General features: G+C 37.1%; 5 protein-coding genes, 1 non-coding gene and 1 pseudogene across 6 annotated transcripts; 3 read left to right on the top strand and 4 right to left on the bottom strand.

The window, feature by feature from the left end:
* Positions 1-837: 837 nt before the first annotated feature.
* On the bottom strand, positions 838-6,484 carry LOC143568396 (cell division control protein 6 homolog B-like). The gene is made up of 15 exons (XM_077054566.1): positions 6,132-6,484; positions 5,350-5,442; positions 4,442-4,662; positions 4,264-4,338; positions 3,547-3,656; positions 3,362-3,468; positions 3,151-3,284; positions 3,019-3,069; positions 2,878-2,927; positions 2,697-2,763; positions 2,507-2,596; positions 1,526-1,588; positions 1,358-1,453; positions 1,170-1,259; positions 838-1,053 (listed from the first exon to the last, which is right to left on the bottom strand). The coding sequence occupies exons 1-15, from the start codon at positions 6,337-6,339 to the stop codon at positions 1,021-1,023; spliced, it is 1,488 nt and encodes a 495-aa protein (XP_076910681.1). The 5' UTR covers positions 6,340-6,484; the 3' UTR covers positions 838-1,020.
* A 3,510-nt stretch (positions 6,485-9,994) lies between these two features.
* Positions 9,995-16,206, bottom strand: LOC143568395 (transcription factor JUNGBRUNNEN 1-like). The gene is made up of 3 exons (XM_077054565.1): positions 15,716-16,206; positions 13,838-14,157; positions 9,995-10,482 (listed from the first exon to the last, which is right to left on the bottom strand). Exons 1-3 carry the CDS (start codon positions 15,915-15,917, stop codon positions 10,114-10,116), a joined length of 891 nt encoding a protein of 296 aa, XP_076910680.1. The 5' UTR covers positions 15,918-16,206; the 3' UTR covers positions 9,995-10,113.
* A 34,207-nt stretch (positions 16,207-50,413) lies between these two features.
* Positions 50,414-50,915, top strand: LOC143568394 (auxin-responsive protein SAUR72 pseudogene; annotated as a pseudogene).
* Positions 50,916-54,025: 3,110 nt separating this feature from the next.
* On the top strand, positions 54,026-61,874 carry LOC143568407 (tRNA (mnm(5)s(2)U34)-methyltransferase, chloroplastic-like). The gene is made up of 6 exons (XM_077054574.1): positions 54,026-54,219; positions 55,049-55,112; positions 55,866-56,058; positions 60,484-60,557; positions 61,467-61,622; positions 61,711-61,874. Exons 1-6 carry the CDS (start codon positions 54,042-54,044, stop codon positions 61,832-61,834), a joined length of 789 nt encoding a protein of 262 aa, XP_076910689.1. The 5' UTR covers positions 54,026-54,041; the 3' UTR covers positions 61,835-61,874.
* A 1,005-nt stretch (positions 61,875-62,879) lies between these two features.
* Positions 62,880-62,952, bottom strand: TRNAR-CCG (transfer RNA arginine (anticodon CCG)). Its single transcript has one exon. It is a non-coding gene; the product is annotated as a tRNA-Arg (tRNA).
* Positions 62,953-64,737: 1,785 nt separating this feature from the next.
* On the top strand, positions 64,738-65,525 carry LOC143568393 (ATP synthase delta chain, chloroplastic-like). The gene has a single exon (XM_077054563.1). The coding sequence runs from the start codon at positions 64,776-64,778 to the stop codon at positions 65,523-65,525; it is 750 nt and encodes a 249-aa protein (XP_076910678.1). The 5' UTR covers positions 64,738-64,775.
* Positions 65,526-67,009: 1,484 nt separating this feature from the next.
* Positions 67,010-70,545, bottom strand: LOC143568406 (phosphoglycerate kinase, cytosolic-like). Its single transcript, XM_077054573.1, has 6 exons — positions 70,459-70,545; positions 70,195-70,405; positions 68,927-69,004; positions 68,237-68,815; positions 67,323-67,481; positions 67,010-67,231 (listed from the first exon to the last, which is right to left on the bottom strand). Exons 2-6 carry the CDS (start codon positions 70,387-70,389, stop codon positions 67,037-67,039), a joined length of 1,206 nt encoding a protein of 401 aa, XP_076910688.1. The 5' UTR covers positions 70,390-70,405; positions 70,459-70,545; the 3' UTR covers positions 67,010-67,036.
* Positions 70,546-72,089: the final 1,544 nt, after the last annotated feature.

The following is a 72,089-nucleotide window of genomic DNA, read 5'->3' as shown; positions in this document are numbered from 1 at the left end:
GAGGAGGCCAACAAGGCTGAGCCCAATCAGTGGAAACCCTAGCACTATAAATACAGCATCAACTCCACAAGGAGACAGACTCATTCATTCACATTCAATCATATTCAATTACATTCAATCACAGACAGTTACAGCCAGTAACATACACAATCATATTCAATCACAGAGTATTCAGCTATCAAGCAATACTCTCCAGATTTCCTTACTCTCATATTATTATCTTCTCCACAAATACTTATTCTCACACCGGAGGGTTACCCCAAAGAGGACCCCTCTGTCCCTTTCTGAGGGGTAAGTTGACGGTGCTGTTCATTTTGTAGGTGGAAGAACCCAGATCCAAGAAAACCATCGGTGAAATAGTATAATCACACCCGAGGAAAGTAGATCGTCTACCAGTGAGTCGATCCACGCTTCTTCAAGTAATGAAAACATTTGAAGCTTAAATGTTTTAAGTTTAACCCGTAATGAATATGTAACCTTTGTCCCGTCAGAAACTCTGACCTTTCATTGAATGTCAGTAACAATGTAGACTGGATGAAGAGTTTTGGTAGATTGGTAGCGGGCGGGGTTCCGGCTTTGTCTCTCATCGTAACGGTGAGATTGATTGCGAAGAAGGGCTAGGAGCCTAGTATCGATGAGAAGAAGACGTTTGGTTGAGGACGCATATAATATCAAATAAAAACATATAGTTCCATAATAAACAAAACACTAATCCAAAATTGTTTTTCTTTTACAGTAAAAAAAGTTTGTATAACTTTATAATAAATAAAAAAACAAAACAACAAAACTGGAAGTTTTTACTTTTACTCTGCTGTTTTATTCCATGCACCATTGACAAGCATAGTTTGTAACCTCTATGGTCATTAGCCGATCACGCGACGATAACAATCTGTAATAACATAGAGTGTATCATGAGCTTTTTAATTGTAAACATATGAAATGTAAAATACTTAAAAAACACTGATTCCTCACCTTTACAGTTAACTTGAAATGTATTATATAAATGTCGATGATTGAAATTTACTGAAGACAGTTTCTAAAAAAACGAATACCCTGAAACAAAAAAATTTCGGATTTTAATATACAGAACATAAATAGCATATTATTAGATTATCAATATATACATAATATTAGACAACATTTAAGAAGCTTAAAGTTGTTTGTTGTACCTGCAATGCAAAAATGATGTCCGCTTCGTCTATCTGCAAAGTCACTCTCCTTAATTTATCGTCTCTAGATTGACCGAGTTTTAAGATTCCCTACAAAATAACAGCAACTTTAATAAACTTGATACAAAATAAAGATTTATTTGAATCTTTAATAAATAAAACGTCAACTGATAGATGTTCGCAGTTACCTGATCACCTAACACTCTACACATGCATGTAAGTTCCATTATACCGACGGGTGGTATCAATGTTGATTTGCAGATGTCAATATAAAACTTGTACAGCTGTAAAATAACAAGTTTAGATTAGAAGTTTCGTCTTTTATAACGTAAGATGATATGGTTATACGATTATACCTCTCCTATTGTGGTATCCTTCTTTCCTCTACGGAAACGTTTCACGGCAGAACAAAGTACAATCTACATCAAACGAGAGGGTAAAAATTAGTTTAATTCAAAGAAAGATTGGGGCGATCCAAATCGACCCATTTATGAGTAAACGGGTCAAGATAACTTTGTTTTTTAGGGTTAGGCTAAACGTACCCCCCTCGTGTACTTGTCTTTACCCCCTCCCCTAGACTTTCAATTCCTTTAACAATTTTATTTGACATATTACTACCCTCTAATATAAAGCTTATCATAATAGTAATATTGTTAATTAATTTTTGTAAATCTTTTCTTTATTTTCTCTCCTTTTGTGTTTATTACTCTTTATCATAATAATAATATTTATTATCATTATAAAATATATTTAAAGAAATAATGATATAATCTCTTTATAAAAACGATAAAACGATTTTTATATTTTTACCTTATTATATGTCTCCCACATAACAAAAAAATCCTTTGAATATATTTTGTTAGGTTCGGGCGTATAAGATTGTTGTCACATTAGAAAAGAACCAACTTGTTGATAAGGGCGATTTTGTTAATCTCTTTTATTGATTAAAAGCAATGCAAATTTTTTTTTTAAAAAAAAGTGTAAGCTATCTCTAAAAACTATTAAAAAAAATACTCTAAAGTATTAAAACACTTATAAAACTTTTTTTTTTCTTTTTAGATAAAAAAAATGTTTTTTACATAAACATTTTTTTTATCATTATAAAAACAAAAAAAAAGTTTATAATATGAAAAAAAAGGAAAAGAAAAACTCTTAAAAGAATAAGAAAAACTTTTTAAAATAATAATGATAATAAAAGCTAATAAAATGGTAAAAGAAAAACCAAAATGTTTAAATTGTATTAATGCAAAACTTGGGGGAGGGGGTATGTTTAGTAAAAATGAAAGGGAAGAGAGTATGCTTAGCATCACCCATTTTTTATGGTGGGAAAATGGTACCTGTTGATGCTGTGGAAGAGACTGTATAGTGTCAACTATTGGTGACTTGTAAGCCTTTGACAAAGCAATAGCCATATGATCAACTCTCACCTATGACAAATTTAAGTAAACAGAGACGGTTAACTGACTGTTTATCCGAATTCAAACGTGGAGATTATTTAAAAAAATCGTTACTGAGAAAAAAAACTACCATGGATGTCAAAGTTGAAGTGCAGAGCGACTCTCTAAGCTCAGATTCAAGCATCTCAATCGCACCCCTGAAAACCAAAAAAAAAAAAAAAGCTGAAGATTAGTTTCTGCTTTCAACAATTTAAAAGAATTTGGAAACGCTGTAAAACAATTATTAATAATTAAAAAACAAACATGCCAACCTGCAGATACCAAGAGCTTTCCTCATATCCCCCGATGCTGCAGCTACTTTCTGCGTATATTCAAATGGCGCGTCTTAGAATTTATAACAAAATCATCTTTTTTTATTATTTAAAGAACACATGAACTAAAAAAGTACTCACTCGTGCACAGAGTTCGAGAGCTTGTGGCTGGAAAACAGTGTAAGGAAGTGCCTGATGAAGCAAACATCCAGAATATAAAATTATTGATATTTAAAAATTAAGCAGCCGAAAAAAAAGATCAATAATGTATACCATTAGCCGTTGTTTAAGAATAATCATGATTTGATCCATGGAGTAGGCTCGAAAAGACACGACAATTGGCTTACAATTTAGAGAATGCAGTTTTGGGAGTAAACGGTCTGCCAAATCGATCGCATTAGCTATACCTGTAAAAGAAGTTAGTATGATGAGTTAAAGAACAAAGGCAAAACAAAACAAGTTCAAAGATGTCTTAACTGTATACCTATTAATATGACTTCTGAAAATGGCAATATTGTTAGCATAAATAGATCATGAAGCACCACTCGGTCCTTAGTAATCAAGTAATCAAGCTCATCAGCTATAACCAACCTGCGTACAACTCATGTATTAGTTAATAGCTTGTGTATGAGTTATGAGGTATACTGATTACTGAGTGATGAATCTTACATCATTTTAGTGTCGGGCGACTGCTGCTTTTGAGAATACAATTGCTGAAGTTGTTTCAAAGCAGTAGAACGACTGTTGACTTTCTTATTCGGTTTACTTTTTTCAAGTATCTGAAAAATGAATGAAATTTTGAGCAAAATGTTGGTTATATAGGGGTGTGCAAGAAACCGAAAAAACTGAATCAAAACCGAAAAATCCAAACCAAAAAAACCGAACCAAAACAAAAACCGACGGTTTGGTTTTATGTTTTTGTAAAAACCGCACTAACGGTTCGGTTTTGGTTTTGCATGCAAAAAAAACCGAAAAAACTGAACCAAACCAAATTCCTAAATTTTTGTTTTTTTTATATTTTATTATAAGTAATTTATAAGAATTTAATAAATATGTAACTCCAATATTTTTTATCAAATGTATAATAGTCTATTATTAGAGGATTAACAAAATTATTTATACCTAAATTCATGATTTTTTGTCAACTTTTTCTTCAGCCTAAAATTTTCAAGCTCAAATGGCAAAAACCGAAAAAACCATAACCAAACCGAAACCAAAATGAAAACCGAAAAACCGAAGAAACCGAAACCGAACGGTTTCAAAAACTCCAAAAACCGAAGTTTTGGTTTTCGGTTTGGTTTTAGGCAAAAACCGCACCGAACCGCACCACGCACACCCCTAGTTACATATGAGTCTGTGTATATCGATATCATCATAAACATTCACCTTGTTGAAAATTTCTGATGTGGTTGAAAGAGAAGTACAGTTTATAGTCAAAGTATCAGGCAGTTGACCACCTGTCTGCAAGCAATAACCATACATAATAACAAAATCACTATTTCCATTTAGATACTTAAAATCAGCATTGAATATGAAAATTGACATTTAAGCAAAATTATTTCACCTCTTTAGCCCAAACATTTAAACATCCCTTCACATTTTCCATTGAAAGTGATTTGCCGGTTCCCGGACATCCACAAATGTACAAGCTCCCAGCCTTCTGTTGCTCAATCGATTGCTTGCAAAACTCTACTATTCTTCTCTGTTCATCCTCACGACACACGATCATAGATGGCGCTGTGGATACATGCAGTGCCTCTTTCACCGCACTTAATTGCTCTGAATCTACATGAAACAAACAAATCTTATAATTTTATGATAGATTTACAATATACACATAGAGATGCAAACGAGCCGAACTTTTTTGAGCTCGAGCCTCATATAAGGCTAATTCAGTTATCAAGCCCGAGCTCAAGCCTTGTATGGGAAGCTCATTGAGCCTAAACAAGCCTCATTTATTAATAAGTTTTACCTCTTTTGGATTTCTATGAATTAACCCCACACTACACTACACAACCGAACTTGAGCCTAGCTTTAGCTAGCTTAACATACTACACGACCTCGATCTGAGCTTAGGCTCATTTAAGGTCTTTCTCAATATGCATATATAAATAATTAAAAATAAGTAACTTAATAATTTAAAATTAATAAAAAAAAGCAGAGCCTGTGTCGAGCCAAAACTTAAGAAATCGACTCATGAGCAGAGCTCGACTCTCATAAATCAAAACGGTTTGAGCTATGGTAAGTCAAAATGATCCAAGCTCGAGTAAATCAAAACGAGCCGATCTCAAGCTCGACCTCTCGTGAGTCCAATCTAGTCGAGCTCGAGCTCTCATAAGTACAAAACAAGCAAAACTCGAGCTCGGGCCTTGTCGTTTAATATTAATATGCATCACTCGAATGAATTGCATAATTCTTAATTCTAACTAGGTCATATTATAATTAAATAACTATCAATACAAGTTAATTAACCTGTCGGATTCCAAATCGGTTTATCCAGAAAACTATCCAACAACTTCTTCTTCGGTGAACTCTTCACTTTCATTAAACTACCACCACCAGCATCTACACCTCCAACCTGTAATTAATTAAACATGTATCATTAACCTTCACCACAACAATAACCAGTTAAACCTAATTTCACAATCCTGATCCCTAATTAGTAATAATTACACTCAGTGGCGAAGCTTGGACTAAAACACAGAAGGGGCCGGACTCAAAATTTATACAAAATTTCACAAAACAAAGGGGGCCGGACTCAAATTTTCGGTCGAAAATGGCTAAATTTTACACTACTTATAAAAAAATTGGGCCGAAAACGGCTAAATTTATACTACATATAAAAATTTTTGGTTGAAAATGGCTAAATTTTACACTACGTATAAAAAAAATTTGGTCGAAAACGGCTAAATTTACACCACGTATAAAAAATTTCGGGCGAAAACGAGTAAATTTACACTACTGCGTAAAAAAATAGGGGGGGGGGGCCACACAGGCCCTAATCAACCTTCGCCAATGATTACACTCCGCTAATTTATTATTTATACAAATGAAGTTAGCGTGCTAAACATAGAATCAAGTAGACACGTTTAGCTAGTTAATTTCATTTGTACGTTAATTTTCCCCTATATATAAATATATCACAAATAATGCAACTAACCAATTCGGAACAAACGTAACTAAATAAACTTAATCTAACTGATTCGTAACAGACGTAACTAACTCGTTAACGATACACGTGCTTGGCACGTGACTTACATTTGCACAAGTTCTACTCGGACTGTCATTGACGCAATGACGAGGCGATTTAGCCTTCAACGGAGAGCATGCTTTCGACGGAGTATAACTCATCGGATCATCGGTTATATCGGAATTGGATCTCAACCGCCTTTTATGAGGACTGGTGACATCGCCGTTAACAATTGACATAGGTGAGGATATTCCGGTAGCGATTGACGGCATATTCTGTTGATTTGACGGAAATCGGTGACGGAAGTAACTGGAATTTGGTGAAGATGAGAATGGGAGGTAATGGCGGAAATATAGGGTTTAGCGGGAAGCGCCATATTCTGTGGTTAGTGAAATTTTTCCCGCGGTTTTAATTGAAAATAAAATTAATAAATAAGAGATAAAAATAAGGAATGGAGCTGGAGCCAGAGCCGAGTCTGAGCTCGACTAGGCTTGGCGTCAGCTGGTTAGTTGTTTTCTTAAGTTCGGGTTTTTATTTGTTTATTAGTTATTTACTTTTAAAATGATGATTTTTTTTGTTTAGGCTACCACATTCTTAAATTTGGAGAGTCTCGTTGCATTACTATGGTTAGACTATGTTGTCTTAAACATGAATATGCTGGCTTCAGAGTTTGGCTTTGGGGTTTCCAGTCGTTGTGTCATCACAAGAGCATAACTCTCTTGCGTAACACACGGTGGGACGAAAACCTGTTGGGCTAGGAATCCGAACTGATAACCTCGTAACGCCTAGCTCAAATATTTCGTTATTAGTATCCACCTAAAGTGAGATTGTTTCTTAATTAATTTAGATATATATTTTTAAGTTATTTATATATATATTGAGAAAAATATTAATGAGCCTAAGCTTGGCTTAAGCTCGTGTGCACTTTCTTAAACGAGCTAAAGCTCAACCCGAGTGCTCGTTTGTGGAGAGTGTAAAGTTAACACATAGAAGTTCCAAACAAATTTAAAGTTAAAAATGCAATAGGATTGTTAAGGCACGACGAGCCTAAGCGAATTTCTCATACATGATTCAAGCTCATAATCGATAAGTAAATTGTTACGAACCGTGTTCGTTAATCAAATGGTCCAAGAAAATAGAAGGAAACCGGATAGAAACTAGAGACTTTTGGAAGAGACCTTGATCATTAAATCATCATTTTTCATTCATAATCATTTAATAAAACAATAATGCCTTTATATAGGCTTACAAACATATAGAATAAAACGTGCAGATGCTAACTTATGAAAACATGGACCCATTACTCTTCCTAATATAATGCTAGAAATAAGGAAACATGGAGATGATGGAAACATGGTAGTTCGGCACATAACATAAATAAGCTTTATTTGATGCTCGGGATCATAAGGCTACAAGATTTTCAAAATTAGTAAATAACCAACCCTACTAAGTGTAGTTCATATCTATGCTGATGCTTGTGAATTCAAATGAAAATTACATATGATATAAGTTAATCATTAAAAGACCGGGTAATCGGGTATACAATTGTGTACATTGATTATCTATTTATCCATTATATAGCAACTATCATGAAAATAGATTTTAACAAACATAACAATTACTAATGCGTTTCATAATTAAAATCAAACCAACTAGCAACAATTATTATATACATAGATAAAGCCTTCCTTGCAAAGAAATGGCTTATAGAAAGTCACAAAAATTAAAACAAACAAGACAAAATTAAAATTATCGTGATCGACATGAGCAATGACAGGCATATTCCGAATGTTGTGTTTGTAGTCCATGACCCGACGAAGCTCTTCAGCTGTGAACTTCACCTATGAGGGAACGACGGGTTCAGGATTTCGATGATATGGTAAAGGGTATAGCTACATCATCCCATTTTCTTTTTGACCAAAAACTCAAACTTTAAATGTTATTGGTGAGAACGACTGTTTAAATAATATTTGGATTATCGTTCTGACCATAGAGGGGTCAAACTTTGAAAATTATTGGTCAGAACGTCCATTTGACTAATATCCAGACGGGTAATCTGACCACATATGGTCAAACTTTGAAAAACTTTTGGTCAAAATCGTACGACTGTTTGAGACAACATGAGTTTAGATGTCAAACGGCATGTGTTTGGAAAAACTAAGGGGGGTGGGGGTGGTCCATTTCATCACTCACCACATCCAATGGTGGTGTGCCACCTCACCCCACCACATTCCATCACTAGTGATGGGATTTAGTGGGGGTAGTGGTAGTGTGATGGATATATATATATATATATATATATATATATATATATATATATATATATATATATGTATGTATAGATATAGGTGCAATCTTCATCACTAAATCCCCATAACTCGTGATGGCCATCACGTAAACCCTCTCATCACGCGTGATGAGAGGGATGGCGACGGTGTGCGTGATGGGATAACGCGTGATGTGTGTCCATCACGGACCACTCCCACCGCTCTAAGGTATAGGAAATTGAAAGCAAGTTAAATTACCATTTTGCCAAACTTCTTGTGTCACTAATAAACTGAGACTCCAAAGTTGCTATTTGCCTTCTAGGTAATATATTGTTCAAGACCTTAATTTCTTGATTCTACTCATACCTATATATTTTCTAGTTCTTCCATGTGAAGTAACATTTTGATCTTTACAGTTTATATATAACACTTTCCTTTAAACTTGATCCCCAAGGTAGGAACTGCTGTCCATGGTCTTCTATTCACTTAAACTAATTGTGTAATAATTAAAGTATAATTTTTCACCTAATCTAGGCCATAAGTCATGCATAGTTGAACATAGAGAAAACATTATTCTATTTATTTTTTATAACTACATTAATCATGATTAGCAACCTTAATTATCATCTCCTTATTGAAACAAATTATATAGCTCCTGGCCTCCCATCAACCCCGGTTTTCGGTATTGTTTGAAACTTTCTCCAAGTCGCGGATCAAATAAAAGCGAATTTTTTGTTAAAGGGAAACTAAGATGGTTTTTCATGCCGAACCCATAGCTGGGTCAAGGACGGTAAAAAACAAGCTAGGGATTTAGCCCCTGCTTAAATAGTTAATACCCGATTTTTATAAATATATAAATATTTGCATATTTAATAATTATGAGGTTCACTTTAAGAGTTATAAGCCAAAACATACTTTTGCTATTGGGGGATGCGGGTTAGAGTCCTCATAGCATCCCAACTTTATTTTTCTATGTTTCTTACATCTTATTAATTGATTTCGTAAGTACAAACCAATTTTTTTGTAATTTTATAAAGGCTTTAGAATTTTTTCCCTTTAGGCTGCTAATATGGTTGAGTCGGCCATGGCTGAATCAGTCTATGAAGACCCGACCCCTACATGATATCTTGATGGTCACCTTGATAAAACCAAATTTTCTCCCTCAAAACCTGATGATTCCATTCTATGACGTCCAAATACTTCACATAGTTTTCTTTCGCATGAATATGATCAATCATGCTCTTCTGCTATTGATTGAATTCTTCAGGATATATCGAATGCTAACGTGTTCTTAATTGGTATTGTTCCTGCGACTGTGATACCGTACAACTTGTTCTAAGCAATTTGAAAGCTATCAATGAGATGATTTTATTTGCTTGCAAATAAGATCAAGAGAAACTTGAAACACATTGAAACTACTTTAATACATAAACCAGCTTTTACTACCTATCAACTACCTTATAATATCTAAACATTGTGACACAATAATAATAATAATAATACAAAGGATAATTTTAACATTCCGATACATAATCCATTTATAACTAGTTATACATGTGTGGATACAATAATAAATATAGTGTTAAATACATTGTAGCTACCTGAACCAACAAGAATTACAGCAGGTGACACATTATATATATCATATATGTATACAACTTATTATGGACAAATGTCATCATGGTTGGTAGCACATTATTATCATACTTTAATTAACATATATGTTATTTAAGCTAGGTTTTCTATATGGGACATTATAATACATGCAAGCCTGCAATATTACATAAAATAAACCGGACGATCAGTAGACGCAAACTCCACAACGGACCTCAGGTCATCACAATCTCCATGTTTAGTAATATTGTTCACATCTTGGTCCGAGAAGCAAGAACTTGATGCAGATGGAGCTTGATCTGATGCAACACCTGAAGTAGCGATAAACGAACCAATTGAAGTCAAGTGGTTCATATCATGATGATAAAATGGATTGTTCCCATGGTTAAGTTGGATCATAGGAGTTTGGAATCTGATGTAACTCTGCATATCATCAACCGTCAAATTTCTTTTAGCGGATAGTTTTTTAACATCCGGTAAGGTTTTCTTGTGACACGTGTTTCTCTTAAGGATTCGGCATAAAGTCCAAACTTCCTGCATTATGCAATGACAAGGTATCCATCCCAATAGCATATTAGTAAATTATGTCCGCATAGTTTGCATACTCAACAATGGAAACACGAAACTAACAAGCATAGAAAATAAAGAACACACATGATCATATACGTGGCTTAGTTGATTACTGTGATCGAACTAGATAGTATTTCTTATTGATTTGGTTGTTACATATGGTTTAGAAAAACATAAATGACAAATTAGGTCAAATTCCATATGGGCAAACAAAATGTATATACTCAACAATAGTTTTATATATGTTTCATTTTCTTACGCCCTGCTTGCGGTGCGCACATATAATGTATATATGTGTGAACCATTGGGTGGGCAAAAGTAAAATTGCACTAATTTTGACGTTATTTTACTAATCACGTGAAAATAACGTTAAAAGTGGATCATATGAACGTGCATTTACGCCCTGCTTGCGGTGCGCACATATAATGTATATATGTGTGAACCCTTGGGTGGGCAAAAGTAAAATTGCACTAATTTTGACGTTATTTTACTAATCACGTGAAAATAACGTTAAAAGTGGCGGAAGGTTAATCAGGCATCATGTGGTGGCGTTGATAGCCGAAAGACAAGGGCACATGCACCAATCAGCCGGTGTCCCGATGATTGAGTGTTATGTGTCTTATGTCCAAGGCTTGATTCAAAACTACTATCGAGCCGGGGGTCTCACCGGAAGCAGCCTCTCTATCCCTATGGGATAGAGGTAAGGCTGTCTACATCTTACCCTCCTCAGACCCTACCATAGCATTGCTATTGGTGGGATATACTGAGTACGATGATGATGATGATGATGATGTTTCATTTTCTTGTGCTAGATTTTTGCTAATTAAAGTATTAAACCATCTAATTATATATATCACATTGCTGGTCTTAGTGAGTTTGATTTCACAAAGTTTTTATCATAACCTTGTTCAAAATTTAAATTCTTTATATAAATAAAATGGAGAAGATTTGTAACATACTTCTTTAGTTAAAAAATAACCTCATTTTTTTGTTTATTTCAGAAAAAAAAATACCTTTTTAAGTGTTTTGTTTTCAATATGATCGGTTTTGCCATTTAAAAGATGGTAATGGCGCAGCTTGTTGCTCGTTTACATAACTCTCTATTATAATTGAATCATTTTATTATAACATTAAAAGTTTTGGCGTTTAAAAATATACATTTATGTACGTGGTTAAGAGGCAGGTTACACATGCATGGTTCCAGTTCTTGATTTTTTGGAAATTACCTCAACAATATATAGAGACCTTTTTTAATGACTAATCTACATTGTTTTGCTCATTACGAGGCTTGAATACCCACAACATAAAAGGTCTTTTGTTCAATAATAGATTCATGTTTTTTAACTACATGTAGGCATAGACATCAAATACTTTACCTTATTTTATTACATTTCATCTTAAAAAAATTTATTTAACCTCTTTCACCTTTATTTATTTAATATAAAATTGATTTTTAAATATCAGTTTGTGTGTGTATGTCATCCGTTAACCCTTGCCAACTCATTTTTAATACAGCTGGCGTTAAGATATACCCCTAAGCCATATGTAACATATCATTGTGTTATCGGTTGACGGGCTAATCGTCACAAAAGTTGTGGACTTTTACGTCTAATCGACACAAATGTGGTTAAGTTACAACAAATGGCCCACTCGCAATATAATTCAGTTTCCCGTTATAAAAGTATTTTGTAATGATATAGTTAATAATACTTTAGAATGACAAATGCTATATGAAAACCAACATATGTTTTTATATACTTTTTTTTATATAAAAATCTCTCAACAAATTTTTCACATAAAAAATCAATATATATCTTTTTTACTTCTTTTTTTCTCATAAAAGTCTTTTGACAATTTTTATCTAGAAAATAAAGTCTTTTGATATGTGAGATTAATTTGAACAAAGTTTTGAACTTTTCATTGTCTGTCTTTTAATTTTAATTTTTATAATAACAAATAATCTTTAAAAAACAATATAATAAGGTAAATGAGCATGATGACGCAACTCAAAATAAAATATAATGATTTGTATTAACTTAAAGTTGAAAAAATTTATAAACAAATTATACTTATCGCTATTATGATGTAATTTATCATATATTTCATGATTTCATCATATAATACCTAAAAGGTATTTTTCCTTTAGATTTAACATGTTAAGAAATTTTTATTACAAAATATTAGTTTTTTATTATATAAAAAATATTGTAAAGGACTTTTACAGAAAAAATCACAATAGATAAGTTAATTTTACATGGTATTTATCATTTTTAGAACATATGCCAATGACTATTTCGAAAAAATAATAAATATACATTTCTCAAAATTATATCGAAAACATTTATACATTCTCAACATTATTAAGTGATTTTCCTTCAAGGGTAAAGTTATAATATAGAGGGAGACAAATTGAGAAGTGTGAGAAGGATTTGTGACAATACAAAAACCCTTAAAAATAAATTAAAAAAATAATAAAAAAATCATAACTAAAAATATAAATAAAAAAAGAAAAAAAATAAAAAAAACGAAATGTTTTCGCTTTCATTCCCGTTCAAAACAAAAAATAAATAAATAAAATAAAAAAATGACGAAAAGACACAAATTCCGAGATCAAAGACACAATGACAAAAATGAACAAAAGACACAATTATATATAACTAAAAAAACACAATAAATCGCAAAATATAACATAATGCCGAACAAAATATATCACAATGTTTAGTAATATACCACAATATAAAGAAAAAAAGATACAATCAATGATACACAAAACAAAATTAATAAACCAAAAAACACGACGACTTTTTTCACTTACCATTGTGTTTTTTTAGAACGAGAAAGACGGTGGAAACATTTTTGTGTTTCTCCTTTTTTCGTTTTTTTTATTAAATTTTAAGTTATGATTTTTTTATTAATTTTTTAATATTTCTTTAGAATTTTTTTATGTGACTACAAATCATTTTCATATTTATTCCCCTTTGTAGAATAACTTAACTCTCATAAACAACACTAGAGAATTTATTATTATTTTACAGTTTTTAAACTAAAGTATTATTATTTACTTTACTTCATCTTTATAGTGTAATTATTAGTTTTTAAACGCGGAGGTTAATAATAATTACTCTAATTTATTTCTAGGTTTAGTAGATCAAAATCATTTGTGCCAAATCTTACATCATCTTCTGAATTCGAGTTAAATTTCCTGTTATTCGCGGTTATCCGGCTATCTACTTAAATATGGACATGTGTTGAAATATATACCTTTGTTCCAAACACCCTAAGAGTATATATAAATGGCAGATGGAGTGTTTATTCTTACAGCTTCTTGAGAGATAGATTTATCATCCATATGGTTGATGTTTTTGGCATCAACGCGGGTAGTATTAGTCGATGGAGGTAGACGAAACTCATGCATCATCCATTCGGTTTTGGTGCCTTTACCCGCACTACCACGGTAATAAACAAGCGATTTCTTGAGGCCAATACACACCGGTCCAGCACTAGAATAGATTGGCCGGTCGATGCCTGTAGCTTTCCAGAAACCCGAACCAGTCACTCGGTTGGGCCGTATGCTGTTCCTATACTTCCTCCCTCTTCTACAAAAGAAATACCATTCCCTGTCCCCCATGTCATTGCCTTCTACAAATCATACATACAAGTACATGTTTATTATATGTATTTCATTTTCAATTCTTTATAGAACAACAAAATTTTATAAATAAATTTATAAAAACAAAATTTATAAATAAAAACCCTAAGTCGAAAGAGAAATCGACCTAGGCAGAAAAAGTTTACATACAAAGGGGAGGATTTTTATTCCACTCGACCCATCTGTGTTTTGCTTAAATGTTTCTATTTGAATACCACAAGAATGAGTAATTAAGAATAAGTCTTAGGGCCGTCTTAGACCCCATATAGGGCTCGGCCACAGTCTAGGACACGGTGTCAATAAGGGCACAACTTTTTTAATATAAAAAGTTATATAAAATATATGCATATTTTTTTTAATTGTTATTAGTGAATTGGATTGAGATGGTTGATAAAAAAAACACCAATAAAGGTATAAAAATATGAACAAGTTCATTAAACATTAAACAATCTAATAAAATTTTATTAGGTCTTATCCTAGTAATTGAAATAAATCAGCAATGAACAATCAGTTTTGAGGAAAAAAATTATATAAGGGCAATATTTGTCTTTGGCACTTAAAATCTCGGAGACGCCATTAGAATAACATCGAATAAAAGCTACTTATAAGACTTCGTCCGAAAAAAATTGGAGTCATTTTTGAATCCCAGTTAAAGTGCACCAACTTGTCTGAATGATCGCCTCCATTATAAGTTGTTTTCGTAGTAAGCCAAAGCCAATACATCTTCTAAAGATAAAATAAACTTTTGGAGAATCTTTTGGAAATTAGTAGGTGGTTTAGGATTCATCAAAGTATACGAGTTTTATGAAAGTTTTCATGCTTTAGGCAGTTTAATGCCCGGCCCTGCAAGCAAACTCATGCAATTTCTGACAATATCTTTTGCAGTTTGTTGGTGGCAAGCGAACTCCATAGAGTTTTTCATCAAACTTAAGTGACAAGCAAGTGACAAGCAAACTCAATAGAGTTTTTAATCAAAACCCGTCGCTTACAACTTTTCACCAAACAGTATGGAGTTTGCTTGCCACCCAAGAAACTTCGAATTCACATGCATGGTAGCGACCTGCTCATAAGCACAAAAACTTCCAAAAAAAATGCCTTTGGATGATACAATAATTAAAATCCACTTTGGATGATATAAACTATCAGTACTGATTAAGTTGACATATCTTATATATGTCATGACCAAACCAACAAGAGTGAAAGAATTGAACCACATATCTTATATATCTATTAATTTTTGTATCCAAACCCTAATTAATTACTAAATATATAGGGTTTGGATCATATACAAATGAAATTAATGTTCTAAACGTGAGAATCAAGTAGAGTAATTATATATACAAGTAGAGTTATTATGTAATTACTCTGTGATATAATTATATAATTACTCTTACTTGTGTATATAATTACTCTATTTGATTCTCACGTTTAGCATGTTAATTTCATTTATACGTTAACCTTATATATATACACACACACACATATAAACATGTTGTCACTAGACTGATGAACATAGATATCAAACAAAAATATGAAAAAAAAACATACGCGGAAGATCCCATGGATCATATTTGTAGATGTCAATCTGTTTAATAAGGTCGATATGGATCGGTTTCTTGTCAACCTTACGACGAAGATAAAACCCTACAAGCTCTTCATCGGTAGGATGAAACCGAAAACCTGGAAGTGGTACATCTTCTTGATCATCAACTTGTCTTCTATTGATCACTTGCATCTTCTCAGTATCCATAAAAGAGTATTTCAGTTCATAAAATATATATATAACTAATTATTAAAACTATCAATCATGTATCTATATTATGCAAGTGTGATTAGGGTTTACCTGTGTGTGTATGTAATTATTAGCTAGCTATATCTACAGAGGTGTGAAGAGGGTTAGAGTTTAAAGGATCAAATGCAGCTAACTTGGTCAAAGTCATGAGCATTGACTCATGGTGGTTGTCAAAATCAAATGAAAAAGTCCTAGTCCACAAGTTATGATTGAGTGCCATAATCAATTAGAAACAGTCAAATATATAATGCAACATGCATACTGAAGGGGTATGCACCCGCCTTAACATCGAGCGGGGCGGGTCAACCTACAAGATATAGACAACAGACTTGAAATCAGGATGTCATGAAGACACAAAGCCAAAACCTATGCGCAAGCGCATGAAACATCTGCGCGTGGCGCATATCACATATGCACACAACACACACATTTAGTGTGAGAATAAAGAGAAGACCTTGCGCATCCCCGGGATAGGCGCATAAAGGCCGCGCGTAAGCGACACACAACAAATGACACAATAGTCTAATCCAAATCAGGATAAGGACAACCATGATTGTACTCATCAGGCAACCTTCCAGAAGGTATCTTTTAAGGAATAAAAAATGTGCTGATGTTGACAGCTGCCAATGAAGGGTGGACAACTCAGCAAAACCCATGTGCCACCACGTGATGGCACATGGGTCAGGTGAAATACCTTGGTCAGAGAATAATTAATGAAAAAGCACCAGGTGTCCTAAGTACACGTGGCGCGAAGCAATAGGAGGAGGCCAAAAAGGCCCTAATTGGGTCTGAGCCCAATCATTGGAAACCCTAATACTATAAATACCACACCACCTCAACAGTGGGAACCAGGCAAGAAAATATATTCTAAGTCCTTTACTCTTTTTCACATCCTGATTATCCTCTCCTACAATATCTGATTCTCACACCAGAGGGTTACCCCAAAGAGGACCCCTCTGTCCCTTTCTGAGGGGTAAGCTCACGGTACTGTTCGTTTTGTAGGTGGAAGAACTCGTATCTCGGAAAACCATCGGTGATATAGCACACTCGTACCCGAGGAACGTTGATCGTATACAAGTAAGTCGATACACGCTTCTTCATTGGCGCCATCACCTGTTACAACGGCAACAAAACCACTATTTCATCAATTTTCTCTCTGAAAATCTTCACCATGGTTTCCGGTGTTCGAAACAACGATCAAGTTCTGGAGGATAATGAGCTTGAGGAAGTTAATGAGGGACATCAGGTTCTGAGGGCGCCACGTGACACTGCGCGCACCACCAGTAACCATCCCTTCAACACAACACCTCATAATCAAACTGAAACTCCCCCAGACGATCTCACGTTCCAAAATCTGACTGGTACAAAACAAAAAGGACCAATGGGCCCGGAAGTTGAAACCAATGACCCTAAAGAATGGCTCATAAACGAACAACGGCGTTTAATGGACAAATATAATGAGTTGGTAAAACACAAAAAGTTAGCCGATTTAACACAAAGGCTCGCATTTGATAAACAAACCATTCAGGGAACAACAAAAAAAACGCGCGCGCTGGAAGACGGTCATTCTGTTCACACCGAACGAGCTGATATTAGTGATGAGGAAGAGGTGCACAGCATGAAGAAGACGCGAGATACTCATGCAGGAGGTTCACAGCTTCGCGCACACATGCACATAGCACCTGGAGCCAAAGCTGATATGGATTTATACGCACCATACAACCCACAAGCGAAAGGGCGAGTGGACGTAACCACACCATATAGGCCAGCCATCTTGGTAAAACATTCAAAATTCGCTGAGCGCATTGCGAAGGCTCCCATTCAACACAAAACCAAGATGCCAAGTAGTTTAGGCAAGTACGATGGTACAACAGATCCAGATGATTTCTTACAAGGTTTTTATAACACTGAAAACTTAGAAAGCTGGACGATGCCAAAATGGTGTCACATGTTTGTTCGCTGCCTCACGGGTGCAGTGCGTGTCTGGTTCGAAAGCTTGCAGACAGGACAAATCGATGGGTTCGAAGAGCTATTGGAAAAGTTCCAGGCTCACTTTGTACAGCAGCGCAGACACACGCGCGACCCCGATGACATCATGCACTGCGTACGCAGGAATGATGAAACCATTGAAGACTACATAACTCGTTTCAATCAGGAATCTCTTGCAATTGGAGGCATCACTGAACAACTCTTGCACGTGGCCTTTATACAAGGTGCGCGCAGTGATCAACTCCGCAGAGCTCTCGTGAGCAGAGAAGGCATGCCAACCACTTGGGCTAAGCTTATGGAAGCATCGCGAGTCTTCGCGCGAAATGAAAAACAAATTGCCCAAGACAGAGCAAGAGATAAAGGGCATCAAACAGAAGCACCACGCAACAATGAAAAGAGGCGCAAACAAAACTCCGTATGGTCCAGGTTGCAACAAACCAATTATTCTCCTGCAGAAAAGCAAGCGCAACAAAGTTCACCCCAACCCCAAAAAGACATTCTTAATCGCGGAGAAGGTGACAAGAAGGAAGGCGGCAGAGAGCCTAACAGACCTCTACCAAGAATATGGACTCCCATCACCAAAACGCCTTCGCAAGTGTTAAGCACAGAGAATGTCCAGTTTAAAAACCCCAGGCCATTACTCCATAAGGGACCACCGAACAGTGGCAAATATTGTGAGTTTCACAAATCCACAGGGCACAACACCGATGCATGCCATCATTTGAAGGATGCGATCGAAAAAGATGTGAAATCAGGCAAGTTGGCTCACCTGGTAAAAAATCCAAGACCAGAGAACGAACAACTAGACGGAGCCTCAGCCAGTAAAAAATTCAAAAGAATCTGTGTAGCTGAAGGAAGAAGGCAAGGGCAAGGATCGAGGAAGAGAAGCGCGCAAATCCAAGGGGATTGGCGCGAGCAACAAGTAATATTTCCAAGAATCAGAGGAGGCCTGTCTATCAGCAGTCCTCTAGTCATCACTGCACACATCGCTCATTATGAGGTGTCAAGAGTCCTGGTGGACACCGGTAGTGAGTCAGACATCATGTATGAGCAATGTTTCAGGAAGTTGGATCCAGCAGACCAAGCAAGGCTCGAAGTTGTGAGTGCACAAATCTCGGGTGTCTCAAATGAAATTATTCACCCCCTAGGTCAGATACAATTCGAACTAACTATGGGGGATGAGAAGCACAAGCGAGCTGAAATTGTCAACTTCCTGGTCTTGCCACCACTTCTGTAACATCCTAAAATTTTTATAATGTTAAATAAAAGAAAGTTATGTTTAGTGATTTCACGTTTTAGTTATTTAATGTCGAGTAAGGAACGGGTCATGGGCTTAGATTACGTAAGATGGGTTAAATGAGAATGGGCCTTGGGTCCGTGGGCTTATAAATACCCATCCCAAGCCCAAGATATCATTTTATTTCCATCTTTCTCTTTTACACACTCAAAAGCACACACATAACCGACCGAGATCCGAAGTCGAGACCCGAGATTTTGCTGGTAGATCTGAGTTGGAAAGGTAAGAACTAATCCCGCAAAGCTAATATTACTGAAAATGGTTAGGATTTGACGGGTTAATCGGACCCGAAACACAACTGCCCAAATCGGACCCCTAAAACGTCGATTTTAGGCCGATTTGATGGTTGGGATTTGTAGGCGCCGATCATACGATTCCGTGGGTACCAAAATCGAGTTATTTGGCTAAGAAACGAAGGAGTTATGGGCAAACAGATCTGCAGCGCGACAACTTCGCCTTCATCTGGGCAACTTCGCCTTCAAGCGATGAACTTCGCCTGCAAGCTAAGTTCGCCTGATGAACTTCGCCTGCAAGCCAAGTTCGTCTGATGATAAGTTCGCCTGAAGCCAAGTTCGCCTGATGGCAACTTCGCTGAAATGGTAACTTCGCCTAAATGGTAACTTCGCCTAAAAGCCAAGTTCGCCTAAGGTTTAACTTCGCCTAAAAGCCAAGTTCGCCTAAGGTTTAACTTCGCCTGAAGCCAAGTTCGCCTAAGGTTTAACTTCGCCTGAAGCCAAGTTCGCCTAAGGTTTAACTTCGCCTAAAGTGAAGTTAGCTTAGAAAATAAATTAAAAACCTAATGGAAAATGTGTTAAGGCAGTTATCGAAAATAAAATTTTTCCAAGCTGACCTGGCAGCTTAACCCCAGCCAGGGGCTCTGCCCCTTGGACCCCGCTAGGGGCTGCCGCCCCTAGAACCCCGCTGCCAGGGGCGCTGCCCCCGGACCCCCGTTCGTTGTGGGTCATATATAGATAGAAATACAAAACGAGAAGTAGTAGTAATTGATATGTGTAAATATTATACAGTTAGCCGAGCCCAGTTAAAGAAAGGAATTACGATCAACGGCGAGCGTAACAGGATCCAGGTGAGTTTCTAGCCCCATTCCTTGTTATGTTTTCGGGGCTGTGTGCATACTTGATGTGTTGTTAATACATTTATCCTAAGTGATAAATGTATGCCATATGTGATATATGTGATATGTATGAATGATTGCTTGATGGTTCGTGAACGATCTTCGGATATTGCACGTACTGTCAGGTTGTAACGTTATAAAGCCATATGTGATATATGTGATATGTATGAATGATTGCTTGATGGTTCGTGAACGATCTTCGGATATTGCACGTACTGTCAGGTTGTAACGTTATAAATATGGCAAGTATGATATGTATGTTTAGGTGTATGAACGTAATAAAGTTAATAAAAGAAGGAAATGACGATTGTATGGTTGTATGGTTACGAAAAGGGTACCAAGCCCTAATAATACTCGAGGTATGTTGCATGTTGTATGGTAACGAAGAGGGAACTGAACCCTACTAATATTCGAAAGCAAGGGACCAGACCCTTATAATATCTGTGATGTAAGGGACCAGACCCTTAGAATATCTGTGATGTTAGGGACCAGACCCTTATAATATCTGTGATGTTAGGGACCAGACCCTTACAATATCTGTGAGGATAGGGACCAGACCCTTCATAATATCTGTGATGTTAGGGACCAGACCCTTATAATATCTGTGATGTTAGGGACCAGACCCTTATAATATCTGTGAGGTTATAGGGCGAAAGGCTCTTTAAAACGTATGATTATGAATGTAAAGAAAGTATGTAAGTAAGAAAGAAAGTATGTAAGTAAGAAAGAAAGTATGTAAGTAAGAATGAAGGCATGAGTACTTATGTGTGTATGAAAGAAAGTTATGAGGTTAAGTACGTATGTATGTAATAAGGTATTGTATGATTAACTAGAACTCACTCAGCGTAGCTGACTTTTAGTATGCACGCAGGTGAGTAGGTTGAGACAGCTGGCTTGAGTGGAGGACACATGGCAGAAGACTAAAGCCTGGCATCTGAAGATCTGATATGTTTTATAAGTTATGTTTTGATTTTGAAAGACAAGAGGAATGTTTTAAGACATGATTATGAATTGATATGTAATGTTTTATGAAAGTTTTATATTCCGCGTAAAGTTTTTAATTAACTCTGATATTTAGAACTGTGTTTATGAGTAAATCCAACACGAAAGTAGGGTTACCGGTAACGGGGCCTTACAACTTCATGCCATAGTATGATCTTGGGTAGAGGAACGATTGCCCAATTCAACGCCATACCGTCACCAGCGCATGGCGCGTTGGGGTTCCCAACACCAACAGGAGTAACATTTGTGTACCGAGATCATTTATGCGCAGTAATAAGTATACCTCGAGAGGGGAGAATGAAGCTTCCAGTGGCAAACAACGCGCCAGAGGAATGGATTCTCAACCCAAAATTCCCAGAACAAACAATCACAATCGGAGCTACGATATCAGATGACACAAGAGTGAGAATGAAAAGATTGCTTACAACGTATATGTCAGTCTTCGCGTGGCAACATTCTGATATGACTGGGGTTCCTCGAGACCTGGCGCAGCACTCTCTCAACACATTCAAGTCCGTGGAGCCAATTGCTCAAAAGAAAAGAGTCATGGGAGACGAGAAGACAAAGGCCATGAATGAGCAAGTAGAAGATCTACTGCGCGCGAATATCATTCGCCCAATACGATATCAAACATGGGTAGCCAATCCTGTGATGGTAAAGAAGAGCAATGGGTCATGGAGAATGTGCATTGATTTCAAGGACCTCAACAAGGCGTGTCCAAAAGATTGTTACCCCCTCCCAAACATTGACATGAAGGTGGACTCTGTGGTGCCATTTAAGCTCAAATGTTTCCTGGATGCCTATAAGGGCTATCACCAAATTCAAATGGCACCACAGGATGAAGACAAGACTGCTTTCAGAACTGACAAGTGTGTTTTCTGTTACACAAAAATGCCCTTTGGTTTGAAGAATGCAGGAGCCACTTACCAAAGACTCATGGATGCAATTTTCAACAAGCAGATTGGAAAAAACTTAGAAGTCTACGTGGATGATTTGGTGATTAAAAGCAGGGAGGAAAAACAAATGCTCAAAGACATCGAAGAAACCCTTCGGCGCCTAAAGGAAGTAAACATGAAGCTCAACCCGAGCAAATGCACATTCGGCGTGGAAGAAGGGAAATTTCTCGGCGTAATGGTCACCAAGGATGGTTTCAAGGTGAACCCAGAGAAGGTGGAGGCTATCCTCGGCATGCCCTCACCATCCACCATGAAGGAAGTTCAAAAGTTGAATGGTAGATTGGTATCAATTAACAGGTTCCTAGCAAACCATGCAAGCAAATCTACCCCATTCATTAACACATTGAGAAATTGCTTAAAGAAAAGCCAATTCAAGTGGACGCCTGAGGCCGAGCAAGCTTTCAGTGAGATAAAAGAATGTCTGATAAATCTGCCTGCGCTCACAGCTCCACTACCTGGTGAAACTTTAACGTTGTACCTGTCAGCAGGAGAGCGCGCCATTGGCGCAGTATTATTGGTGGATCGCAGGGGAATCCAAACACCAATTTATTATGTAAGTCGGGTGCTGACAGATCCTGAGACGCGCTACACCATCATAGAAAAGTTAGTTTTATCACTAACGCATGCGTCGTGCAAGCTTCACAGATATTTCAATGGTCATCCTATTGAAGTCCTGACTGATTACAACATCCAGCAAGTCTTGCGACGTCCCGCGCTCTCAGGAAGGCTGACAAAATGGGCGCTGGAATTAGGGGAGCACACGATCACCTATAAGCCTCGTCCAGCAATCAAGGGACAAGTCTTAGCTGATTTCATCGCAGAAATCCCTGAAGGAAAAGTCGAAGAGGCTCAGCGCGAAGTAGACCCTCCGCAAGCCAATAATGAAGAAAACGTTTGGAGATTATTCACTAATGGAGCTTCAAACAACGAAGGGTCTGGCGCAGGCCTCAAACTGGTGGATCTAGAAAATCATGAGTATACTTACGCAATCAGGATGGATTTCAAGAGCACCAACAATGAAGCTGAGTATGAAGCCCTGCTGGCTGGTTTGCGCATCGCGCACAAGTTCGGAGTTAAAAAGCTAGAGGCTCATGTAGATTCATACCTGGTAGCAGCACAAGTCAATGGCCTTTATGATGCCAAGGAGAACACCATGCCTCTGTATCTAGAGCAGGCGAAGAAACTCACCGAACAATTTGACTTTTTCAGAATCATACACATTCCGCGCAGTGAAAATAAGTCTGCCGACGCGCTAAGCAAGATGGCATCAACCAGCTTCGATCATTTTGGCAAAGATGTCAGGGTGGAAGTAATGAGCAACCCGTCAGTGGGAGCGAAGTCTGTTCTTGTAATTCATACAACACCTTCATCATGGATAACTCCAATAATGGAATTCTTGAAGGAGGGAAAGGTACCAGACGATCGCGCACAGGCGAGGAAGATAAGACACAAGTCGCAGAACTACGAAATGCTCGATGGTACGTTATATCGACGCTCTTATCTTGGACCACTCATGAAATGCCTAGACGCTGAGGAAGCAAGCTATGTGATCAGAGAGATACACGAAGGAATCTGTGGAATACATGCTGGCCCGCGCATGGTAATCGCCAAGGCAATGAACGCAGGTTACTATTGGCCAGGCATGTACTTGGACGCGTTAAAAGAGATCCAAAAATGCAAAGCGTGTCAGAGCTATGCGCCAAATACCATGCGGCCAAAGAACAACTTGATTCCGGTGACCTCTGCATGGCCTTTCCACAAGTGGGCAATCGATATTGTGGGTCCCTTACCACAAGCGCCAGGGCGAGTAAAGTTTTTTGTAGTGGCAGTAGACTATTTCACAAAATGGGTTGAAGCCAAGCCACTGGCAAAAATCACAGCCGAGGCAATGAAGCAATTTATTTGGAGCCACATCGTATGCCGTTTTGGCCTGCCCATGGAAATCGTGAGCGACAATGGCAAACAATTCACTGACAGGAAGATATCCAGTTGGTTCAAGGAATTGCACATCAATCAGGTCTTCACTTCAGTATACCACCCTCAAGGGAATGGCCAAGTGGAACGCGCGAACCAAAGCTTGCTGAATGGGCTGAAGAAAAGGTTGGAGGGAGAGTCCCATGCATGGGTCGAGGAGTTACCTAATGTCCTGTGGGCGCACAGGACATTAAGCAAAACCAGCAATGGCGAGTCCCCGTTCAGCCTAACCTATGGAACATAGGCTATGATTCCAGCAGAGATTGGATGCCCATCCTATAGAGTGCTCAAGATGAGTAAGACGGATAACGAGCAAGAAAGGAGGTTGGATCTCAATTTACTTGAGGGACGCAGAGAGGCGGCTATCATCAGTGAAGCCAAATACAAGAAAAAGCTAGAAAAATACTACAATCAGCGCGTGAAAGAATGCCACTTCAAGAAGAATGATTTTGTCCTTCGGAACAATGAAGCTAGTCGCGTAATACCCCCGAGAAAGATGTCTCCCAACTGGGAGGGACCTTATCAAGTCTCGGAAGAATTGGGAAAATGCGCATACGCTTTAAAAGATTTAAATGGAAAGAAGATCCCGCGCACATGGAACGCAGCACAACTTAGAAAATGTTTCATGTAAAAGTTGTCAAGTTTGTAATCAAGGCTTTTTAAGCCATTATGAATAATGATACGCTCTATATGCGTTTTATTACCTTTTGCATACATGTTTCACACTTCCCTTTATTAATTTTGAGCAATATGACAACATTGTATTGACATCAAACTAAAAATAAAACGAAGTAAAACATACATGAGCGAGCTTCAAGCTCAGACGCGTTAACGAGTTTTAACTCTAAAACGTCAGGGCCTTAGCCCAATAATATGAGCCTTAGCTCAAATTACTCATAGCATCCATCCTACGTATTGCGCAGCTGGACCATAAAAATACCTAAGCACAACTAAGGCAAAGCACATGCCAAAGCATAGTTGTTAAGGTCTCAGGTCGGGGCCGCGCATGGGATTATAATGGATATAGGCAGAGTAACATATACTGACACAAAAAGGCTAAAAAACTCATTCATAATTCCCTGTAATAAATGCACGATAACGTCGCGCAAAAGAGGAATAATGAAATGCCAAGGCACGTGTCAGCATATTCAGAATATCGCAATATAACTTGAAATATGACAACTGTTAAGGATTAAGTAAAAATAATTTCCTTACAACCTTGTTCAAGTTTCAATGTGTAAGCATACCTTATATTCAACAAGCACACACATGCAATATAAAGAAATGAATTGGGAATGCGCAAGATGCATGTAACATCCTAAAATTTTAATGATGAATAAAGGAAGTTATGTTTAGTGATTTCGCGTAATTGATTAATGTCGGGGAAGGAGCGGGTCTTGGACTTGGATTAATTGAGATGGGTTAAATGAGAATGGGATTTCAGGGATATAAATATCCCCAAAATCCCAAAATATCTTCATTTTCCCCCACCCTCCTAAACACACACATACACACACACCAAGCACACCCAAAACCGCCGCCGGCCGGGCCGAGAAAGAAGGAAGGATCGAGCGAGGTCCAGGTAAGAGAGAAAGATTAGTGGTGATACCAAGATAAACGAGATCCAAACAAGCTCAAAAGGTATGATTCTTGATCTTGGAAGTTTAAAGATCCGAGCTTTTAGTGTATAAACGACCGAAAATGGTCGGGAAGTGTAGTGGGTGGTATTGAACCTTAACAAGGGTGTTAAAATCGCCCGAAATGTTGATCAGAAACCGAAACAGCGGACATCTGGGCAACTTCGCCTTCATCTGGGCAACTTCGCCTTCAAGCGATGAACTTCGCCTGCAAGCTAAGTTCGCCTGATGAACTTCGCCTGCAAGCTAAGTTCGCCTGATGACAAGTTCGCCTGAGGTTTAAGTTCGCCTGAGGTTTAACTTCGCCTAAAGCTAAGTTCGCCTGAGGTTTAACTTCGCCTAAAGCTAAGTTCGCCTGAGGTTTAACTTCGCCTAAAGCTAAGTTCGCAGGAGGTTTAACTTCGCCTAAAGCTAAGTTCGCAGGAGGTTTAACTTCGCCTAAAGCCAAGTTCGTTTAGAAAATAAATTAAAAATCTAATGAAAAATGTGTTAAGACAGTTAATGGAAATAGACCCCAGCCAGGGGCTCTGCCCCTTGGACCCTGCTAGGGGCTGCCGCCCCTAGACCCCGCTGCCAGGGGCGCTGCCCCCGGACCCCCGTTCGTTGTGGGTCATATAAAGATAGAAATACATTATGAGAAGTGATAGTTAATTGATACGTATACTTGTTATACAGTCAGCCGTGCACAACTGAAGAAAGGGATTACGATTAACGGTGAACGTAACCGTGTTCAGGTGAGTTTCTAGCCCCATTTATGTGTTATGTTTTCGGGGCTGTGTGCATACTCGATATGTTTGTTAATACGCTTATCCTAAGAGATAAGTGTATGCCTTATGTGAATGATGTGATATGTATGAATGATTGCTTGATGGTACGTGAACGATCTTCGGATATTGCACGTACTGTCAGGTTGTAACGCTAAGTATAAGGTAAGTATGATATGTATGCTTATGTGTATGAATGTGATAAAGTTAATAAAAGAAGGAAAAGATGGTTGAATGGTAACGAAGAGGGAATCGAACCCTACTAATATTCGAGAACTAGGGAATCGAACCCTACTAATATTCGAGGAAAGAGGGTACCGAGCCCTAATAATACTCGAGGAAGGAGGGTACCGAGCCCTAATAATACTCGAGGAAAGAGGGTACCGAGCCCTAATAATACTCGAGGAAAGAGGGTACCGAGCCCTAATAATACTCGAGGAATGTAGGGCGTAATGCTCTTTATAACGTAAGATATGAAGGTAAGTTAATACAAAAGAAAGTAAGAAAGTAAGAAAGTATTAAAAGTATGAAAGTATGAATGAAAGAATATAATGTTATGTGAATGGTATGATTATGTGATTATCTAGAACTCACTCAGCGTAGCTGACTTTTAGTATACACGCAGGTGAGTAGGATGAGGCAGCTCGCTTGAGGAGACACATGGCACTGAACAAGAGTCTGGCATCTGAAGACTTATGATGTTTTAATTTTAATGTTTAAATGTGAAAGACAAAGGATGTTTTGAGACAAGTTATGAAATATTGTAATGTTTTATGAAAGTTTTATATTCCGCGTAAATGTTTTAAGTAACTCTGATATTTAGAACTGTGTTTATGAGTAAATCCAACACGAAGGGTTACCGGTAACGGGGCCTTACAATGCAAATAAGGGAAAAACAAAATTTCATTCCGAAACATAGAAGTTTACAAATTTACAAATGATGAGGTAGAAAATACAAACACAAAAAAAAAAAAAAAAAAAAAAACAAGAAGGGCTTTTCATAATATCAGCCTCTTCATCTTCCTCATCATTATTTCCTCCCTCAGCATCTGGCGTAGCCCGCTCCTCGTCATCTCCAAACTTACCATAATCAAGCTGTTCGTCTTGAATGTAGTTGTCTTCTGTCATGATAGCGTCAGGAGTAGGTCCTTTGGCCACGCCAGAGCCGCTGGCAGAGGTAGCGTTGCCCGCGCCATCATCATCGCCACCAATCCCTTCACATTCATCAAGTAATTTCTTTAAAGCGCCAAGATCGGGCTGGTCAGCAAGCGCGACTATCTGCAAGTCACAAGGAACAGTATAAGTACAAAAGATTATGAAAATAAGTCAAGTAAACTCATTAAGGTTAAAATACCTGCTCAAGGATGGGAATTGGAGTATTCAAGTACTTCTCCCCCACCTCAGCCATGTCAGCGCAGACAGGGTCGAGCTGATAAGGGTAGTCGGATGGATTCTTCTTTAGCATGCCATATTCATAACCATCCTTAAACCCCTCAGCCCGACCCACCAAGCGCGACGCCGCATTACAGTCCATCACAAGGGTCTGAAACTCGTCTGAGTATTTCATGGCATAAGCGCAACGAGTCACACCCTGTGAAATCAGCCATTGACGGTCCTGCGCGAGGGAAGAAACAGACGTCTCAAGAGCAGGGATTTGAGAGTTTAACAACTTAACAGTTTCCTTGGCTTGTTTTAGCTCTTCTTTGTCAGACGCTGCTGTCGCCAAGGCTTCATTCTTTTCCGCTCGCGTAGCATCGAGCTCTTTCTTCAGGCGCGCAACCTCATTCTCCAATAAATATTTTTCAGTATTAACCTGCGCAATAGTTTGGTCATGCGCCTCCACTGCCAACTCCAGGTCACGCGCTCGACGCGCGTACTTGGCCGCATCTGCCTCTGCCACTTGCAGTTTCTCCCGCGCAGCTTGCAGCTCAAGCCCGCGCTTCACAAAAGTTGGAACTTGCCCGGTTCTCGCTAAGTTCTGCTTGGAGTTTCTCAGCTTTCTCTCGGGCATCAGAAAGATTCCAAGCAGAAATCTTAGCCTCTTGCTTGGCCTCCGCAAGGGCATCACGTACCTTTATATAATCATTGCGAAGCTCTTGGGAGGCAGCAAAAAACGCAGACCCAGCAAAAAGGTGGTCATTAAGCAAATCCACGCGAGCGCGGTCCTCTTGAAACCTCCTTTCAGCTGGAGGAACAGAGTGAGCCCAAAAGTCTTCACATACGCCCAAGGATTGGAATGAGCTCTCATCAGTGATACTCCAGCTCGGGCGGTATATATGATCGGCTCCCTACAAACACAAAGCAACGCAAAGAAACGTTTTAGTTATCTAAACACTAATTTGGAAGTCTGCACAGCGGAGCAAAATAAACTTATACCTGAGGAGAACCGGCAGAAAGATTAGCGCCAGCTGATGAGCTTCTGCCTACCCCATGAGAACAAGGCTGCGCCACGAAATCTCGTGGCGCTATAGGGCTTACGCGGCCACCATCAGAATTTTCAAAATTAACCTCCTCATCATCCTCTATAACAGGTCTCTTCTCCTGCGACTTGGAAGAATCAAAAACAGTCTCACGAGGAGGGCTGCGCGCAGGAGGAGGTGAGGGAGGTCTTGACGCTGTTAGAGCAGCGCGAAAAATAGTCTCCTGCTCCTTAGTGATCCCAATGAGGGGAGATTCAGTACTTGTTGGAGCAGGAGCAGATTTAACGGCGCCAGCGCTAGCAGTGCCACCAGCAGCTTGTGTGCCAGCTATAATTCCTATGAAAAAACCAACAAGGAGAAATGATTCATGATTTGAACTAAAGGAAAATATCAGACAATCAAAGCGCAATAAATACCTTGGCGCACCGCAGTCCGCGAATTAAGCATCGCCATGAAGTCCATTTTCCCCCTTTTTGAGGGCAAAACAGAGGACTTCAAAACAACCTTCGGCATAGTCTTGGCACCTTGCTGCGCCTGAGGTTGAGCCACCAACGTTGCCGGCTCTACAAACATTTGAGTGAACAAAGCTTCATTAATAACTCTATCGGAATCACGCTCATAAAACCACAAAATATAAACAAAGTATACCTGTTGGAGAAGACGAAACAGCAGGCGCAGCACCGCTTCCCTTGTCCGCCGCGCGCAGAGATGAGGTGGCAGCACCATACCTCGTGTGGACTGGAGGATTGCCCACACCTTGAGGCAAAGAAGACGAGGAAAACTTGGAGGTAAAACCCTTGGTTTTCTCAAGTCCCTTCACTTGAATAGGAGGAAGATTCTGAGCAACAGAGGCATCATCTTTTTTCTGTTTTTTACTGGCCCCTGCGCCAGTTTTGCCTTTACCCTTGCGCTTGAGTTTTTGCGCTTCAGCTTCTTCCTCCTCCCCTTCCTCTTCCACAGGCTCCAACTCATAATTAGCGAGCGCATCTACAATACGCGCAACAGAAATGTTAAAACCAAATTTGGTATTCTAAGGGCCTAAACACAAATACAAGGGCTTACCAGGCGCATCGCTGTCAAAGCAAAATTCTAAGTCGACAGGGATGAACATATCATCGAAGCGATCAGGGAAAGCAACTTCCCCAGCGTTCAGGGCGACAGAGCCACCTTCTGTATGCTCGTCATAGGCGGCGTGGATGTATTCCTTGCTTTCTGCATAAAACAAGACAAGTGATATCAGCAAAACGAATTATACTCGCGCAAAATTAATGCAATGAACAAACAACCCACCTGAGCCATCAACATGGATGACAGGCTCAGTCTCGCTGTCAGTCCACCTCTTGCTCATACCAACCCCCACCAACGCTTCCTCGCAAATATTCTTGGCGGGGGATGGTTCAGCAGTTAATTTTTTAACCCACGCGCCAGATGGATTCTTAAGAACGTTATCATCCGCGGGCGCGGAAGTAATCGCGCGCATGGTCATACGAATGGGAATAACACCAGCCTTGATATAAAAGAATTTTTCAGCCCAGTCATGAAGGCTTTTGAAGGTAACAGTGCAGCACTTAACCTTCTGACTGCGCGGTGTGAATGAGAACCAAGAATCTTGGATTTTCGGCTAATAAAAATATTGAAAGCGCCGAGGGGTGGGCTCCTCGCGCTGAGCTTTGTACATGAACTCAAAATGAGTCATGCGCACTAATCCACAGGGATGGACTTGAGATATATGAATCCCGTAAAATTGGAGGAGCGCACCTATAAACCTCGTCATCGGAAGACGAAGATTACAGCGGGTGAAAAAGTGAGAATATAAAGAGATATAGCCGGCGGGAGGATCCGCCGCCGTTTGCCCGGTCGCCGGGAGCAGACAACCATACTCAGGGAGAAAACCCTGAGAGGCGACGAGTTTATCAAAATCAGGTTGTTTCAACTTGCAGGGAATCTCATCCCATCTCTTCACCGCCTTGTTCTTCCCTCCCTCCTCCGACGAGGCCTCGGCAACCCGAGTACCCTTGCCGGTTTTCTTCAAAGTAGACATAACCACTGATTTTACACGGCCTTTACTAGGGGAAATTGTGGTGTCTGGGTTATCAGACATACAATTGCGAATCGAACAATATGGTTACTTTAAGCACGGAATTCAGGGACAAAGACTAAAGCTCTTAATCGGAATGTAAATGATTGGCAAAAGCTCTGAAAATGACAGTGGAGATGAAGAAAAAACCGTTCAAAAGGTTTGGTTTTATAGGCCCAGGGGAGAGAAAGAGAAACAAGTAATAATCAGATCTACCCTCACGCGCCCCCACTCGCAGGCGTAGGCCAACATAAGCGCGACACGTGTTCCTGACACTGTATGAGGAGACGTGAAAGGCCACTGTAGCACCTCGAGCACACGAAAGGTCTGACACAAAACGTCTCTATCTCTGATGCATGTCAACACCAACCAATCACGTGCATTGACGATTCGTTTTAACCAAAGGGATGGAATTTCGCGCAACGCGCGTACAAGAAAAGAAAAAAAAAACAAGCCCTATTGAAAAAGCAAACTATTAAGTCTAATATCTATCTTACCTCGCTCGCGCGAGACAAGACACACATTAGACTGGGGGGGCTTGAAGGGGTATGCACCCGCCTTAACATCGAGCGGGGCGGGTCAACCCACAAGATATAGACAAGAGGCTTGAAATCAGGATGTCATGAAGACACAAAGCCAAAACCTATGCGCAAGCGCATGAAACATCTGCGCGTGGCGCATATCACATATGCACACAACACACACATTTAGTGTGAGAATAAAGAGAAGACCTTGCGCATCCCCGGGATAGGCGCATAAAGGCCGCGCGTAAGCGACACACAACAAATGAGACAATAGTCTAATCCAAATCAGGATAAGGACAACCATGATTGTACTCATCAGGCAACCTTCCAGAAGGTATCTTTTAAGGAATAAAGAATGTGCTGATGTTGACAGCTGCCAATGAAGGGTGGACAACTCAGCAAAGCCCATGTGCCACCACGTGATGGCACATGGGTCAGGTGAAATACCTTAGTCAGAGAATAATCAATGAAAAAGCACCAGGTGTCCTAAGTACACGTGGCGCGAAGCAATAGGAGGAGGCCAAAAAGGCCCTAATTGGGTTTGAGCCCAATCATTGGAAACCCTAATACTATAAATACCACACCACCTCAACAGTGGGAACCAGGCAAGAAAATATATTCTAAGTCCTTTACTCTTTTTCACATCCTGATTATCCTCTCCTACAATATCTGATTCTCACACCGGAGGGTTACCTCAAAGAGGACCCCTCTGTCCCTTTCTGAGGGGTAAGCTCACGGTACTGTTCGTTTTGTAGGTGGAAGAACTCGTATCTCGGAAAACCATCGGTGATATAGGACACTCGTACCCGAGGAACGTTGATCGTATACAAGTAAGTCGATACACGCTTCTTCACATACCACCCGGTATCCATATTTAGAAGTGATCATGCATGTACTAATTAATTTTGAACCAATGTTATTGGTAAGTTTCTGATCATGCATGCCAGATTTGTATAACTAGGTAACTCTAGAACAAGCATAAAATCTTCTTTTTCCAGAAATATAAATACAACCATGCATTAATATTTTATCACTATACAAAATATCCCGGCAATAGCGGCGACATAATTAGCGAGGACAAGGGCCTAATAGTGATGATTTGTCGCCGCCAAAGGCTTTGTTCCGATGACATAATTGGCTGTATTTTTCGACCTAAGACTATCATTGAATAATGAATAACAAATTCGTTTCTGTTTAACCTAAAAAACAATTTTTAATTTTACTTATTACTGATTTAGATTAAAAAGTTAGAAAACTGATATAAGAATTAACTAATTCAAAAGTACACAACTTAACACATGAGAGATAACTTCTGAATCCAACTATTTAATCTAGGCCCCTATATTTTGAGTTTGGACATTTTTCTTTAGTTTTTATTTGATTGCACATTTTACTGTAAAAAATGTGATCAAGTTTAAGCCATTGACCATCTGGCTCAATGGCATAGGCATAGGAGTGATAGTTAATGCTTGAGATTCTTAAGGTCTTAGGTTCGAAACCTGACTCAGGGAAGATGTGAGTCGAAACCTGACTCGAGGGGGTTTTCTCACATTGGTGGACTTCCTCCTTGACGGTGTTTTTGGGTAAGTCAGACATGGAACGTCAAAATCAGTATAAATTGTTGTCTCAGAAGGCTCATTTTGGTATTAGAGGCATGCTAAAAAATTGCAAGTTATATACACAAGTTATTTTGCATAATATGTTTTGTTTCCACCATATTTAGATTTCTAAGATTTTACCTTACCTGTTAAATTTAAATTCTTTGAGTTATATATGTTTTTAATATTTTTTTATGGAATTTTCTTTTCCTTTTCTTTTTTTGAATGACACTTGGAAGGAGTTTTCAACATTAACATTTTTGAATGGATTTATTCCACATATGTGGGATAATTACAAGAATATAGGTTTATTAATGTAGGGATAACTTGTGGACCTCACATTTTATGAATTGATTTTTTTAACGGTTTAGTTTTCCTATTTAAAAAGAGTAAGCGGCGTAAATTGTCGCTCACTTGCTTTATGTTTCAATGTGATGAATTTTTTAGGTGAAATATATATTTACCTATATTTGAAGGGTAACTTTGATAATTGAAGCCAATGGCATCTTGTTATAGTGACGTTAGGTGTTTATTTTTACTAAAATAAATAATTGACGGATTCATAAAGTAGTCATTTAGATGGGTTTTAGAATTAAAATTCACCGAAGGCGTATTTGTTTGTTCATTCTAAAAAATGATAACTAAAAAGACTATTGTTACATATATAATTGAATCCCAAGCCTGTTTATTAAAATGTCAAATTTAATATTATATACACAATTGCATATATAATAATAAACAAGTTTAAAAGTGTTCTAATTAAATTACTATGCTTTCATATTTTATTTAAGTTGTATGTTTTAACATATTTTTCTTAGCATTTTTCTTTTTTCTTTCAAATAAGAAAAACTTTTTTTCTTTTTGTCTTTTGTGCCGTTGTGGACATGACAGGATTTTAGGTACTTTTTATTTCTTAATATAATTAACATGCTTTTATATTTTTTTAATATAATTACGTGTATTAGAAATATCGACTCCACATCTTCTCTATATCATTTTGACACAAAAGATACCCAATGATATTGGCTCAATTTGAAGGTTTAATGATTTAGTTTGGACAAAAAATGCATGATTGATCTAATTATAATAGTTTTGAAACTTTGTTATAATTATGTGATATTTTCCCAATCTAGTATTAGAGAAAATCATATCTGGTTGCATACAATTTAGGATGTGTCAAGATTTAGAAAATATAAATATTTTTCTTTAATTATTTATAATCAATGCTATGTATTTTTTATTTCAAAAGAATGGATAGTTGAACTGATCAACTTCACCTGCCTTTTTTGAAAGAAAAAGAAATAAAGAACCATAAAGATGCTAATCGCACCCAAACAAATTAACTTCTAAAAGTCAAATCAACATAGTGTCACACTCTGTGTTGTAGCAACAAACGTCAAAAAAGAAACTAACTTTTGTTGTGATTGGTTATCATGTCTTTGAAAAGTTAATAATATCTTTGGGGTTGAATGGTATTCAAGAATTGTATAAATTAATAGAGAGAAACAAAGTCTTTTTGGGTTGGTGATTTAGTGAGGGAGAGAGAGTTTTTTAAACATCTAAATATTTTTAGGTTTGAGACTTGAAAACTAAAAAGGAATTTGTCTTTTAGAAAAGATACAATGGAAGCAAAAATTACAATAAGCGCTACACTATAAATGAGAACGTAAATATAAAAAACGCAAAGAGAAGTAAACAACTAAATGAATTATGTGCCTAACATACTCCTTGTTTAAGTAAGGAGGTGTTGGACGTAATTGAAGAGGTAGGTTCCAGCAGAGCCCAGTTGGACCCGCAAGACTCACCTTGAGGAGGGACGTCTGCGCAAAGACCAACTGGTTCCGCAGGACCCACCATGCTCAGAGAGATGAAGACCTTACGCGCAGTACGCCAGCTGTTCCCGCAGGAAAAGCCTCCCAATGGTGAAGTACCCCGCCTGTTCCCGCAGCTGCGGATACAGGCCATCAGGGAAGACTACCCGCACTAATAGTAAGGCTACACGCACAAGGCACTAACTCTCAATAATTCAGTAATGTCATCTGAAGAAGGAATGAGCAAAGCGGGAATACTCCCGCCCAAATGAGCCAGTCCGTACGCTTCTGGAGGATCTTTTGTACTATATCTGCCAAGGTATGGACAAAATAGACAAGATCTGACCAAAGCAGCCCATCACAGGGTGACAGCTCACTGACAACAGTACGACGAGGAGCACGCTCTAGTACAAAATGTCACTATCAGCCGCTGCCTACTCACCAACCCTCCTCGTGGCACGTACATAGCCTGCAGTTGGTGGAAAAGGAATAGTACACAGCCGGCCATGTCACTATCAGCCGCTGCCTACCCACCAACCATCAGCACGGCACGTGCGTAGCCCACAGTTGGTAGAAAAGGAATATTATACAGCTGGCTGTACCTGCTTGGAAACCTACCTTCGGCTATAAATACTCCAACACCTTAGAACGGTATGATCACATCTTATCACATATCATCTGATAGTATCTTATCTAGCTAATTCTCTTAATATACACTTATATTCAGAGCAATCTAGTCTGATTCTCATGCCGGAGGGTGGTCACAAGGAGGTACCCCCCCCCATTCTCAGTGACGAGCTCACGGTGTCTGTTTTGCAGGTCATCAGAAGAATAACCATCTTTGCCGGACCTTACCCTCGTGGGAAACATCTACTTGACCCTAAGATTATCCGTAATCTGCCGGGGTCACTTAGTGTTTCTTCAGTAATTTTCGAGTTATGAAAATTGGGTTAATTAAGTAAATTAATTATTGATAAATTAAATGAGCTGTATTTAAATTATGATAGGCTTTATTAGAACGACGACATTCTTGTATTTAGTCTACCACACTCTCCAAATTTAGAGAGCACCGTTATAGTACGTTGGTTTTATTTATTAAATAATTATATGTTCGAATCCATTTCTAATTTACTTTGTCATGGTTTAGATAATTTATTCATAGTTGTGATTATGGTTATGAATTTATGATCTTTGTCGTATAATGGAGAGTTATATTTTTTTCTTGTTATAAGAACGAGAGTTGTCTAATCCAAATTCATTGTTTGTGTTTACGTGTTAGTGAGTTACATTAATTCGTTCTTGATCGATGCCATTCGTCTGTATGTGTAAACTAGTCTTCAATAAAGATTTTACAAACTAGTGAAATAATCAAGAGAAAGAGAAGAATATACACTAACATATGATTCTTCATGAATTTTGATCATCAGTATTGTCTTCTTTGCTGATAAGAGCCTAACTTTGTTTTATTGATACCAGGTATGAGGTCACGTGACTTGAAATTTCCATAATAAGCACACTAAATTGTAAAGTTATTTTTTTATTCACGGTCGATCACGGTCGATGATTGATATTTGAGATCAGACATTCGATTGGGATTAATGTGTGTGTAGGGTTTCAGTCTAGACGATGATGGTTTTATTAACAACAATTGTATGGTCAAGAAAGACACGTTTCAACCAATCAAATTGAAGTGTCTGGAAGCTGTTATTTTTCAAGTGGGGTGCTACAAATCGACAAGTTTTGTCTTCAAAGTTCAAAGTCAACTTTGTTGGACTAAATGGTTTATAAAAATCAACATCTTATTGGCTGGCGGACAATATCTTGTTGGAAAAGGTTTTATTTAATTAAATTATATATTAAACCACTTGCTTCCAACGGTTTTAGGGTTTTACCACAATTAGTGGCGAGAGCGTGGATTATGTATGTATGTATACCCGCGTGTGTAATAAACTGAAAAAATCGATTCAAAATGAAATAACTGGTTCGAAACAAAAACCAACGATTTGGTTTATGTTTTTAAAAACGACGATCGGTTTTAGTTTTGCATGTAATAAAAGCCAAAAATCCCAAACTGATTCCCTTAATTTTTGTTTTTTTTTTTAATTTTATATTAAGCAATTTATAAGAAATTAATAAATTAGTAACTCAAATATTTTTGATCAAATATGTAATAGTCTATTATTTTACAATTTCAAAATTATTTATATATAAATTAATTATTTTTTGCCAACTTTATTTTCGGCCTAAAATTTTTAAGCTTAAATGACAAAAACCGAAAAAAAACCCGAAACCAATACCAAACCGAACGGTTTCAAAAACTCCAAAAACCAAAGTTTTGGTTTTCGGTTTGGTTTTAGCCAAAACCGCACTAAACCGCACCACGCACACCACTAATGTATACTATCTTTTGCAATTGGTCGCATGGTTGAATGACATGGGGTGATGTGATGGTTAAGACTTAGGATTCTTGAGGTCCCGTGTTCAAAACCTGATTCAAGGATTCAATGGTTTTCTCACAATGATTAATTTCCTTCTTAATATTGGTGTTTTAAAATAAGTCAGAACGTCAAAATCAATATAAACGATTAACAACTCATCATAGAATAACTCATTCAGGTATTAAAAGTAATTCCAAACACTATTTAAAATAAATAAAAAACCAACATGATCCCTTTTCTGATTTCCTATAGTATAATCCATTAGAATTTTAAATATTTTATCACAAATGAGTTGATCAAGCCTGAGTCCCCAGGTGTTGGTAAACAATATATTCTATTTAATAAATTTAATCAAGCTTTTGTATCTTTGTGTACAAATTAAGTACTCATTTTTAATCAACTAGATGACAAAAAATAGATTATATCTTTCATTAAGTAGAGGAAAAGCATAAAAATAAAATAGACTCTTTTAAGAGAAGTTATAGTTATTATGTTATTTGATAATATATAAATAAAATGTCATTTATTTGGCATTTCTACTCATTAATCAAATATAAGGGTTAATAGCTTTTCCTAGGGTTCTTGGACACTATACATACATACATAATTTCATAAGGCCCTTTTCTTTACCGACTTCAATTACTAGGGGTTCATAATCATGCTTTATTTTTCTAGAAAAATCTTAACTTTTATATATATAAATCAAATGAATTCTTCAATGAGAATTTCTCGTGGCATGAGGGTCAAGTGTAAGGCCCCGTTACCGGTAGCCCTACTTTCGTGTTGGATTTACTCATAAACGCAGTTCTAAATATCAGAGTTAATTAAAAACATTCGCGGAATATGAAAACTTTAATAAAACATTTCATAACAATTCAAAACTTGTCTTAAACAACCAACTTGTCTTTCGAAAACTAAGTAATTAAAACATAATACGCCCTGAGCCTTACGATGCCAGTCTCTTATTCAACGCCACGTGTCCCCTCAAGCGAGCTGCCTCATCATACTCACCTGCGTGCATACTAAAAGTCTGCGTGCATACTAAAAGTCAGCTACGCTGAGTGAGTTCTAGTTAATCATACATTATACAATACACACAAACTTATATTCTTTCAATCATACTTTCATACTTTCTTTTGTACTAACTTGCTTTCATATCTTACGTTATAAAGAGCATTACGCCCTACATTCCTCGAGTATTATTAGGGCTCGGTACCCTCCTTCCTCGAATATTATTAGGGCTCGGTACCCTCTTTCCTCGAGTATTATTAGAGCTCGGTACCCTCTTTCCTCGAATATTAGTAGGGTTCGGTTCCCTAGTTCTCGAATATTAGTAGGGTTCGATTCCCTCTTCGTTACCTTACAACCATACATCATACCTCGAGTATTATTAGGGCTCGGTACCCTTTTCGTAACCATACAACCATACAACCATCCTTTCCTTCTTTTATTAACTTTATCACGTTCATACACATAAGCTTACATATCATACTTACCTTATACATAGCGTTACAACCTGACAGTACGTGCAATATCCGAAGATCGTTCACGTACCATCAAGCAATCATTCATACATTTCACATTATTCACATAAGGCATACACTTATCTCTTAGGATAAGCGTATTAACAAACATATTGAGTATACACACAGCCCCGAAAACATAACACATAAATGGGGCTAGAAACTCACCTGAATCCTGTTACGCTCTCCGTTAATCGTTATTCCCTTCTTGAGCTGTGCACGGCTAACTGTATAATATTTACATATATCAATTAACTACTACTACTACTAATGTTGTATTTCTATCTTTATATAACCCACAACGAACGGGGGTCCGGGGGCAGCTCCCCTGACAGCGGGGTCTAGGGGCGGCAGCCCCTAGCAGGGTCCAAGGGGCAGAGCCCGTGGCTGGGGTCGAGCTGCCAGGTCAGCTTGAAAAAATTTTATTTTCATTAACTGTCTTAACACATTTTTCATTAGGTTTTTAATTTATTTTCTAATTTGCTAACTCCAGCGAACTTATCATTAAGCGAACTTAACAATAAGCGAACTTAACATTAAGCGAACTTAGTGTTAAGCGAACTTAGCATTAAACGAACTTAACAATAAGCGAACTTATTAGCTAAGCGAACTTATCTTTTAAGCAAACTTATCATTCAGCGAAGTTAAGCATTCAGCGAACTTAACTCAGGCGAAGTTAGCATTGAACGAACTTATCACCAGGCGAAGTTATGGCTTGGCGATTACTCAGCGAACTTATGTACTCGGCGAAGTTCATACAATGGCGAACTTAGCTTGCAGGCGAGGTTAAGCTTGCAGGCGAAGTTGTTCAGCAGTGGTTACTGTTCGCTCTAAAACCCCTTAATCATAATCGTTTAACACGAAATCTAGGAATATGGTATTTAACTAACCCGCGACTATTCCTATAGTCGTTTTTTGTTAAGATTTGACCCGAAAACACGTAAAGTTTGGACCTTTAATTTTAGAAACGTTCAATACAAGATCTACGGTTTATCTTAAACGAACCGTACATGTTTATAGGTTTATTAGGTTCGTCCTAGCATCAAGTTCGCTACTTTACGCTTCGTTTAGATCCGATCTATTATCGTTTCAAGTTTCATGGCAAACTGTCTATAAAAACATGAACTTTAAGATCGAAATCTTACCTTTATGTGTTCGGTTTGCGTGGTTATCTCGTATCTAGCTCGTATATCGAAGATCTAATAATGGTTGGCTTGATTTTGGTCTCGGACGTCTCTCTCTCTCTCTCTCGTCCGTATAGGAGGTGGTGTAGGATGTGTGTGTTTTGAGTGTGTAGAGATTTATGAAAGATGGAAATGATAGTTAGGGTTTTAGGATGGTTTAAGGGGATATTTATATCCCTTAAAACCCATGGACCTAAGACCCATTTCCTTTAATCCATCTTAATTAGCCCAAGTCCATGATCTTTTCCTCATTAGACGTTAATTAGTAATATAAAACGCACGACAATTTAACGCAACATTCTCTATTTATTATTAGAATATTTAGGATGTTACATCAAGAGACGCATTTGTTCTTCTAGCAAGACTCGTTCGTCAATTCTTTAGATTTTGTCATTAGCGGGATAATTTCTATGCACGTACTTATAATAGTAGAAAGGAATTTAAAGTTAATGTGCATTTGATATTAAATATTATCAAACAAATTAATCTAAGTAGATTGTTAAATTGACATGAACTGACGTACAAATAAAGGAAGAACATAATTCCACATAGAGACCAGTCCAATTCCATAATTGAATATGATCGAAAGAGACATAAAAATGGAAAACTTGATAACCTATTGAAGTAATAAAACATATTTGGATGGATAATATTACCATTTAACATGCTTGTTTATTTAAATTTCATTCTTTATTGACAAAACCAAATAAAGTTAGATCATCCTATATTCCTATCCTAGGATTGGGCATAATAGATTTTAATGAAATAAGAATCACAATTTTAAAATACCTAGGATGATGCTATGGATAAAAGTCATAAACTGTGCTTGTTGATTGTTATGTTATGATACATTATTAAGTATGAATTACTATTGGTAAATATTATTATATATATCAGTTTGTTTGAGTTTACTTAAATCACACAGCAAATCATTTAAGAAAAGAACCTCCCTACCACAATCTCTTCCGCAATCCCATCCGTTATATAAAAAATATAGCGGATCATGAACTAAACTGAACCGAACCTCCCTCTCTAGAAGCAATCATTTCAACACAATTCCATTCTAAACCAAACAAAATTGAAAGCTTTTTAAAGTGATCAGTTTTAATCCGAGTATTTAGGGTCATATGTACATGAAAATCATGAGCACACTCCTTTAAATTTTGCAATAATCCTTCAAAAACTTTTGAAACCGATCCCATAAAATTTAGAAACTGACTCCTAAATGAAACCAAATTAGAATTTAGAAAAATTTAAGTATACATTTAATATAAAAAGCTATTTATCAATATAACTAATATAATTGTGATCATAAACAAGCTTAGCCTAATAGTGTAGCCCATAATTTTAAAACTATTGTGACTTAAGACCAATAGCCTTTATGTATTAGCCCAACCATAATCTTAAAGGTCTAGCTAGACCTTATTAAAAATACAAGTCATCCTAATTTTGATAAGGCTTCCTTCATTCCATTGATAGTTATTTAGTTTCATTATGCATTTGTAAAGATATTTGACGTAATTCTATTGACAATGTAAAATTTTGTTTGATGATGTTTTTTTATGTGGCACGACTAAAACCATGTCGATAAAGAATATTATATATCGATCAGAAAACGACCACTATTATTTTTCTGTTTCAGCGTACGAAACTCCCTCTCTTGTTTATAACATCAACTAGAAGGACATGACTCCTGAGGCACACGCCACTTTGCTATCCAGACCGATTTATGGAATTTGTTTAGTCAAAAGTCAGCCAACATTAGTAGGAAATTAATCAATTAAGTAGCTTCTTTGTTTTTTTCTTTTTGGAGTCCTTTATTTTTCCATCTATATGCATCATATTCAAGATTAATCAATTATATAAAAAATAAAGATATTTAGAAGTAGAGGTGATTCTTCAACTTCTAGATTATATTATTTTATTTATTTATATATTTATCAAACAATTAGCGAGAGGCTATGAGATGTATATCAAACAACACGAGACCTATATGACAAACGTACATTGCGGGTTCCCAACTCACATTCGGTCACTATAAAGTTGGTCCCAGAAACTCTTTGCATCCTCGTCAAGCCACGCGACTACTCGCTCAATAACCATGTGGTTCACAAGTTCCCATTCCATATGGATCGGGTTTTCTAGTATATAATAAAAGATTTAAATATGGACTGTTACATATAAGCACATTCGATGGATGGTCGGTTAACGTTAATCAAGTCAGTCCTTGAATCTCTCCCTAGTTATTATTTTTCACTCTATCAAGCTCCAGTAAAATTGTAGAAAGATTGGAGGCAAAGAGAAGAAGATTTTTTTGGGGCGGGATTGAAGATAAGTCAAAGATTTGTTGGGTCTCGTGGGACAAGGTGTTGAAAGCTAAAAAAGACGGGGGGGGGGGGGGGGGGGGGGCTAGGTCTATGTTCGCTTAGAGACGCCAATCTTTCTCTTTTGTCGAAATGGTGGTGGAGATATAAGGTGGAAAAAGAAGGTTTATGGAGGAACATGGTAAAGGCTTTGCATGTGACTCCTAGATCTTGGCCGGTTATCCCTCAAAACAAAAAACTTAATGGGACGTGGGGTAAGGTAACTAACATTAACAAAAGTCTTGTTACTTCCCAAGTCTCATTGAAAAGGTTAATAAAAGGAAAGGTGGGAAATGGGCGGAAAATGAGATTTTGGGTGGATAATTGGCTTGAAGAAAGTCCCCTAAAAGACCTCTTTCCCAATCTTTTTTCATTAGAAAGAGTTAAGTCTTGTCTTGTCGCGGATCGTTGTGTTGAATCGAATGGGGAAATTGTGTTAAAGTGGTGTTGGAAGAATCAACCTACTTTTGGTGAGGTGGTAAATGAGTTGATGAAGCTTCTTGAAAAACTTTATTATTTTAGATTTAATGGGGAAGAAGATAAATGGATTTGGGGAGGTGATGTTACAGGTTGTTTTTCGGTTTCATCAATGAAAAGACAATTATATAAGGTTAATCCTTCTCCTCGGGAGTGCATTATGGAGTGGAATAGTTGGGTCCCCATGAAAGTAAACGTTGTGGTTTGGCGGGTGTTACTAAATCGTCTTCCAACGTGCGATAACTTGTTAAAAAGGAAAGTTCTTTTTGGCCCGAATATTTGCAATTGTTGTATGGCTTCAGGTGATTCGATTGATCACTTGTTTTCTGGTTATATTGTCGCGACGATGGTGTGGAACAAAATTAGCATATGGTGTAATATTCCTCTTAATTTTGCTTCTTCGGTTCACAACTTACTTGACATTCCTAACCAGGTTCCGGATATTGGAGGCAAAAGAAAAATGGTACGCTCGATTATAATGGTGGCTTTTTGGTGTATCTGGAAAGCTCGAAATAAACTGATTTTTGAGAACAAGCCCATCAGGATCGATAAGATTCTCAATGACATTAAGGTTCTAAGTTTTTTGTGGACTAAAAATAGATCAAAAAAATTGGATGTAGATTGGAATAGATGGAAGTGTTTGGCTTTGTAGCTTGTTCTCGTTGTTTTGTTGTAGCCGGCCCCTGCTAGCTTCTCGGTAGGAGGGGTTTTCGGTCCTGTTTCTAATGAAATTTGCAGTTAAAAAAAAACATATAAGCACATTTTTTTTAGAATAAAAAAATATTGAAAACTATTATCAATCGTTAATTAAACCAATTAAGGGCCTAAAGTGACCAATGACATTTGCGTAATTATTTTAGAAATCAAATACTAATTAATAGCGAGCATAAGGGTTTATATGTCAGGCATTTTCTTCATGTTTTGTTAAATCTCTTAGGCTTTCAACTTTTAAGACCGTGTCAGTCCACATTCTTCATACTTATAATATGTTTATCAACCATTTCTATTCCTATTTTTGTTCCTAGTTCAATAGATAATAAACAAAATTTGCAAAAGTGGTGATTCGGGTCTAGGGTTTATTACAGGGCGACAATTAGAACCTCCAAGATAATACGCTCAACTATGGGTTCAATTCGCTCTTAACTTGTTTTGGTTTTTTTTTTAAAAAACGCTTGATAATGCCCATTCGATCATCTCATATATATATGCGCACATGTGCTAAGCGCTAAGTAACCGTGTAATCTTTCATTTAGCTTATTTTCAGGTTTGAGTATTTTTGCATGATGTTTACACTTATTGCATTCATTGGTGCTATTTAGATAATTGTTCAGTCCACGGCGACCATTTAACCATTAATGATAGTATTTCTAGCATTTTGTTTTTTTAACTTTATGATTTCTTACCAAGTTTCATTATATATACTTGTTTACAATGATGATAGAACATATTTTATGTGATTTTATAGGTGGTTTTGTTTATTGTTTCTTAGAGCAATTACATTTACTATATCATTGTTACTTCACTTGAAATATTTATAGTTTTTTTTTTCGAAATTGTGATTTGTTTTTATTTTATGTAATAATGAATGCATATGTTTATCAATTTAAAATATCACATTCGCTTTGAGATACATGAAATTTTGTCATTATCAATCTCATTTTATTACAACGGTCAGTTTTATTAATATGAATGTGTTCAAAATAAAGAAGTTATGCAAACAAAAAAATAACTTTAAAAAAGATAGATGGAGCAAGTGGTACGGCATACCAAAAAGACGAAACACCAATTGATTTATTCATGTACGGCATTTGGACTTCCTTTATATTTTAGTGCCTTTAAAACTTTTCACAAATAATTTAAAATGATATATGAGTTCTTTGTCATGTTCAGCAGTACCGGATTTCTGTTAAAAAATAAGCATATGTTAATTTTCTGAACTATCCGTTGGATGGAAAGTCAACTCTTAGACCAAGTAACATTTTGATCTTTGGATGAATAAGAGAGAAACACGCATGTGTATATCTCATGGCCGACTCCGAGAAGACAAAAAAAAGTTTGAGCCAAAGGCGAAAATTTTTTGGGCCTTAAGTAAAAGGAAAATTTTGTTGGGTTTAAACAATTTAATTTTAAATGAGCTTACTTGATAATAATTGGAGTTGTATAAAAAACTTTTGTATAAAAATAAGTATAAAAATTTCTTAAATAAAACTAGAACCCACAACCTTTTGGTTAGATGTCATACTCCTTTTACCACTAGACCAAGCTATTGGTTATGTAATTATGTTGAAACATTGATTATACATATTTTTTTCGATACAAATACATATAATTTTTTTTTAAAAATAATTCGGGCCTAGCGAGGTGTCGGGCCTGTGGCCGTCGACTACCCTGCTATACACTATGGGCGGCCCTGGTATATCTAACAAGGGTTTCCCCTCTTGCGGCTTTGATAGTAGTGTTTTCATATTGGGTCAGACTGCTTTAAAAGTTGCTTCATGCAAGGTGACCAAACACGAGAAAATGTGTCTTGACAACCAGCATGTGCTTATACCGTTCGCGTTTGATACTTTTAGTTTTTTAGCGCCTCAGGTTGTATAGCTACTTAGTCTTAATTGTCCAATGAGTCATAAAAAATAGACCCACAATTTTTCAATGATATTTTTAAACTACTTAATTTTGCTATTAAAAGAAACTATCAGCGTAGCTTGTTTACCTTTTGTTTCAATGTAAAAACTATTTTTAATGAAACATAATTTATGAATGTGCATGTGATTATAATAATTTAAAACAAAATGCAAACTACTTTTCTTTGAATATAAACTACTTTTTCTTTAGCCGTAGATTTGTAATATTAACAAAACTATACAGAATAAAATAAATAGAAATAGGTTTTATTCATTGTGTTATGCCGGGGTTGTTCTGTGTTTGGTAAAGCATGGGCGTTGCCGCCAAAAGTTGACGCAAATTTGGTCAGCATATGGTAGATTCATTTTGGTACCAAAGCTAAACCCAAAAGATAATTTCGTCAAGTTATCGTATTTAAAACAAATTAAAAAAACAAAACAAAAACATTGGTGTTGTGGCGGCGAGTAGGGGTGTTAATCGGGTTTCGGGTTAATCGGGTCGGGTTAGTCGGGTTTTCCTTAAAAAATATCTAACCCGCAACCCGACCCTATTAAGGTTTGGGTTATTCGGGTTTCGGGTTAGTCGGGTCGGGTTAGTGGGGTAAATCTTGTTAACCATGTTACTTTATAATTTTAAGCTATTTTTTGTGTTTGTAACTTGTAAGTTGCAAAATCTCTTATTCCACTCACTTTTTAATTTCTTTTACAAATAATTATATTATAATTACATACATAGGCCTGTAAACGAACCAAACGGACATGAACAAATGCATGTCCGTGTTTGTTCATTAACTTTTAACGAACACGAACACTTAATCGAACAAATATTTGTGTTCATGTTCGTTAGTTAAAAACTAAACATGTTCGTTTATTTAAAATTTAAACGAACAATTCACGAACATAAACGAAAATATTTAAACAAAGATAAACGAACATGAATGACATATATGTATATACATTAACGAACACAAACATACATAAACAAACATAAATGAACGCATTTAAATAAACAAAAACAAACAAATATAAAACATATTAGGGTGATATAATTTCTAAATGCAAACAATGTTTAATAATTTTCTATTAATATGTAAACGAACACGAATGAACGTAAACAAACTTAAATGAACGATCATAAACGAACGTTCACGAACATAGATGAACGAGTGAAACATGTGTTCATATTCGTTTGTTTAATTAAATAAGCACAACATAAATATACTTTCCATCGAACGTTTCATGAACAATCAGAATAATTAACTTCTTTATAAAGCTTTCAATATTTGCCTTAATAGTGCTTATTTCATCTTTTCATCATTGTATATAAAGTTAAGTATCACCATTAATCGGGTTATTCGGGTTAACCCGAAACCTACTTTTTTTCAAAAATGAACCCGAAACCCGACCCTATTAACAATTCGGGTTATTCGGGTTAACCCGAATAACCCGATTAATACTTTTTGACCCTATTAACCCGACCTCGAATTAGCTTATTCGGGTTCGGGTTCGGGTATTTTGGACACCCCTAGCGGCGAGTTGTCACAAATTTAGTAGGCATCATTAGGCTCGTTATAATACTGGCAGAAAAAAATAATCAAGTTGTGATATGTCTAAAATAACTTCAACTTGTGTTTGGTTCATTTATTTCTTTTATTATTTACCTAAGATAGAGTTATTATTTGAAATTTATAAACCTAAAACACTAACTTAAAAGTTGATTTAGAACTAATTTAGCAATTTAAAAGTAATTTACTTAAATTATAAAACATTTAGACCAAGCCAAATATAAAATGGAGTAAAAAAAAGGTTGATGCGAGAATAAAATCCGGGTAAGACACTTGAGATAAGGGAGAGTACCACTGGACCAAGTAACATGTTTAAACTTTTAATTGGTTCAAACCTCAACTTCTACGCTAATAAAATATTTAAAAAAATTTGTGACATCAAACCATAATTTTTTTTATCTCTATATATAATATGGAATTGGAGTAGTAAGTGAATTTGTAAAAAACAGAAAGAAAAAAAAACAAAAACAAAAAAAGAAAAGAAAAAATAAATTATAAGGTCACAAATAAACGAGTCATTATTTGAACGAAACCCTAGCTTTTATCAAACACATTTCACCACTTTCATAATCTGACACAAAAGATCCCTACATTAATATTTTGTCACAATCTGCCTTAAAAATGTCTTTTGCTTATCATTTCATTTATTTTTTCGGGATATCACAGTTGAAGAGTTTGCTTTCAATTGGAAATGTTAACCGAATATAAATCGAACATAGATCAATGCTTAAGTAACCAGACAACAAGTAACTTTGATAGCACTCACTTCACTATCGTTATAATTGATCATACATCTGTGGTTGAACACGGATATAGCCACTCTTAATGTAAATTTGATGCAACCTACTTTCCTTCTAACATATCTAATGAGGGACATGCGACCTTATAACGATCGACCTGTGGAAGATGGCACACGTAGAATAATGATAATAAATCTCAAATCAAAATTTGAAGATTTATATTAATTTTCAATTTTCAATTTTAATTAAGCAAATGGATTTATTAGTTGTCACATTTAATTTTCTTCATTATCAAATTTACTGCTTTTTTTCGGTTTTATGACAAATTACTTGAGTTTCTCTATAAAAGAAACCTTGATATGTTGGTTTTTTTCTCATTAATACTATATTGATTTTTCAACATATGATATCCCTCTTTTATCTCCCCCCCCCCCCCTTCCCCCCCCCCCCCTTTCCACCTAGTTCCTGTGATAGGCGACGAATTACAATTTCGACATAAGTCACTGCATGATGGTAAAAAAAAATAAACATTCAAACACCATTAACGATACGGATAAAAAAGAATCTAACTTAAGTGATAACAAAAGTTGGTCCAAATGACTCATAGATAGCTTTGATTGTGCCCATTAGACAATGTGAACGATCTATTTATTAAAAGACAAATTGTTTTAAGAAAAGAAAAAAGTTCAATTTTAGGATATGTAACTTTTTTTCGTAAAGTTACGAGTGCGTAAAATATTACGAATAATATTGTTACGGGACAATAGATGATATGTTCGAATCTCAAACCTAATTTCATTCATTTGGAGTCCATTGTGACTTTGTTGGGACAAAAAGGGGCATAATTAAGATTTGGCACAACGAAAATCTTCGTGTTATAAAGTGTTTCTTCATTTAGAGATTGATTGTATATGAGTCATGTGGTGAATACTGATATAATGTTGTTAGGAGTATAGATTGTTGTTAAAAAGATATATGATTTATACACGTGTTAAAGTTATATGGTTAGAACTTAGAAGTATAGATTATTGTTAAAAAGATATATGTTTTATACACGTGTTAAAGTTGAAAATTTGGAACGATGTATCTATCAACACAAATACGTGCAAGCTATAATTTGTGGTCAATTTTGATTCATTTTTATGTATGTAGTTAAATTATATTATATATTTATTATATTAATATTATACAATACAATGTTACAACACATCATACCCATACAAAATGAGATCCAAAATACACAAAAATGCTTACGTGTATTGATTGGTCGACATCCATGGCCATATATCCACTATAATATGATAATAGATTAGTATCCACAAATACAACTTTTGTTACTATAATAAAGTATCTTTAAGATTTCTAATCTTATCATCGACCTTTAATTCCCATTTAGTGTTTCTTTTTGTTTATTGGGCCTTTTATAGCAAGATCTTTGTGTTTGATGATTGCTGCAATATTTGATCTTCTATATATCTAAAAAGTACAATTTTCATTTGGTTACGCATAATCCTAGTGCTAAATGTACACTTTTTTACACGATGAGATTTGAAGTTTCAACCATCTAGATAATTACGCTACATGTCAGTTGTTGTTAATAGTAATATAATATGAGTGAAGACACAAATAGGTCTTCTAGGGTTACAATAGGACATTTTTATGCAATTACATTGATAATCGCGTACGTACGTTTGATTTACTATTAGGAGTCGGCATACGTTTGTTTGGTTATAGACTAAGATGAATCTATTATCGACAATTCAGCATTTGGTTTTCATAATTGGTCCATTTGTTGTTACAAACATTTTTCTCAATTCGACATGCCCGACCTTAGGAAGGGGCGGGGAGGGTGATGATCCCATGCCGGATCTTGCATGGAGGCCCATAAATTATTTTAAAAAAACTATATACATATGTATATAACAATATAAAAGAGAACCAAAAATCACTGCACATAATTTAAGCCCATTTTAAAAAGAAAAAAAAGAATTATATGCATTTAAGCGATGTTATAAGCTATTTACCTATTTCAAACACATTTAAAAGTTAAAAGCCAAATAAAAAAATTTGGACTTAGAGACCCATATTATACACGTCCTTAGCCCAAAATTTCTTAACGCTTCTTAACAACGACCCTAAATACAACTATTTAAAAAGAATTAAGTTGACCTTCAATAAAACTTTCATTTCTATCTTTAATCAAATAAAATATATATAATATTTTTTTATTTATAAATGAGAAAAGGAGCCACTTGCATGTTATTTAAATATGTAACATAAAGTTTGTTCGGTTAAAGTTATATATATACAAATAAATGAAATAGATTAATTAATAATATTGTAAAGTAGGAATGATAATTGTACCTTCCAAGTACGCCTACCGTACTTTTATTGTCTCATTCATTTTCTTTAACTCCTCTTCTGTTATAAATACATGACTACTAGTCACACTTCTCAACATAACATACAACATATATTAGTATCACCAACATGAACAAGCTCATACGCCAACTCTCTCGTGTCTCTAACTCCTGTGGTTGCTCCCTACATCGCTCTGCCACCCTCGGTGACTCGTCCACCAGCGTGCCAGAGGGCTACCTTCCGTTTTACGTTGGGGAAGAGATGGAGCGGTTTGTGGTCAGTGCTAATCTATTGAACCATCCTCTTTTCATAAACTTGTTAAACATATCGGCTCAAGAATATGGTTACCAACAAAAAGGCGTCCTTCGTATTGCATGCCACGTCATTATTTTTCGACGTTTGCTTGAAGCTTTGCAGGATGGGAAAGAAAGTTCATATGATATTCAACAAGTTTTGTCTCAAAACACAGACCATATTGATTGATATGTTGGTGTATACTAAACATACATCAGTTCAATTGTATATTAAGTTATTAATGTATTAATGAAGTTAACTTCTTGTGTTTGTATAATTAGTTTGGCTAGATGGATTGATGATTGATTCAATACTTTTATAATTATTTTGTTTTTGTTATTTATAAATGATGTGTTGTTTTACTTTACTTGGGAAGTGTAAGGGGGCCTAGCTAACAATTGGACGTGTTTAAAACACGATTAAACATGTTTAATGAAAAATACACTATATATAATAATTAGTGCCTTAGTGAGTTAGTGGTACATGAAACATAGAAGAGTGTTATAGACATGAGATATAAAGTAGTGAAACGAGTCGTATTCATGTTTGATGATTGTGTTAATTGCATCGTCTCTAACATATTTAAGACCTGCTTTGCCATCCCTAACATGGATCTTGGCCTTACCCGAAGAAGAAAGGTTAGGTATTTTATGGGAGGTATGCATGACATATACGTATCTCAACATGTGAGGGCAACGAACCGTGTCATGAACTTATTACAAGTGTTGAGTATCGTTTGACAGTAGTACATTAGTTTATGGTTATAATTATTCATAGCTAGGGTTTTTAAAACGTATACTTGAAATAATTGTATCAGATGTACATCTTAATTCACGCTACGAAGTAGCTTAGCCACATTAATACTTTATTTTATTATTATTTTTAATACATGTGACAATCATAAACTTTCGACTAAATCCACAACAAATTTTTCGCATTCACTTCAACTGTTATACCGTTAAATTACAAAAAAAAATAATGACATTAGATACCCTTAATAATAGTAATATTATCAATTGGGAGTCACTTCTGATTGCTTGCATTATCAATTTATCATATTCTTTGGGGCATAACTTGTGTGACTACATGGAAAGTGATGATAACCTTTACTCATTTCTAGGTTTCGTGTATGTTCACAAAACAAGAAAACAAGACGTGTTATAGGACAAATGTTACTTGGTTACACTTAAGCCATGATTACTTTATTAAAGGGGAGCTAATATAAGTTGTAAAAAGGAAATGAATTAATGTGGATGGTAGGGAGGGTGGGTCATGTGAGTTGTAGTGGAAATGGGGGTTTTTGTGAAAAGATTTTTGGGCTTCAATCAATTAAGTTAAAAGACTAGTGGTGTTGCACAACAACGATTTTTTTTATATTAATAATGTTACAGCTGTAAATGAGGTTGAAACTATTAAATTGTATAACCTATCTTTATAGTCAATTAAATATAAAGATAGTGTTTTGTACTTTGATGTTGTAGTTTTGTTAACAGTAATTTGGATAATTGATAGGCTGCGGGTTCATCTGATCTTCTTCATTTTTTGAGTATGAAACCGTATGATGTTAGGCTGGCATGTCTCCGAAAGGAAGCTCATACATCATTCCTGACTCGGAGATCATCCTCAGACAAAAAAACCCACCATACATGAGAACCTCCTTGCTTAATCTGGAACCTCTATTTTTAATTTTTACATAAAATAGTTGATGGTTGGTAACAATTTTAAAAAAAAAATGTTATCACATGTCCATATTATTACTTGTACCTTTGATCGATTTATATTCATTAGGATCTCGGTTATAGCAAAACACACACACAAGCAAATTGCAGAAAACAAATGAATGCGATAAACAAGGATTTACGTGGCTCGGTCTAAGTTGACATACGTTCACGAGTTGCAACCAAGAATTTATTATTGCTTTATACACTCTACTCTCGTGATGAGAAATTACAAGTACAATACGTATTTATATAGAGACTGGCTAGGGTGGCTGGGGTTACAAAACTCGGTTAACAAGAAAATGAAGTTCGGCTCTAATAAAGAGACATAGGACCGGCCCAAAGAGATCTTAAGTCTTCAGTTTAGTTAACTCACCAACAAGTCTTCAACAAACCAAGGCCTAAGCTTCCACAAAGTAAACACCATGTATCTATATGTTTGGTATAAACCAGTAACAATATTACAATTGGTGTCAATGGAATAAAGGCTACAATTGGTGCCACATATATAAAAGGAGAGCTTGAGCTGCTTTTATGATTTAGTTTGGCACCAACCCTAACAAATGCAACTGCTAATATAGGCTACATTTGTATTAATGGGTTAATTACACGTGTAATTCATATCATGATATGTGTATATATAGGTGTGATTCTAACTATTACCATTATATTTATAGTTACAACTATTTACACGAGCGTCACACACATTTTTTTCATAAACTGGTGTTTCAGTTTTTATAATATTTGACTAAATAACCAATATAGGCCCCACCTTTCTTCCATTAGTTCCTATCTTTCACCTCTCCTCCTGGTAGGTGGCATCTCTTGACGTTGTCACTTGCATCGTCGACCATTACCCAAAACCGTCTATAAGCATGTAAGCATGGGAACGTAAATTAAGTGGCATCTCTTGACGTTGTCGCTTGCTTCATTGACCATTAGCCAAAACCGTCTATGAGTATGAAACCACGCATCAAGTTTCAGTTGATACATTCTTTAGTGTTGTAGAAAGTGTATTATAACATTATTCATTGTGTACCTATTGTGCTTCTTTAATTCTTTATAAATCCCCAAACTATTTGTTGCCAATTATTTCACCAATTTGTTCAATGGACTCCATAGACATGAGAGTAGAGTCCGTGCCCAAAAACACTTTACAAATCTATGTTTATATAAGTTCGTCAAATATCACGAGAAACGAGTCGATCCAAATCTGAACTTTGAAAAAAAAAACTTCTAAAAAAGTTGGGCCTCTGTACTATCCAAATTTTTATATAAAAAAAAAGCTTCTAAAATGGTTTTAAAAATTATTTCAAAAAATATTGTAACTGAAAATTATCCGAAATATCCAAAAAGTTTCAAAACCATTTTAAAGGTTTAAATTCCAAATATCTGAGTTTTGAAATATTAAACTTAAAGCTGGCTTGCTCTCGTTGAGAGTTGAAGTCAAGACCTACCACTAAACTGGTGCTCTAACCAACTGAGCTACGAGAGCTGCTTGTCTAAATTTCAGCATTAGTTTATATATTAATCAGCTAGTAAACCCGAGTTATATTATTATTATTTGTTCCATTATGCTAAAAACTTAGACCCGCCGTCAAATAGAAACACAAGATGATGATGTTACGATGTTATCCAGTTTCCAACATGTTCATGTTCAGATTCAACTACAAACATGTTGGATTATGTTACAATAGATTGTCTGTACCCTTTGGTTCCTTAAACCATCATAATCATAATATTGGTTTCCACTCACAACCAATTAATTCAACCAATGACTCACCTCTATCTGGTATTTATTATTATCTTTAAACTCTTCATAAACATATATTATTATTATTATTATTATTATTATTTAATGTATATTATTTAATCTATTGTTTTTGTCCCTCTGGCTTTTGATACATTTGGCTCCTTGGCACCGGAAGCTATCCGTTTTCTAACCAGGGTCCAACAGGTTGTGCATAGCAATGTGTCGACTCCAAAGGGGCAGGGGTATGTCTTTAGCAGGTTAGGGTTTGCAATTCAGAAAGGGGTGGCGGCGCAGCTTGTTGCCCGCCTACCTGCTATATTGATGTAATATCTATGTTTCATCAATATTAAAAATGATGCAATAATGTTTGGTGGGTTAGCAGTGGTGCACAAACCGGTTTAAAACTCAGAATCGGTTTGGGTTGAAACTGGCCCAAACCGATTTATGATCCATTTCGGTTCAGGTTGAAACCAGTTTTTTTTACCATGTTACGACCAGTTTCGGTTCAGTTAACCGGTTTGGAACCGGGTTTTTTCTTTCTTTTTGCAATTATATTATAATAAAAGGATTCAATTACAATAGATAGAGGTAGGTAAGCGGGCAACAAGCTGTGCCGCCACCCCTTTTGAATGGTTAACCGATCTTACTGAAAAATTACAAACCGGTTCCGAACCTACGGTTTCGGTTTGATTTTCGGGTCAGTTCAGTTAACCAGCTTATTTGCCCACTTCTAGGTGGGTGTATTGGTACAAATGAAATTAACCTATCAAATGTACAAATAACTACAGTATTATTACTCTAGTTCTGATATTGTACCGTGATGTCATTTATCACGTTAAGAGTTGTTTGTATTTGATCCTAACACTAGGTCTAGAGCACGTGTTGATGGACTATTTATTCGGAAAGAAAAAGTCCACCGAAGTTGCTCACTCGTAGGTACTTCATTGCTCATCAATTTCATGGGATTTTTATCTGGCGGGTGCAAACGAGCCGAGCCTGAACCTCAAATAAAGCGCTTTTAGTTATTGAGCTCGAGCCTTGTATGGGAAGATTGTTTAGGCTAGTCGAGCCTTAATGAGCTTTGTGTGTTTTTAAGTTTTAGCTCTTTTGGAATTCTATGTATTAATTTCACACTGCATAACGGAGCTCGAGCCGAGCTTTGACTCATTTAAGGTACTTCACACGAGCTTGACTCGAGCTTAGGCTCGTTTAAGGTTTCTCAAAGTATATACAAATAATAACACATGAGCGGATCTTGAGTCGGCTCTGGCTCGTTTAAGGTACTTCACCAAAGTTCGACTTGAGCTTAGGTTCATTTAAGGTTTCTTGAAATATATATAATAATTAAAAGTGTTAACATAAATAATACACAAGCTGAGCTCGATCCATGCTTTGGCTCGTTTAAGCTACCACACACGAGCTCAACTCGAGCCTAAGCTCATTTAAGGTTACTTGAAATATATAAAAATAATGAATAAATTTATAAAAAATGCACGAACCAAGCTCGAGCTTGTAAAAATAACCAAAGAGCCGGGCTTAAGCTTTAGAATACACGCTTGAAATGAGCTGAGCTCGAGCCTCGTCAAGCACCCCTAAGACATACAGAATTCAAGAAAATATGGATTTGGGAAAACAAGAAATGTACAATAATCATGTTACAATTTTGTGTTATGTTATAAACACAGTATATGGAAACATGTAGTCAAGAAAGGTGATGCAGCTGTGGATGCCACTTGCGGCAACGGTTATGATACACTGGCAATGGTTAATATGGTGGCTGATGAATCATGTAATGGCCATGTTTATTCCATGGATATTCAAGAATCCGCGTTACAAAATACCGCATGTTTACTAGATAAATCACTTGACCTTAACAAGGTAACCATTTTTAGTTAAAACAAGTTTTCTATGAAAGTAACCGCGGTTTTCATCCCTGTGGTTTGTCCAAATCTGCGGTTTTAGTCCAATGGTTTCAAATTTGCGATTTCCGTCCCTATTGTGTTCGTCTCCGACCACACCTTTTCATCATCAAACCAAACCAAACATCCTTCCATCCTTCCTTAATCAATTAATTAATATATACTCTGTTATTATGTTTTTTGTTTATCGCTTCACTTTCATATTTTCATGTCTCGTATTTTAATAATCTGCACACCAAATAATTTTGTTTCTAATTCTGCCAATCTACCATCATATGAGTGACTACTCAACAAGATAAAGCATTATCTTTTACTTTTCTTCAATTCTATTCTCCTTTTCTGTCATCAGTTTCCTAATCTCACTGAAACCCCCAAAATCTAACTTAAATTACCTTTTTTCTGTCATGCACACCAACTGTTCGACCTTTTGCCTCAACCAAACTTCTTGATTTTTCACTCTTGTTCTTTCTATTTTCCTTTTGGTGCTTAAGGGGGTATTTTGAGTTGGAGTTCTACCCATTTTGCTTTGTTTTGGAGTCATACATTCCTCCTCTTATGCCTTAGCGGTTGTTGTGGGGTGCTAGATGGGGGGTGAGCAACCCGTAGTTGCTCCCCTCCTTCGAGTGTGAGGGGTTTAGTCTTTGATTCTTGCTCTAACTCATCTCGAGTCGGGGTCTTTAGGGGTCCGGTGTCTTTTGTGATTTGTTTGTTTTCTGTTCTCGTGTGTACATGGCTACCATAAAAAGAATTCGAAACGTAAATACAGGAGGGCTTGGTCCTAGCTCCACTTACGGTTTAAGGCCATGCCCCTTTAAGCATTTCCACGAGTGTAAGGATGGTAGACCTGGGTCCTCGGGGTTTTTCCGCCTACTTGAGCACATGCAAAGTACCCATTTCAAAACGGATACTCGGAAGAACCTTTTAAAAGACGCTATCTCTAAGGATTTGGACCTTTTTATAGATGTTGGGGAAGCCCTTCGGGCGGGGGATAAATGGTTATGTGGGAGGTGCATGACGTTGCATGCCCTTAGCAGGGGGTGCAAGCATGCTGATGGCGTCTATTCTTTTTCGGTGGATCCTGGAGATGCTGGAGAATTCATCGTTGGGATCCATAAACTTAATCGTGTGTCTGTGGATAGGAACCCAGGTCCATCTGTAGGAGTGGTTGGGAATGTATCCCTTGTGGAACGGGTTTTCTCCCTTCCCATTTAAATGGTTAAGAGCATCCCCCCAAGTTGTCGTTTGGCGTTTGCTCAGACTTTGGCATGCGCTTTACGCAAGGTAGTGGATTCACCAGGCTCGATTGAGAATTGGGTCAAATTACTATTGTTGCCGCGGTGTACTTTAAGGGTGGTGAAACCTTCCACTAGGCAGGAACGCAGGTCAGGGAATCGAAAGTCTTTGCAATGTAGTAGCATTCAGCAAGCACTTGCGGTGTGGAAAGATGGATCTGGTTTTGCTGACTTGGTTCTTTCTCTCTTTGATAACGTAGGGGGGAGCACTTTTTCTAAAAGAGAGGTGGGAGGGGAGGAGGGTTCTGAAAACAGCCTCAATATTAAACAATGTCTCAGGAAAGTCAGGGATGGTCATTTCACAGCTGCAGTCAAGGTATTATGCTCAAGTGGGGTTGCCCCTCTCGGATATTCAACCATGAGAGCCCTCATTGATAAACACCAGTGGTGCTGCCTCCGTCCTTGCCTTCTAGCTCTGTCGCCCTGCCTACTCTCTCTGTGGATGGGGACTGTGTGCTTAGATATATCCGATCATTTCCTAAAAGGACCTCATGCGGGAGAGACGGGATGCGGGCGCAACACTTGTTGGACGCTCTTAGTGGTGAGGGATCAGTGACTTCCATGGGTCTGCTCTCAGCCATCACTGAAGTCGTCAACTTATGGCTAAGGGGTCTGTGCCCCAAGGTGCTCGCTGAGTTTATTGCTTTGGCCCCCCTTACCCCTTTATTAAAGCCGGATAATGGAATTCGGCCCATTGCTGTGGGGGCTATCTGGCGTAGGTTGGTTTCTAAAGTGGCTATGAAGATGGTTGGGAAGGAAATGACTCAGTATTTAGGGGACTTTCAGTTTGGGGTGGGGACCCCTAATGGGGCAGAGGCGGTGCTTCACAGCGCGAACCGGTTTCTTAACTCCTTTCACGCGGACGGCTCTTTAGCTATGCTTATCGTGGACTTCTCCAACGCCTTCAATATGGTCGACCGCACAGCCCTTCTCCGGGAGGTTCATCATCATTGCCCGTCTGTCTATCTATGGGTCCAGTTCCTTTATGCCCAGCCGGCTAGGTTGTATGTTGGTGATGACTGTATAGGGGCTACTACTGGGGTTCAACAGGGAGACCCCCTTGGGCCCCTCCTCTTTGCCTTAGCATTACACCCTCTTGTTCTCCGGGTACAAAATGACTGTAACCTCCCATTTCATGCTTGGTACTTGGATGATGGGACTTTTATTGGTGGTGCCAACGAAGTCGCTAAAGCCCTAGACATTATCAACTCGGAAGGGCCATCATTGGGGCTGCAACTTAATATTAAGAAAACCGAGGTTTTTTGTCCAGCGTGTAATGGGGTGAAAGTCAAAGATGGGCTCTTCCCTAGTGGGATTGGTAAACCTGAGAGAGGGGTAAAGCTCCTTGGAGGGGCTGTTAGTCGAGATCCCTACTTTATTAAGGAGTTGGCGAGGCGGAGAGCATCTCGTGCGGTTGATCTTATGAAACTCTTACCTTGCCTTAGGGATCCCCAGAGCGAACTCCTCCTGCTTAGGTCTTGCATGGGGGTTGCTAAGTTGCTTTTTGGGTTACGAACATGCCACCCCCATATGATGAATGATGCGGTATCCTGTTTTGATAAGGGGCTACGAGAAGCCATTGAAGACATAGTTGTATGTGGAGGCCCGTTCTTTGGTGATCTTCAGTGGCGACTTGCATCTTTACCAATGCGCTTAGGGGGTTTAGGCCTTCTCTCAGCTCATGATGTTGGGGTTTACGCTTTTGTAGCGTCGAGGGCTCAGTCTTGGAAGCTACAGAGTCACATCTTAAGGAATAGCGGAGTTGTCGACCTGGACTCAGACTACGTGCAGGCTCTGGAATGCCTAAATGGCGCTCTCCCAGACTTTGACATTGGCGGTTTCTCTAATATGGACACCGCCTCACCAAAGCCTCAAAAAAACTTTGGCGAATGCCCTTTTTGGCAAAATAGCTCAGAGCCTGGGAGAAGTTTTTGGATTGCCCCCCCGACAGAAGGCGGTTATTGAATGCTTACAAAGTCCTCATGCCCAAGATTTTTTGACCGTTATCCCGATTGATGGCTTGGGCCAAAGCATGTCTGCGGTCGAGTATAGGGCCATTCTTAAGTACCGTTTGATGGTCCCAATGTACCCAGAAGACGAAACATGTCCGATCTGCCGTAAGGCTTGCCTGGATAAATTCGGAGAGCATGCGGTTCATTGTAAGGAGATGCCTGGGTTTAAATACCGACATGATTGGGTGCGGGACGTTCTTTGGGACATCTTAAGGCAAGCTGGGATATCAGCTAAAAAGGAAGCCCCCGTAAACTTTCTTACAGACCCCACGGAAGGGAGATCCACTCTACGACCGGCAGATTTGCTCGTCTTTGGTTGGGCCGGGAGGAAACACGCTTGTGTTGACCTCACAGGGGTATCTCCCTTAGCTGGTTTGAGGGATAATGGGTTTGTAGCTGGGCAAGCAATGAAAAGGGCTGAAACGAAGAAGGTGGAGAAACATGCTAAAGCCTGCGAAGAGAACCAACATGTTTTTGTCCCTCTGGCTTTTGATACATTTGGCTCCTTGGCACCGGAAGCTATCCGTTTCCTAACCAGGGTCCAACAGGTTGTGCATAGCAATGTGTTGACTCCAAAGGGGCAGGGGTATGTCTTTAGCATGTTAGGGTTTGCAATTCAGAAAGGGGTGGCGGCGCAGCTTGTTGCCCGCCTACCTGCTATATTGATGTAATATCTATGTTTATATTGACAATGGAAACCAAAAATTATTATAAACAAGTAATGGTTTCATTTCAATTGCAATTAAACCTGAATTCATTAACCCCGTTAAGTCTGATCGTTAAACCTATCAGCGTGCCGCTCACGTGAGGGGCAGTTTTGTCCTTTTTTCCCCAATATAAACCTCAGTCACGTGAGGGATTGGGGTGTATTTGGGGGAAAATAAGGATAAAACTCCCCTCATGTGAAGGGCACGCTGATGGGTTTAACGACCAGACTTAACGGGATTAGTGAAGTCGGGTCTAATTGCAAGTGAAATGAAACCATAAGGACGAAAATTGCAGATTTGGACAAACCACATGGACGAAAACTGCAGTTCACTTTTTCTATGAATATAAGTTGATTGTTTTTGTTCTTTCTAGAGAAATATGGTAGAGCTGTTTGCCACCTGTCATAGCAAAATGGAAGAAGTTGTTCCAAGGGGCGCCACGGTGAGGTAAATAGTGCGAGTCTAGGGGTGTAAATGAGCCAAGCTGCTGGCAAGCTACTCGAGATTGGTTCACTAGAAGCTTGAATGGAGCTGAACTTAAATAAGCTTGAGCCTAGAATAAACTTGTTGCACAAACGAACCAGATTCTGAGCTTCGCTTGCTGAGCTAGAACTAGCTCGCAAGCCTAAACGAGCCTAATATTTATGTTAGTTTATTTAATGTATTTAGGCCTGTAAACGAGCCGAACGAACACGAACAAGGGCATGTTCGTTCATTTAATTTTAAACGAACACCAACACCTACACCAACACTTAATTGAACAAAAAAATTGTTTCATGTTCGTTTATTTAAAAAATGTGCATGTTCGTGTTCGTTTATTTAAAATCTAAACGAACTGGTCACGAACGTAAATGAACATCACTGAACAAAGATAAACGGACATAAATGAACATATATGAACAGGTGTAAATAAACACAAACAAACATAAACGAACATAAACCAACGTGCGCGGACATAAATGAACGAACAGTACATGTGTTCATGTTCGTTCGTTTATTAAATAAATGAACATAAACGAAATTCCCGCCGAACGGTTCACAAATAGTTCACTAGAACGTTCGCTTTGCTTACAGGCCTAAATGTATTTTGTATATATAATTACATAACTATTAGTATTATTTGTTAGTTACAATAAAATAAGTATATATAATATATAATGTCATATATATAAAGTTCTTTAGTAAGAATATATATAAAAATGATTAAAAAAGTGTAAAAATTAATTAATAAATAATAAAGGGCCGAGCTCGAGCTTTGGTGAGCCCGGGCCTGGCTCGTTTACACCTAAGCGCGACTCATAAGTTCAATATATGTTTATAGAATAGCACCTAACAGTGTCTTATTATCTTAAACAGACTAGTTGCATTCAACTTAGGATATCTTCCAGGAAGTGACAAAACAGTTATTACTAAATCCGAAACAACCTTATTAGGAATGCAAACTGCAAGCAGGATTTTAGCATCTGGTGGTCTAATCAGCATGTTGGTTTATGTGGGCCATCCTGGTGGGATGTAAGTGACTAATTTTTTTAAAAAAATATATTTTAATGAATAATAATGTGTAAGATATGAATATACGATGAATGTTTGATGGTGTTAGGGAAGAATATGAAACGGTGGAAGGGTTTGCGTCTGGATTGTCAGTTAACGAGTGGATATGTTGCAAGTTACAAATGATGAACAAGCCGTTAGCTCCGGTACTTGTTTTGTTATGCAAGAGGTAGAAGAAGATATTATTAATGTTTGAAAAAGGATGGAAGTTTATATATTCTTATTGTTATGTTACATTCATTCATTTATGTTCGTAAACGCTTGTTTCTGTTCATTGGTTTACTAAGGTATTTGTTAGTTATTATTAATACTAATTGGTTCAAGTAACAGCAATAATAATATGATATCAAAACTTCTTATTATTAAGCAGTTAAGCAAAGAACTAACAGTTTAACGAATACGGAATACCTTCAAAGATTAAAGAAGCGATTAATGGAATCATGGAATCAAGCCGTTGACGTTAATATCCGATTGACGTTCATTGTTGTAGCTGGATTACTGCTCAAGGTTGATACTCAAAACAACAATACAAAGATGAAGATTATATTTTTTTTGAACTGCAAATTCATTAAAAAAACAAAACCGAAACCCTCCTACCGAGAAGCTAGCAGGGGACGACTATAACAGATAACAGGCACACTTCCAATGACAAACATTTCCACCTAGACGAATCTATATCCAAACACGTCAACCTATTTTTAATCCACAAAAAACTTAACGCCTTAGTATCAACGACAATGTTATCGATCCTAATGAGCTTATTTACTAAGGTTTGTTACAATAATTATCGATTGCCCCATCTTCCTCTTATGCTCAATATTCGGAACCTGTTCGTGGATGTCGTCATGTCGAAGGTCATGAATCAAAGAAGCAAACTATCGGAGGAATATTGCACCACGTACTAATACTATTCCACATCACCTAAGCGACATAGCAACCAAAAACAAGTAAATCACTCGATTCCCCCGACCCCATACGACAATTGCAAACACTCAGCCTGTAAAATAAGAGCCTCCTTTTAACCAAGTTATGAGTAAAGCCCGCCAAGCAACGACGTTAACTTTCATGGAAACCCAACTATTCCAATCCAAAACGCACTCTCTTGGAGGAGGATCAAAAGTGAAGAAAAATATAATGAAAACAAAACAGTGAAAGAAATAATAAACAGTATTTTTTTAAAGTTTAAAATTATTAGAAAGTTTAAAATATTAAAAAATTCGATCACGGTGGGACTCGAACCCACAATCTCCCGCTCCGGAGGCGAGCGCCTTATCCATTAGGCCACGCGACCTTTTTGTTATCGTTCATCATTAAAATTCATTTAATTAGTTACTTCAAAATATATTGATAGTTGAACTTTCACATAACAAAAAATTTCAGTTGTTGATGTTTGACATTTGATCAAATTTTGTGGCCGCATAAACCAATCATGTAAATAGGGGTGAGCATGAATGAATCAGGTTTTATGAGATCCGTCAAACCATAACATATCATACCCGCTTAACATGTAATAGGGTCGGTTCCCAGGTCCTACAGATACCAAAAAATCAGGTCATGGTCTGCAAGAGTGGCTTAGAAACAATATTAACAAATGGTTATAGGACCTGAGAAATCCGCCTAGGACCCGAACTGATTATTAACAATAGCACCTGTTCCTGGCCTCCCGGGTATAGTGTTTATATTAACTATTTAATTGGGTCTGGATAGGTTTTCATCGGTAAGACTCGCTTGATCACCCCTACATGTAACTATTTTTTAGTATCCTTCTGAAATATATGCTTATTTTCAATTCAATATCAAGCGTGCATTGTTTGTGTACTATTTTTCTCTAGTTTTAGTTACTATCTTTTATTTTCGTGTTCGACTACTACGACAATGGATTCATGAAGGCTTAGCGGAAAATAGTGGTTGCCCGATTTGATTCATATGGATTTAGCATTAAGGTACACAAACTAAATAATGTGACCTGGCCCGTAAGGTGACCTGTTGCAAGGCTTCAAAAGCTTATGTGGCCCAGTCTTAACGCCATGCCCATCGTGCCAAAGCATCAAGGCCCAAGCGGTACAGTTGGGGCTTCAACACATTAACGGGCAGCAAGGGAGAAAATGGACAAAATGGTGGGACCCAAATACTTTAACAAGAAATTAGTAGGGCTTTTAACGTGGTATCAAGAGTTGAAGACTCTAAACCATAACACGGTGTTAAAGGGGCAAGGATTTAACGTAATGTGAAGTTTTAACTTGAGGTTTAAAGTTCATTCACAACAACCAGCCTAAAAGAATCTACAATAAGCTTAGTTCCCTAGGTCCGGATCTATGTGGTAATGGGCAAACTTGGAGGACTCTAACTCCATGTTGTGGAGTGAAGTTCTTGTGTGGGAAGTCCAGTTCTACAAACATGCAAGATGCAACGGACAAATGATGTGACACCCCCTCTCATATGCACTCACACACACACACACACATATATATATATATATATATATGTATATGTATATGTATATGTATATGTATATGTGTGTGTGTATACACATTTAATATTATTAACGGAATTCGTGAAAAGTTGTTATGAAAGAAAACGAGTTTTTAAGAAAAGCTTGAAATTTGATATAGCGGTTTGTATAGGTTTATCGTTTTTACCAGGGGCGAAGCATACTTAGGGCGGGGGTGGCCCCGACCCCCCCTGTTTTTTTGCGCGGTAGTGTAAATTTATCCGTTTTCGCCCGAAATTTGTAATATGTAGTGTAAATTTAGCCGTTTACGATCGAAAATTTTAGCTCCCCCGCCCCCTTTTGTGATTTTTTAATACATTTTTGAGTCCGTCCCCTCTCGACATCTTCGTCCAAGCTTCGCAGTACCAAGGATTTCTAAAACTATAGTTTCATAACTAAAAAGTCTTAGATTCTTAGATAACAAAACCAACAATTTCTTTCAAGTAATGTAGTTCCGCCACGTGTCCTCTACTTATCTCCAAAAGAGAAGATATTGTCATCTCCGATCACTGATTTCTTAATCACATTCCACCATCCATTTCCATCCAAAAACACTCTTTTCACAAACACCTTCACTCACTTCCTTCCGACAACTCCTTACTCAAAATCCTCTCAAAACCAAAATGTCCGCAACAGCAGCAGCCGCTCTTCAACAAACCCCAATCGCATTCCAGTCCCACACCCGTTCGCTCCGCGTAACTTCCGCCAAAGCGGCAACCCTCTCTTTTTCCGGCGGTTTGCGCCTCCGCAGCCTCAAACTCGCCGGAAATCCACGCCGCCGTTGCCGCAACAACGGCGGCGTGAGAATGGCGGATTCCGCCGCCGGAAGTTACGCGGCAGCTCTAGCGGAGGTAGCGGTCGCTAACGGCACGCTAGAGGCCACAGTAAAAGACCTAGACTCACTCGAGAAGCTATTCTCGGACACCACCACATTAAACTTTTTCGTTAGCCCCATCGTAAGCCTCGAGCAGAAGCGCGAGCTTATCGACGCCATTACTACCTCAGGGAAGTTGCAGACACACGTCTGCAACTTCCTAAACGTTTTAATAGAAAGCAAACGCATTGATCTTATTAAGGACATAATAAAGGAGTTTGAATTGGTGTATAATAAAATAACCGAGACCGAATTAGCAGTTGTGTCATCAGTGGTGCCGTTGGAGGAGCAGCATTTGGCGCAGATAGCGAAACAAGTGCAGAAGCTGACCGGGGCGAAGAATGTGAGGGTGAAGACGGTGATTGATGAGTCGTTGGTGGCCGGATTTACGATCAGGTACGGGAATTCGGGGTCGAAGCTGATAGATATGAGTGTGAAGAAGCAGTTGGAGGAGATTGCTACACAGCTTGAGATTGGGGATATTTCACTTGCTGTATGAAACAGTTAAATGTGAATGAATTCTAATTTAAGTTTCAGTTTTTATGATTGGTATAATTATATATAATAATTTGTTTTATGAATATATATAATTTTGGGGAGAATTGTAATTATGTTTTTGTTATGAGACATTGCATTACAATAATTTGCTCATATGTTTATTGTTTTTGAATACATCTTGATTGATTGATCTAGTGATTGAAGATCATTATTAAACTTAACCTATGTTGATTGTTAGTCGCTTAACGGTTGTTGATTAACGGGCAAAGCCTATGTATGTATGTTGATTGAGCGTTGTCGTATTAGGTAATAAGTTATTCGGCTTATTGAGTTATTGTTTGTTTAACCAATAGTTTGTGTTCATGTATTTCATCTGCAATTGTTTGTTGTGTTCTTGATATCCATCATGATCAAGAACACAAAGGAAAGGTGCACATTACATAGTGCGTTACAAAACCTGAACGATAACATCATAACCACCTTAAAAGCTCCTGACATTGTCTAAATCACGATGCTTGAAAACATACGATGTAACCAACCAAAGAAGTTTTGAGTTTCGGTTATTGTAAGCGTTGTATGCCAATCAACACCTCCATTTGACCCATACCAAAACGTCGACAAAATCCTCAAAAAAAATGAACGTTTGATTAACAACTAAGGTCATGATAATGGCTCGGGTCCTTTCAACGGTGTTCAATAGATCAACAAAGTACTTGCTATCAAAAGCAATTGTGGAGTAAGGTCTAAGAAAGCGGTAGCAAAGGGTGGTTGGTAACAATTAGCAATGAAAGATCGGTCGAGTGTTGTGGTTCTTGTGGCGTTTAATTAGGTAGTTCAACTGTAAGAACGTAAACAGGAAGTGTCAAACATTAGTTCGCTTCTACGTTATTACCATTATACATTTTTGGCGATACCAGTACCAACACTCAATTGGGTTTGTTAACACGTTAACGAATCATGCTACTTTGTCGATCTAATGAGTAATAAACAAAAACTAAACAACATAACTTGTTTAAACTACTTACTTCAAACTTCTAAAAACTTTATCACAAATAGCACGCTACTTTAGTTGCACAAAATACCGGTTTTTAGGCCAAAAATAACCGATTTAGATAAAAAAGTATGATCAAGTCAAATGAGGTCAAAACCAGTTTGGCCCAAACCGAATCAGTTTAGAAACACTAAAACATGCATAGTTAAATCATTTTTGAACAAGTTGCACCCAAACCGGTTTCGGATGTGCACAACTACACTAGGCTTGGTTTACACCTCTTAAATGACACCATGTTTTAAGAGCCACAAATAATAAAAAGTAACCCCAAAGACAGTCACTTAACTAGTAGTTACACAAAACTATGCAACAAAATAGCATGAAGTCATAGTTTCAAAACCACTCATCAAATGTTCAAAACTCAAAAGCTAGCCACATAAGGGCTTTGACAAAAACAACCACTTATTAGTTTCACATCCGAACCGTGACAAATTACCAAGTCCGAGTTAAAACGCATCGGCTTAAGCATCATCCAAAGCAAGCACACCGGGAAGTGGCTTACCTTCAAGAAGCTCCAAACTAGCACCACCACCAGTGGATATGTGACTCATCTTATCAGCAAGCCCGACTTTCTCAACCGCTGCAACAGAATCACCGCCTCCAATGATGGTTGTCACGCCTTTCCCACTTAGCTCAGCCAACTTCTTTGCTATCGCCTAAATTCACATATAAGTAAAGATTCAAATTTCAATCATTTAACAAGTGAACACGTATGGTTTCATCTATATGTATGGTGTATGTACATACCTCAGTGCCGACAGCAAACTTATCAAACTCAAACACACCCATTGGTCCGTTCCATATAACGGTTTTGGTGGTATCCAAAGCTTTGCTAAATGACTCAATGGAATCTGGTCCGATATCCAATCCCATCCATCCATCTGGAATACTAGATGCTGGAACAATCTGTAAAATATATTCAACATAAGTTCATATATAGGAAAACCGAGAATCCCATTAAAAACAACATACTTTTGTCTGTAATCATAAAGTCCCTTAACATTATAAATTTGAGAAAAACAAATAATCTCTTAATTATGATCGGATGAAATCATCAAAACATTATTCGATAAAAATCATTTGTTTATGACTCTTTAATGTTTTATTTAAATTCGAGTTACGTCATGCTCATTTATTTTTTATTACGATGCTTTTAAAAGACTATTTGTTACTATCAACTTATTGAATCCCATTAAAAAACAACATACTTTTGTAAATAATCATAAAATCCCTTAACATTATAAATTTGAGAAGAACAAACGATCTCTTAATTATGATCGGATAAAATCATCAAAATATTATTCAATAAAAATCATTTGTTTATGACTCTTTAATGATTTTAAATTTATATTTTTTATTTAAATCCAAGTTATGTCATGCTCATTTATTTTTTATTATGATGCTTTTGAAAGACTATTTGTTACTATCAACTTATTGAATTAACGAACCATGTATACAATTTTATTCATTTATTCATTTCAACTCTTTTTGCACATGGTATAATAAACGAAAATATTCACATTTTTGTTCAAGCTTAGAATTTGCAAGAATTTGTCAAGACTTATGATAAAAATAAAAATAAAAAAGTATGATGGTTATCAACAAAATATGGTATTTTGCCCTTAAAAGATTATCAACAAAAAATAAAGACAAAAACTAACCTTACTGTTAGCATCAGGAGCAAACTTGTCAGCAATAACAACGTCAGATGGAAGCAAAAGAGAAACTCCTTTAGACTTAGCCTTTTCAAGAAGGGTTGTCGCGAGATCAAGTTTATCTTCTTCAACAAGTGAAGAACCGACAGCGAGTCCTTGTGCTTTGTAAAAAGTAAAGATCATTCCTCCACCAAGAACAAGGATATCAACCTTTTCCAACAACGACTCGATAACACCAATTTTGCTAGACACCTTTGATCCACCAACAATTGCAGCAAATGGTTTCTTAGGGTTTGATACAGCTCCAACTAGGTAGTCAAGTTCCTTTTGCATAAGGAAACCAGCAACCGAAGGCTTCAAGTGTTTCGCAACACCTTCGGTTGAAGCGTGTGCTCTGTGCGCAGTGCCGAATGCATCATTGACGTACAGGTCAGCCAAAGATGCTAGCTTTTTCGCGAATTCTGGGTCGTTTTTCTCTTCTTCTTTGTAGAACCTGACGTTTTCGAGAAGTAGGACACCGCCTTCTGGGATTTCAGCAACCAGTTTCTCGACTTCTGGGCCAATGCAGTCGTCTGCCATCTTGACCTATTAATGTTGAAATCAAAGATCCAAATAAGAACACTCTTAAGCAACGCTTGTAATGGCAAAAACAAAAAATCTGTAAATTGAAAGGCATAGATGAAGTGATGAACAAACCTCAAGTCCAAGGAGTTCTGAGAGTCTTGGAACTAGTGGCTTCAAGCTGAACTTTGGTGTGACACCCTTTGGTCGTCCCTATAAACAACAAAAATAGAAGTTAACAGATAATCAGCTTACTGAAACCAATTTATTTCAACATATGATGAGATTAAACTTGTGACATTGAATCAAACAAGAATATCGATTTGAATATGAATACATTTCTTCATCCAAACATCAGGTAATAGTGTTGCTGGAAGTAGGGGTGTGCAAAGTCTGTACGGTCCGGTAATGGGGGTTAACCATAACCGAATTTGGTTATGGAAAATTGCTTAACCATAACCATAATAAAATGGTCTGCTAGCCATAGATCAGGTTCGGTTTCGGTTAAGGGCAGTTAATTGTCCAATGTAATATTTTAGTAATGTTTTCCTTTGTTTCGGTTAGAAACGGTTCGATTAAGATGTTCCAAGCACAATTAAAAGCTTGAGTATAGACATTTGCAGGATAATGTAAAGGCTTAAAGTTGGAAATGGAGATATAAAAGATGGAAATTAAGAAATAAAATTTATACAAAAGCACAAACATAAAAGGTTCAGTTCAGTTTCGGTTAACGAAGACACATTAACAGTAACCATAACAAAATGGTCAGTTAAACATATTCACTTAACCATAAACGATTGGTTTTGTCGGTTATGGTTAATTTCTGTTTAAGTTGTTCAGTTAACGATTTGGTTTTCGGTTTTTGATAACCCCTAGTTGGAATTATAAATTTAAAGATTTAATCTATCAAAGATCTAAACGTTGAGAACGTGCAAAGTAACAATTAAACATCAACTAAGGTATAAATTCTCCAACTAGTGGAGCAAACAAGCCGAGCCGCTTGCGAGCTAACACGTCAAGCTTTTTCCAAGTTCGAGCTCGAGTCTTGTGTGGGAAGCTCGTTTAAGCAACAAGCCTTGTCTATTTTTAAGTTTTACCTCTTGACTTCTATGTATCAATTTTACACCACACTGCCAGCTCGAGCCATACTTAAACTTGTTTAAAGTGTTCTTCAAAAAATGTATTAATTAATTAATACAATAATCAAGCCGAACTCGAGCTTTAGAAAAAACAGCTCGAAACAAGCCGAAATCAAGCTCGTGAAAGTCAACTCTAGCGAAACCGAAATTAAATTAAGTACACGATAACGGTCAACTACCTAAAGAACTAAGATCCGGCAAAATACGAAACAACAAATTACAAATGAATAATAATAATAATAATAATAACAACAATAACAATACCAGATGCGAAGAGAGGATAACTCTAGCGCCATTAGACAACAAGTACTTAATAGTAGGAACCGCAGCACGAATACGAGTATCATCAGTGATCTTCAAGTTATCATCCAACGGCACGTTCAGATCAACTCTAACGAACACTTTTTTACCTTTCAGATCTGCTTCTGTTAAGCTACTCACACTCTTCTTCGTTGCCATTTCAACTTCAAATTCACTGTAACAGAAATCAGTTGATCGGGCTTATTATTATTATTATTATTGACTTACGATGGTGATTTAAGCGGAAAGTTCGAGAACTTGAACCCTAGCAGTTGGTTTGGTAATTGGTAGTAGCAAATGAGAAATGAGTATCGGTTTTTGTAGGAGAAGACACGGTGGGCTTGAATTCTCTCAGCCCACAAGATATATCTTTTGACTGATCTTTACTTTCTCATTTTAGCATTCTAGACGTGGGCAAATCTACAGGTATATTGAAAACTCGGAACCGGACCCGGAAAAAATCCTGGAGATAGGTTTTATTTATACTTGGGTTTTAATACCCGAACATACCCGTAGTGTACGGATATGGTATGCATTTCAATACCAAAACTCGTACCCAAAAACCGGAACCGGTTCGATACCCGAAATCGGGTTTCTCAAATATACCCAATCCATACCAGAAAAATATACGAAAAATATCCCTGAAAAATGCAACCACTTAAAAAAAATCCAATTTATACTCGAAAAATACTCGGTCAAAAGCCCAAAAGATACCAAAAATAGGGTATTCAAATACCCGGTTATATACTCGACCCGAACCCGATACATAGGGTATGGTTTTTAGAGATAATACCCGGACCTGGGTATTACCAATACCCGGTCATACCTGAACCCGGTTCCATTCTCGAAACCAGGGTATTGGAAAAACCTGATTTGTGCACCTCTAGGGAAATCCCGGGGGGGAGGGGGGGTTATGAACCAGGAATTGGATAGGTACTGGTTTTCGGTATGGGCGGGTTTTGATTGGGTATGGGTTTTCACAGGTAGAGAAGAAACTGGTTCCGGTGAGTTTTGTTTGGTTTCGGGCCTAGGTATGATTTGTTTTATGGAACTAAAACGTGGTTCGTTCATGTGTGTCGGGTACACCGGGTTGCCTCGGGGAGCAAGTTTTTAGCCTACCTAACCTTTATTTAGAAATATAATTTTGTTTTTATTTAGACATGGAATGATAGAAAGGTTCTGAACGTTCAACGAGCTGTTCAGAAGATGTTCAGCTGTAAATTCGTTTATTTAATAAATGAACTTGAATAAAAGATTTGTTTGTTTAATTGTACAAACGAATATGAGCACATGTTTCGTTTGGTTTTTGACGTTTGTGAGTTCGTGTTTATGCACTTTAATATCGGGTAAGCTATTTAACTATTGTTTTATAGTTATAAAAATAATCAAACATGTATTAGACTTTAATTGGTGTTTGTTTATGATTATTCGTTTACGTTCATTTATATTTCATTTATGTTCAAATATGATCTCTCATTCTTTCGTGTCAATTCAAAAGGGGGTGACGGCGCAGCTTGTTGCCCGTTTACCTGCCTCTCTGTTGTAACCGGATCCTTTTTCTTATTATTAAAGTTCTTCATTAAAAAAAACTAACTAGATAAAAAAAAATTGAAAATGTTAACGAGCTAGCATAAATAAATACGAACATGCTCATTTTTTAACGTATAGACGTAACAAGAAAATCGTTTATTTAATTGCGCATGTTTTGTTAAAGTTAAACAAAGAAATACAAATATGTTGATATTCTTATTCGTCCGATTCATTTACATCTTAATAATGCTGTCAAATTAAACTAAGAAACACTTTAAATATTTTGATTTAAAAAATTTAAAGTAGTATGCAGGGGCGGAACTACAGGA

The sequence above is a fragment of the Bidens hawaiensis genome, unplaced genomic scaffold (genome assembly GCF_021521415.1).
Source record: "Bidens hawaiensis isolate Kalapana, Puna unplaced genomic scaffold, B.hawaiensis_p1.1 tig00023985_1, whole genome shotgun sequence".
In the NCBI taxonomy this organism is placed as follows: domain Eukaryota; kingdom Viridiplantae; phylum Streptophyta; class Magnoliopsida; order Asterales; family Asteraceae; genus Bidens; species Bidens hawaiensis.
The sequence above is the reverse complement of the archived record's forward strand: the minus strand, read 5'-3'. Positions and strand labels throughout refer to the sequence as shown.

What these genes read in the sequence shown, in the direction of transcription:
- LOC143568396 (XM_077054566.1), bottom strand. Translation starts at nt 6,339, where the DNA reads ATGCCGTCAATCGCTACCGGAATATCCTCACCTATGTCAATTGTTAAC. An exon ending in TAGAACTTGTGCAAATGTAA is followed by an intron (nt 5,443 to 6,131) that starts GTCACGTGCCAA and finishes TTGGAGGTGTAG; the next exon opens with ATGCTGGTGGTGGTAGTTTA. An exon ending in GTAGAGTGTTAGGTGATCAG is followed by an intron (nt 1,260 to 1,357) that starts GTAACTGCGAAC and finishes GTTATTTTGTAG; the next exon opens with GGAATCTTAAAACTCGGTCA.
- LOC143568395 (XM_077054565.1), bottom strand. Translation starts at nt 15,917, where the DNA reads ATGGATACTGAGAAGATGCAAGTGATCAATAGAAGACAAGTTGATGAT. An exon ending in TGATCCATGGGATCTTCCGC is followed by an intron (nt 14,158 to 15,715) that starts GTATGTTTTTTT and finishes TATGATTTGTAG; the next exon opens with AAGGCAATGACATGGGGGAC. An exon ending in AATCTATCTCTCAAGAAGCT is followed by an intron (nt 10,483 to 13,837) that starts GTAAGAATAAAC and finishes TGCATAATGCAG; the next exon opens with GAAGTTTGGACTTTATGCCG.
- LOC143568407 (XM_077054574.1), top strand. Translation starts at nt 54,042, where the DNA reads ATGATGATGTTACGATGTTATCCAGTTTCCAACATGTTCATGTTCAGA. An exon ending in CCAAGGGGCGCCACGGTGAG is followed by an intron (nt 60,558 to 61,466) that starts GTAAATAGTGCG and finishes TATCTTAAACAG; the next exon opens with ACTAGTTGCATTCAACTTAG. An exon ending in GTGGGCCATCCTGGTGGGAT is followed by an intron (nt 61,623 to 61,710) that starts GTAAGTGACTAA and finishes TGATGGTGTTAG; the next exon opens with GGAAGAATATGAAACGGTGG.
- LOC143568393 (XM_077054563.1), top strand. Translation starts at nt 64,776, where the DNA reads ATGTCCGCAACAGCAGCAGCCGCTCTTCAACAAACCCCAATCGCATTC.
- LOC143568406 (XM_077054573.1), bottom strand. Translation starts at nt 70,389, where the DNA reads ATGGCAACGAAGAAGAGTGTGAGTAGCTTAACAGAAGCAGATCTGAAA. An exon ending in CAGAACTCCTTGGACTTGAG is followed by an intron (nt 68,816 to 68,926) that starts GTTTGTTCATCA and finishes CAACATTAATAG; the next exon opens with GTCAAGATGGCAGACGACTG. An exon ending in AGTTTGCTGTCGGCACTGAG is followed by an intron (nt 67,232 to 67,322) that starts GTATGTACATAC and finishes ATGTGAATTTAG; the next exon opens with GCGATAGCAAAGAAGTTGGC.